The sequence below is a fragment of the Haemaphysalis longicornis genome, unplaced genomic scaffold (genome assembly GCF_048455015.1).
Source record: "Haemaphysalis longicornis isolate Haplotype H1 unplaced genomic scaffold, Haemaphysalis longicornis Haplotype H1 scaffold_2, whole genome shotgun sequence".
Classification (NCBI taxonomy): domain Eukaryota; kingdom Metazoa; phylum Arthropoda; class Arachnida; order Ixodida; family Ixodidae; genus Haemaphysalis; species Haemaphysalis longicornis.
The window spans coordinates 151465134-151536731 of record NW_027526295.1 but is presented as its reverse complement, the minus strand read 5'-3'; the positions used below and the strand labels follow the sequence as shown (position 1 = coordinate 151536731).

The 71598-nt window shown below is 50.7% G+C and overlaps 2 protein-coding genes and 3 pseudogenes across 2 annotated transcripts; 3 read left to right on the top strand and 2 right to left on the bottom strand.

Moving 5' to 3' along the window:
- Positions 1-6786: 6786 nt before the first annotated feature.
- Positions 6787-15039, bottom strand: LOC144168358 (uncharacterized). Its single transcript, XM_077697360.1, has 2 exons — positions 13276-15039; positions 6787-7246 (listed from the first exon to the last, which is right to left on the bottom strand). Exons 1-2 carry the CDS (start codon positions 15037-15039, stop codon positions 6932-6934), a joined length of 2079 nt encoding a protein of 692 aa, XP_077553486.1. The 3' UTR covers positions 6787-6931.
- An 18063-nt stretch (positions 15040-33102) lies between these two features.
- Positions 33103-33660, top strand: LOC144168357 (high-affinity choline transporter 1-like). The gene has a single exon (XM_077697358.1). The coding sequence runs from the start codon at positions 33103-33105 to the stop codon at positions 33658-33660; it is 558 nt and encodes a 185-aa protein (XP_077553484.1).
- Positions 33661-40506: 6846 nt separating this feature from the next.
- LOC144168356 (high-affinity choline transporter 1 pseudogene) lies at positions 40507-41583 on the bottom strand (annotated as a pseudogene).
- Positions 41584-53121: 11538 nt separating this feature from the next.
- On the top strand, positions 53122-55041 carry LOC144168355 (high-affinity choline transporter 1 pseudogene; annotated as a pseudogene).
- A 12070-nt stretch (positions 55042-67111) lies between these two features.
- On the top strand, positions 67112-67558 carry LOC144168353 (high-affinity choline transporter 1 pseudogene; annotated as a pseudogene).
- Positions 67559-71598: the final 4040 nt, after the last annotated feature.

The window sequence follows — 71598 nt, the reverse complement described above, 5'->3', positions numbered from 1 at the left end:
CCCGGGGCCACCTGCAAGGCCGACAGCTGGTGCGAGTGTGACCCAGGCAGCACCTAATGCTGCCACAACGGCTTCGACACCTGTGCTCCGGCGGAGTGAGAGACAGCGGAGACCGCCGAACCGTTACTCGCCGGGGTGACAGGTGTTGTTTGGTGTTTGTGTAGGACAAACAAACTTGGGGGTGAGGGGTGTGACAAGTGTGTGGCGCCCCCATCCCTGATATTCGTTGGCCGCTAAGTTCAATGGCCCCACCAGGCTCGGTGGGCAACCTTGTGTGTGGCCGGGGCAATAAACACCTCCGAGCACGGCTGCTCGGGGGTCAGTCACCGTCACCACCAGCACGCTGCATGTCGTCTCTCGGCTGGAGGGTACCCCTACCCTCCCAGGTTCACGAACGCGGGACTAAATCGTGACAGTAGGGTTTTCTTGGCATCATAAAAATAAAACGTCACGCTAGACAATTGACACGCGCAGATGCCCAGCAGAATACCGTTGTCCTTTCTTCGCGTCAGTTTCCTTTTGGTGGCATTTCTTGCCGTGATAGTAGCAGCACGACTAGTTTTTTTTTTTCACGTCGCGTTACTTGGTTCATGGGAGGCTGGGTCGACCAGTTAACACAGGATATCAAAACTTACAAAAATGTCGCCCTGGTGCCTGAAAGAGGTTTATTATATAAAGAATAGTTTTCTGTCGACACGTAAGTTTTAAACCATGCTGCATCGGTCGGTACTTTACGATTGGAGTACGAGAAAAAACATAAAGACAAACAAACAACACCATTCTGTAGGATTTTTTTGGCATCATAAAAATAAAACGATACGCTAGACAACTGACGCGCGTAGATGCCCAGCAGAATACCGTTGTCTTTTCTTTGCGTCAGTTTCCTTTTGGTGGCATTTCTTGCCGTGATAGTAGCACGACTGGTTTTTTTTACGTCGCGTTACTTTTTTCATGAGAGGCTGAATTGACCAGTTAACACAGGATATCAAAACTTACAAAAATGTCGCACCTGGTGTCTGAAAGAGGTTTATTATATAAAGAATAGTTTTCTGTCGACACGTAAGTTTTAAACCATGCTGCATCGGTCGGTACTTTACGATTGGAGTACGAGAAGAAACATAAAGACAAACAAACAACACCGTTCTGTAGGATTTTCTTGGCATCATAAAAATAAAACGATACGCTAGACAACTGACGCGCGTAGATGCCCAGCAGAATACCGTTGTCCTTTCTTTGCGTCAGTTTTCTTTTGGTGGCATTTCTGGCCGTCATAGTAGCACGACTAGTTTTTTTTACGTCGCGTTACTTGGTTCATGGGAGGCTAGGTCGACCAGTTAACACAGGATATCAAAAATTACAAAAATGTCGCACCTGGTGTCTGAAAGAGGTTTAAATATAAAGAATAGTTTTCTGTCGACACACGTAAGTTTTAAAGCATAAAGGAAATCCGCAGCGAAAACCCAACTTATAAAAGGCACGAGAGTTACCAAAGGAGGTTTCGGGTTTCGGGGGTCCCGCGCTTAACCATTCGGGGTTTGATCCGTTTTAAACAAATCAAAAGCACTCATAAATAGTCAGTTTTTCTGTACCAGGAAATGTAATGACTTCTAATTATGCTTCCACATCATTATTTACGATGCACGACTTGGTGGCTATAACTGTAGCTCGTTATAATGCGCGAGGGTAATTCTCACTTTCGCGTGTTTGCACACGATTCCCGGTGGCGTATAAAAGGTGGCGGCTCTATAGCTCTCGCACACGACAGATGCATCCGCGTTAACGGAATAATCCTGGCATGAAACGTAACGTTAGAAAATAAAAATACCACGGAAAATAATTTGTGGTTACTTTCCAAGTTAGAATGACGTCTGATAATAAATTTGGTTTTTGCATCATGTCCAAGATTTCTAAATTTGTCAAGAGTTGGCCAGACAGCACGCAGTTAGCTATTGCGCAAGCCTGCTCTCAGTTCCTGACATAAGCAGAACTGAGCTCTGCTGTGTAGAAAAGCAAACTCTTAATTAGGCCGCAGTCTTGAAGCGCCTGCCATTGCCATTCTGTTTCGTGAAAAGACGAAGGACCAGGGGGAAGTTTCCCAGTTTACTGATCTTTGAGTGAACCTTGAAATGTCGTCGCGTCAGCGCGAGTATGATGCTAAAAATTTACGTTGTGTTTTGAGCTGACGTTGCCATGTAACCTACTGCTCTTCTGTATCTCTTTTTAAACAGCACTCTTGGCAACGCCGATCACAGCCCTCGGGGGTGCAGTCGGTGGAGGCCGCGCCAAAGAAGCAATGGCCCGCACAGAGCCTCTCAGAGAAATACAGCTGGACGCTGCCCTCAAGGCGGCACGGGAAAAAAACGGGAATCAAATGAGGAACAATAAAGGTTCCCTTATGCTGCTTCCTTACATTCATGCGTGTATTTTGAATGAGTTGATTAGGATTGTTTTTGTCCAAAATACTGCCGTAGTCGCGAAGAGGGGACGCCAATCAGAAAGGTTATTTTGAAGCTGTCTTGAAATGGTGGCGTTCAGGCTAGGTCGGTCGTTCAGCACGGCCCCTCTCTGCCGCACCTAGAAAAAATACATGTACGTGCTGCCGCCTGGGCAAACGCTTAAAAATTAGTAGCCATGGATTGAACTTTGCGAATGTATGTGACCAGGGAACCTCTTTAAAATTCACATCGCACACATGACAAGAGAATACCGATATATTATTTTTTCTCATCCGTTCGTAATGGTAGAGACTACGAATTTGTGCTGAATTAATGAACCTTGGAAACATTTGAGTTTTATCTTAACAGACAGACATGGGGCTGTCCGTTTCTCTCTCGTAGAATACCATGCATTGGAAGCAGACCGTCATTATGTACCGTTCTCGCCTTCACTGTGAAACAACTAATCATGGCAAATAAACGAAACTCAGAAACGATAACGTCTTTTTGATTGTTTGGTTGTAGGGTTTGATGCGCCAACGAAACGCAGGCGATGAAGCGCGCCGTAGTGGAGAGAGAGAGAGAGAGAAAGGACTTTATTGAGGTACCGGCAGTCGGGGACGGATCAGGCCACGCAGGGCTTCACCGTCCCGTAGTCTTCACCGCTCACCGCGGCGTCGGGCCGACCCCGAGGTCTACGTCTGGTCGGCGCGGGCTACTTGGAGTGCCGCCGCTGTCGCCCCTAGCCCTCGCTCCCGCAGGAGGAGGCCGAGGGGAGTGCGGGTTCCCCTTTCGCCTTTGCCTGTCCAGTGCAGCCTCGAGCCGCTGGATGGCCCTTAGCTGATCTTCTCGCCCCGAAGAGCGCACTGAGTCCGCAATGTCCGGTGGGAGGATCGGCCTCCCCGCACTTGAGTCGTGGTCCGCACATCCCCACATCAAGTGGGCCAAGTCTGCGTTCACACGCGCACACACACTGCACACCTCGTCCTCGTACATGTCCGGGCACACGTGGCGCGCGAGCGCCGGCGTAAGCACTGTCCCGGTTTGCAGTTGTCGTAGAAGCACGGCCTCTCTCCTCGCGAGCCCCGGGTGGGGCGGAGGATAGGCCTGCCTCTCTGTCCTATACCAATACAGCGTAGCACCGTATGTGGTCAGGGGCTCTGCGCCGTTGTCGTCCTCGTCGTTGCTTGGCTCCTCGTCGACGTCGGCGTCCGTCGCTAGCGCGGCCCGGCACGCGGCGAGATCACGGGCCGCAGCGTCGGCTGCCTCGTTGACGTTCCTGTAGCCGCCTCGCAGCTCCCGACCCATGTGGGCCGGAAACCAGCGCACGGTCGTCGTTGCGTTCTTGCGCGCGCCTTCCCCGATGCCGGAAAGGACTCGCATCGTTGTCTTGCAGACCATACCCCTGGCGAGATTGGCGATGGCCGACTTCGAGTCGCTGAACACCGTTCGCGTGTCGGGGTGAAGCAGGGCCAGCGCTATGGCCGCCTCCTCCGCCTGTCTGGCGGTCTTGGCTTGCACGCTGCCCGCACTTAGTACTTCTCCCGTGGCGGCTCGTATCGCCACCACGGCGTAGGTGTCTTCCCTGTCGCGGCGTTTGGAAGCGTCCACGTACACCGCGTCGCTCCTCCCATTGTACCCCTTGGCGAGCGCGCACGCCCGCGCCATCCTCCGCTCCGAGTTTCGCCCCTGCGCCACGTTCTTGGGTAGCGGCGGGATCACCAGGCTGCTTGCGATGTCGTCGCGCAGCGGTACTAGCTCGTCCTCCTCGTCGAAGGAGGAGCTTAGTCCCACGCGCTGTAGTAACCTTCTGCCCGTGCGGGTCGACCCTAGGCGCTCCAGTTGCGACGTTCGCTGCGCCTCGCTGATCTCCGAGAGCGTGTTGTGTACTCCTAGAGACGCGAGGGCCGCGTTGCTCGTGCTGTTGAGGAGACCCAGGGCCGCCCGGTACGACTTGCGTATCGCCGCGTCGATCTTTGCGCGTTCTTGGGTCCGCCAGTCGTGGAAGGCTCCCACGTAGGCCACCTGGCTTATCACGAACGCCTGCAGCAGGCGCAGCAGGCTCGCTTCTCGCATGCCGCGCGCCCGCGTGGCGAGGCGCTTGACGAGGCGCGTGGCGATGCCCATCTTTGTTACCAACCGTTCGACAGTGGTGGTGTTGTAGCGTCGGCTCGCGTCGATGTGCATACCCAGGACGCGGATGCTCGTCGCTTCGGGGATCGCCGTGCCGTCGCTCCCGCGTACCACGATGCTGCGCTCCGCTTCGGTCTTCTTGCGGTGACGTCCCGTCGGGGGCAGGACCAGTAGTTGCGATTTTTGCGGGGCGCATCGGAGACCCGTGCCGCGCAGGCTCTCCTCTATGCCGTCCACCGCCTCTTGTAACGCCGACTCGATGTGGCCGTCGCTGCCGCCCGGCACCCACAGCGTAATGTCGTCGGCGTAGATGGTGTAGCGGACGTCGGGTAGCTCGTCCAGGCGGCGGGCCACGCCGATCATTACGAGGTTGAATAGCAGCGGCGAGATGACAGAGCCCTGCGGCGTGCCGACGCTGCCCAGTTCTCGCTCCTCGAGTTGTGTCCCGCCCACCTCTAGTCGGGCCGTGCGACCGGTCAGGAAGGTTCGAACGTAGTTGTAAGACCGTTGTCCCAGGCCGAGCCGGGACACTTGGGCCAGGATCGCCGAGTGCTTCACCTTGTCGAAGGCGCTCTGCAGGTCCAGGCCCAGGATGGCGCGGTTGTCCGAGGTCGGTCCCGACGGCGGATCCAGCACCTCGCGTTGCAGCAGCAGCATTGCGTCCTGTGTCCCCAGCCGCGAGCGGAAGCCCAGCATGGGGTCGGGGTACAGGCCGTTGGACTCGAGATACCGTTGCCACCGGTCGTTGAGAACGTGCTCCAACACCTTCCCCACGCACGACGTGAGAGAGATGGGGCGCAGGCTCTCTATGCCCGGCGGCTTGTTGGGCTTCGGTATGAGAATTGTCTTGGCCGTCTTCCACTGTCGCGGGAGGCTGCCGGCTCGCCAGTGCTCGTTGAAGTACTTTGTGAGCGATGTTATGGCCGCGTCGCTCAAGTTACGCAGCGCCTTGTTCGTGACGCGGTCCGGGCCCGCCGCCGATCGGCAGTTCAGGGCCTGGGTGGCGCGCCGGACCTCCCACTCCTCGATCTCGCGGTCGAGCGAAGGGTTGGGCGGGCCGGCGTACTCTCCTTGTTGTTCCGTCGCGGTCTCGGGAAGGTAGCGCTCGTTGAGCCGCTTGTGTACCTCCCGTTCTCCGAGCTCCTTCGTCGCCGCGTACATGATTTGCGCGAGCCGGTGGCGTTGATACTCCTTGCTTTGGGTTTCGTCCATCAGGTGACGGAGGAGTTTCCACGTTCCCCCGCGATGGAGCTGGCCGTCGGCTTAGTTGCACAGCTCGAACCATTGCTGCGCGCACAGCTGGCGGCTGTACTTCTCGATTTCTCGCCCGAGCGTGGCGATCCGCTTGCGGAGGGCGCGGTTGTGCCGCTGCCGCTTCCACCTTCGCTGTAGCGAGCTTCGAGCCTCCAGCATGTGCGCGAGCCGGGGGTCTATTCGCGTGGTCTCCTCGGACGTCTCCGTGACGGACGTCGCCTTCTCGACGGCTGCGACGACTTTGCGCGTCCACTGCTCTATGTCCGTGATTTCACCCAGGTCTTCGGTGCGGTAATCGTGCCAGTTCGTCAGCCGGTGCTTGATCTGCCCGTCGTGGGCGCTGGTCTTACTGTTGGGTCGGAGCGGGATGACGACTTCCACGATGTAGTGGTCGCTGCCGAGATTTATGCCCGTGTTCCTCCAGCTAGCCGTACGGTCATCGGGCAGGTGGAGAAACGCCAGGTCTGGTGTGGTGTCTTTCACGACGGACGTGCCGATGCGTGTGGGGTGTGCCGGGTCCGTGAGGAGTACGTAATCAGCTTCGGCGGCGTCCTCCAACAACTCTCGGCCCTTGACCGTCGTGGCGGCGTGGCCGAGCTCCTTGTGTCGCGCGTTGAAGTCACCGCACGCGACGACGATGGCGCCGTCGCATGCGGAGACTGCCCCACGCGCTCTGTGCAGTAGTGACTTGAAGCGTTGCTGGTTGTGCTGTGGGTTACTATACACGTTGACCGCCATGACGATCGTGCTCGTGCTCTTGTGCTTGCCCGTGATCACCGAGAGTTCCGTCGCACACATCTCGATGGCGCTTCCTCGGTTCCCCATGAGTGCGTCGTGCTTGATGAAAGTGATGCCCTTCCTGACGAAGGTGCACACGCCTTGCGCCGCTCCGCGCCCGCAGGTGCGAGCGCTCGGCGGGCTAGCGTGCGCCCTGTAGCCGGGGAGGGACGGCGCGTTCTCTGCGTGGGTTTCCTGTATCATGATGACGTCGGGCTGCTCCGCCGGCGTCAACGTTTGAAGGTGTTGTTGCAAGACCGCCTTCCGGCACCGAAAGCCGTTGGCGTTCCAGTGCCAGATGCGGAGCGAAGTGCGTTGCCTGGGCGTCGTCATCATGGCGGAGAGACGGTGATCGGGTTGCCGTGCTCTTGTGCTGCGCCCCTTACGGATGCTGCCAGTTGGTTGAGTTGTTGCTGAACGGGCAGGATTGCCTGCTGAATTGCTTGCTGCATGACTTGTATCATTCTGTTGGTGAGTCGTCGCTCGAGGGCGTCAAAGTCCTTCCCCCAGCGGTTCATCTGGGACTCGAGCTTGCGGTAGCGGTTGTTGAGGCTGACGTAACTCGTCGGCTTGCTGATTGTGCTCGAGGCGGCAGTCGACATGCTGGAACCGGCGTCGCCGATGTCCTCGTCGCACTCGTCCTCCACCTCTTGGGGCACGTGACCTTGACCGAACGAGTGCGAACGCGTCTCACCTCGGCTCCGTGAAAATGCTTTCTTTTGGTGCGGAAGAATTTCGCCCAGGCACCTAATTTGTGAGTACTTATTCAGTTAAGTCTCCGGCACCGTCCGGTGAAGGAATTTTAAAATTCCGACCATTTTTCGGCATTTTACGCCAGTTTTAAGTTTTGAAGCGGTCGGCCGCCAGCTAACCCTATCGAGGCCGTGAGGCCTAGCGACGACTTCGGCCGCCATGCCGGGCTCCACGATGGCGGAGGGCGACTCGTCGTCTTCGCCGAATGCACCGAGTGACATGGAACTGTCATCGGACGTCAACCGCGAATTTGTGAGTTGTGGCGCAGGCCGCACTGTGGTTCGGGTGCGCGGGACTTCGTGCGACGAGTCGACGTCGGGTCCCTGCGCCGGGTGGACGGTCGCCACGCGACGAAGCCGTCCCAAGGAACGAAGCCCGCCTTCCTCAACAACAGCATCGACGCCGGCTAATTCGCAGCGAGCCGCGCAAACCGGTAAGCGTTCCCATCTTTCGAGAGCGCAATTCGCCGAGAAAGTCAATAAGACCGTCGCAAGATCAGCAAGGATGCCGCGCATGCCCGCCGAACATGAGAAAATCGTGGTTAGGCCTAGAGGCGGCATGGTCATCAAGAACATCGAGCCCCTTGCGTTCAACCGGGCTATGGCGGCCGCCGCCAAGGTAGACTACAATGCATTTAAGACGGATACCACATACCCGAACGTCGGACAGAACATCTTGGTAATCAGTACCCCCAGCCAAGAGCGAGCAGTGGCCTACGCCAACGTCAGAGCCATTTTCTTGCAAGGCAGACAGTATGAAGTTTACGCCTACAGAGCGGCACCGGAGAACACAACGAAAGGCCTAATTTATAACATCTCGCAATCCTATTCCCAAGCGGAATTAGAAGAGTGTGTCATAAATGAGGCAAACCCCACGGCAATTGCAATCAAACGAATTGGAGAAACGAGAACGGTCGTTGTTCTCTTCGAGGGCCAGCGCGTCCCCCAATTTGTGAACTTCGCCGGCTACATGTCGCGCTGCAAGTTATACAAACAGCACCGTGAAATCTGCCGCACTTGCGGTCAAGTAGGCCACCGCAGAGATGTCTGCCCGCGCCCGAACGTGACTATCTGCTTCGCCTGCGGGATCGTCAACCCCCCCCCAAGATCATGAAGCACACTGCCAGCCCAAGTGCAAGCTTTGTGGCGGGCCGCACGCTTCGGGCACGGGCAATTGCCCAAACAAGTACAAGACTCCTTACATCGAGAGGAAGCGGGAACACGAACGCAAGATGGAGGAGAGCAAGATGGCTGCCAGCAAAGGCAAGGTCACCTTCTCGAGCGGAAACTTTCCACCGCTGGGAAAGCAACAACAAGGACAACCCGGTCAAGGCCGCGATAAGAGCAAGAGCCCTGGCCGGAGCAAAGAGAGAGAGCACAGCGGCACCAGAAGACCTCCTCTCTCAGGAAAGTCATGGGCAGCCGTGGCTGCAAATAAGCAACGTCTGCGCACTGCGTCAGCCGACGCTAAAGGTCACCAGACGGCGAGACATCCCTCCTTCCAGAGAGAGGGAAAGAAGAACAACACAGAAGTTGCCGAGCTGAAAGCGCTCGTCAACCAATTGCAGGGGACGATCGCAACTCAGCAGAAAATGATCGAACAGCTCGTGCAAGCTGCAAGGACACCGCAGCTGCAGCAGCAGCAACAACCAATCTTCGGTGGGGCGAAATCCGGAGGTTGGCAGCTGGGACAGGTCCCACAACCCCCAACTCTAACCCCTCCCAAGACAACTGCGCCGGTCAATCTCCAACCACTGGCCAAAATGAGGAAACGCGCAGTCACCAGCCAGCAAGGTGACGAAGAAAGCGAAGACACCATGACGTCGGAATGCGGCAACGTCATCGACGAAGGCCGCGAAGATAACAACATTAATTACGGCGCCCGGATACGCAAACAAGGACAGCGTGTCGACAGGCTCGCGGGTCAAGTAGATAGGCTCGCGAGCCAGTTCCGGGCCCTCGATGCAAGAATGACCACCCTCGAAGATAGGGTGAACAAAGGCTTCGCCAGATTGGAACAGCTCATTGTAGAGAGACTAGGCGGCGCAAGCCCCGGGCAACAAGAAGAAACAATGTCTCCTCATAATGGCCCCTACGCATAATCTGGGCTCCATTAAGATATGGCACTGGAATGCAAATGGATACCGTAACAGACGGGCGGCACTGCAATTACTGATACAATCGATGATTTCACCTCCAGATATCATCATGATACAGGAAACACACATGGAGGAATCTCCAAAATTGCTCGGTTATCGCGCTCACGCGGTACCCCCCAGCAAGAGACCGGCCGCCAAGGGCGCCGCGCAAGGCGTGTGCACTTTCATCAAGAAAGGCATCGCCTTCGTCGAGGGCGGCGACCTCTTGGCCAAGGAATCAATCCTAGAATCGTGCACCACCGAGACCGTTGTCGGCAAGAAAAGAAAAGGCACCCTTCTCGTGGTAAACGCATACAGCAATCCGCAACACCGCAGCCAAAGATTCCGCACCATCTTCCAGAAAATACTCCAGAAGGCAGCGGGGTCGCCCGCGGTCGTGGCAGGGGACTTCAATGCTCCACATCAGGAGCTGGGGTACCCTCGCACTACGGCCAAGGGCAAATCACTCCTCGAAGAAGCGGAAGCAATGGGTTTCACCTTGCTCTCAAATCCGCAACAACCGTCAAGAATTGGCACATCCACCGCCAGAGATACCACCCCGGACCTGGCCTTTGTCCTCCTCCCGCAAGGCGGCAACGTCACCTGGGAGAACACCGGCACAAATCTCGGCAGTGACCATAACATCATTGAAATTATCGTGCCCCTGGGCATGCCGGTATCGAAGATCCCGCAGCGCAAACAGCGCCTTACTGACTGGAACGCCTTCCGATCGCAAGCGCTGGCGCCGGAAATCGAGACTTTGGACGAATGGACCAGCCAACTGGCGACAGCCGTGGCACGGGCCACTGAAGAGATTGAAGGAGATGAGGACCTCCCCAACATGGACCCCAAATTAGCACACCTCATAGTAGCCCGCCGCTCGCTGCAGCAGAGGTGGAGGAAACAAAGGCAGAACAGAACCCTGCGCAAGCGAGTGGCCCAGCTCGGCCGAGAAATCGATAAGTACAGCCACCAGCTATGTGCGCAGCAGTGGCGTGCCGTCTGCAATGAGATGGACGGACAGCTTCACGTCAGCCGGACGTGGAAGTTGCTCCGACACCTCAGGGACGAAACGCAAAGCAAATCATACCAACAGCACCGGCTGTCGCAGATTATGCACGCCGCCATCAAAGAACACGGCGAGAGCGAGGTCTGCAGACGCCTCAACGACAACTATCTCCCGGCCACGGCTCAATACTGCCACCCCGAATATCAAGGACCCGACAATCTGGACCTGGACGCTGACATACAGGAGTGGGAAGTGAGGCAAGTGCTTCAGGACCTCAACTGTAAATCGGCAGCCGGACCAGACAAAATCAGTAATAAGGCGCTGCGAAACCTCAACGACACGGGGATCGCAGCGCTGACAAGGTATTACAACCGCTGCTGGAGAGAAGGATTCGTGCCCAAGCAATGGCGCACGGCCCTCACGGTTCTCATCCCCAAGCCGAACAAACCCCCGGGGATCGACAACCTCCGGCCAATCTCCCTCACCTCCTGTATAGGCAAAGTGCTGGAGCACGTACTGAACCGAAGATGGACAGAGTTCATGGAAACAAAGGAGCTATATCCCCCCACGATGCTGGGCTTCAGAGCGAAGCTCAGCACGCAGGACGCGATGCTCATGATCCACAAGGACTTGCTGGAAGCACCCAGCAAGGTGGATAACCACGCCATCCTCGGATTAGATGTCAAGAGTGCTTTTGACAACGTCCTCCACTCAGCCATCCTCAAGCAAGTCGAAACGCTCGGTCTGGGCAAACGCACGTACGCTTACATAAGGGCCTTCCTAACTGACAGAACCGCGCGGCTACAAGTCGGCGAACTGCAGCTGGAAGAACGCAAGCTAGGCAGCATGGGCACACCACAGGGAGCGGTGATCTCGCCCTTCCTGTTCAACCTAGTAATGATTCCGGTGGCCCACCGCCTCAGTCAACTAGAGCACGTCCGCCACACGATATACGCGGACGATGTGACGATCTGGGTCAAGGGAGGTCCGACCGGCCGCATCGAGGAGTGCCTCCAAGCTGCCGTAAGGCAGGTAGAAGAAGGTCTCCGAGGCACCGGCCTCCACTGCTCTCCCCAGAAGTCAGAACTACTGATCCTCCCCCCATCGGGACGCAACCGCAATTCGGCCGAAGCGGAAGCTGCGAAGATCAGCGTCCAAACGAGCGACGGCGCAGACATCCCCCGGGTATCCGAGATCCGGGTCCTAGGTATGCACATCAACACGGGCACGGGTAACCACGCTGCCCTGACCAAGATAACCACGAAGATCGGAATCGCCTCCCGGCTAGTCAAACAAATCACCTCGAGGAGATCCGGGTTGAGGGAAGAGAACCTTCTCCGACTTCTTCAATCCTTCGTGGTCAGCCACGTTGCCTATGTGGGCGCCTTCCACAGATGGCAGCAACACGAAAAAGACAAGATCAACGCGGCCATCAGAAAAGCCTACAAGTCTGCCCTCGGCCTGCTGGGATGCACTAGAAATAGTGCCCTAGCCGAGCTGGGGGTGCACAACACCTTGGACGAGATCAGCGAGGCCCAGCGCATCTCTCAGCTCGTCCGCCTGGGCACTACAACGACGGGCCGGAGCATCCTCCAGGCTGCTGGCATGAACCCGCTAGGAACCGCGGAAGACGCAGACGGCCCCCCTCAAGGGAAGATCGACCGACAGCTCCTTCAGGGACTGGTCGTTCATCCCCTACCGAAGAACATGCACCCCACCCACGACGTGGAACGACGCACAGCCAGGGCCAAGGCGCTGGCACACACCTACGGAGACGACCGCCATGCTTACTTCGTGGACGTCGCTCGAGTTCCTCGCAGACGACAGACGTACGTGACTGCTGTCGTGCGGGCCAGCAGCGGACAGCTGGTTAATGCCTGCAGCGTGGAAGCAGATTCGCCGGAGCAAGCGGAAGAAGTCGCCATTGCTCTGGCCCTCAAGAGCGCAAACGGGATAGGGACGATCCTGAGCGACTCGAAATCGGCAATCAAGAACTACGGAAGAGGGAGAGTGGGCCCGAAGGCGCTCAGACTTCTTCCCAGGGGACTACCAAGCCATGTGTACCTCCGCTGGTTCCCGGCCCATATGGGCCGTCTTCCCGGAGGAGTACCGAACCGGAACGAAGAAGCGGACGTCGCCGCCCGTGAGCTCGCACACCGAGTGGCGACACCCCCCGATCTTCAAGTACGGGACGGGCACCTCTCCCCCAATGACGAGGAAGATGCAGAAGAAGACCAAGACCCTGTGCTCAGCTACGGTGAACTATTGCGGTGGCACCGGGACCAGAGGAGGACCTTCCCCCCTCCGCACCCGAAGCTCACCAAGCAAGAAGAAGTGACGTTACGCCGGCTACAGACGGACTCCGTCGTTACCCCGGCCCTTGCGAGACACGTCGCTCCCGGGCTCTACAAGAGTGATCTGTGCAGTGTATGCAAGACGGTTCCTGCGACTCTCGGACATCTACTGAGTGAGTGTAGCGATAGTGACACTAGCAACAGCAGTGATGGCGTGAGGCCATGTGTGCCGGATGAAATCCCGGTGGACTTCATGGGCTTGCTCCGTTCGGGTAACCACGAACTGCAACGTGCAGCCATCCAGCGGCTCGAGAGGGCCTTGGCTAGGCAAGAGCGAACGGAGGAAACTCCTAGTAGTTCGAGCCCGGCCGGCATCTCTTGAGGTCTAGCAAGACAGGGACCCCCTGCCCTGCGCGGTTTTGGGGTGCTCCCGCACGCAGGAATTATGAATAAAGTCTTTTCTCTCTCTCTCTCTCTCTCCACCTCTTGCTCCCGCGCCGGGGACGCGCGGCGCTGCGCTACTTGCTTCAGCGGCGGGGCCGGGCACTCCGTCGGCTTGGCGGTCGTAGTCGTTTCTGCGGGCGCGGGCTTGGACCACGTGGTCGCTCTCGCTCCCCACAGTTCCTCGAGCTTTAGGGTTAGTTGCTCGATAGTTACCCGCTGGGCGTGCACAGTAGCCTGCAGCTCCTTTACCATCTTTCGCAGCTCCACGGTTTCCGGGGAGGCACTCGCTTGTTTCGTGGCGTTATTACCGCGGCGTGGCGGCGGCCGGCTCGCGCTCCTCCGTCTCGACTCCGAGCGCCGGCGGCTCGGCGCGGCAGCCGCTCCACCAGCTGCGCCGGCGGCAATCGCCGCCCAGGCGGGGCCTCTCGACGTGGCGCGGCGACCGCGCGATGTACTCCTGGCACCACCTCGCGACGCGCTCCTCTGCGACGATTTCCGGCGCGACGCGCTCCTGCCGCGGCTGCTGCCGCGCTGCGGAGCGATTTCGGGGAACTCGTCTCTCCGAGAGAGTCTGATCTTGGGCGCCGGCGTTGCCGCTTTCGCGCGTTCCTCCTCCAGTTTCCGTTCCCACTGTCGCTTGCGGACTTGATACGGGACTTTGAACTTGTTCTTGCACGAGCCTTCGCCCGTGGGGTGTGGGCCGCCGCACAGGCGACACCGCGGCTTGCACTTGCCTTCGTGCCCGTCGCCGGGGTTCTTCAGCCCGCACGCAAAGCACACGCGGGCGCCCGGCGTTGGGCACACGTCCTTCCTGTGTCCGATTTGGCCGCAGATTCTGCAAACCTCTTTGTGCTGCCTGTAGAGGTAGCAACGCGTGACGACGCCGCCGTACCAGACGTAGGACGGCACTTTACTCCCGTGGAACAGGATGACGACCGCCATCGACCGACCGAGGCGGTGCGCGTCACCGGCGGTAGGGTTATGCCTGTTGACTACGTGGCGGTAGATGTCGTCCGCGGAGTCTTCCAGGCCCACTCCACGTATCACGCCGCGAGAGGTGTCCTCCGGCGCCGCGCGGTACGCGTACGTCTCGTATTCTTTGTCGCCGATGGCGATCCTCTTCACAACCTCGTAGCGTAGCATTCTCTCCCAGCTCGGGGTGCTTATGACGAGAATATTCTGGGCAATGTTCGGGAGCATCGTGTCCTCGCGCACGGCTTCCTCGTCCGCCTTGGCCGCAGCGAAGATGGCGCGGCGCAGGTCGGTTAGCGGCGTTTTGCCTATCTCTAGGCCGCCACGTGGCCGCACGACCACGCGGAACTCATCTCTCGACGCAAAGTTTGGCATGCGCGCCGATTTTGCCATGCCGGCGTTGACTTTACTCGCGATCTGGGCTCGCGTGAGGGTGGCGTGGCGTTGTGAAGCACTCGGCTTACCGGCGTGTGGCGAAGCCCGCTGCGGAGAAGCTTCGGGAACACTCACGGTCTTCTTACGGCGACGCTGATGGGATACGCGGGTCCACCCGGCGTGGTCGTCGTCTTCCTCCGGCTCGTCGGCGGCGCGCGGACACTCGATGTCGTCGACTACGTGGCCGTCGGTGCCGGTGTTCGCAATTACAGTCCCCGTCGATGCACAGTCTGACACAGTCCGCACTCGCTGGGAAGGGTAAGGGTCCGCAGGTGACACATCCATTTCACAGGATTCGGAGAATAATTCTTCATCGGAGCGCCGAAAATCCGCCCGCTGGGCAGGTCCGGGCACGCCCGCGGCGGCGGCGGCGGCCGTCGACGTGGCCGACGCCATGCCCGTACTCGTTCGAGCCCTCGTTAGGCTTAGCTGGGGTGCCTCGCCTCGCCGAGAGAAGATGCTCGTAAAGCGACCAAAAATGGGCTAATCGACCCAAATTTGGTATCGGCGTGGTCCTCTCAACGTTGGGAAGCTCGTACGTACGTTTGGGACATCAGAGGCGGGATGGTCCTCCCGAAATCCGTGGCGGCGACGGAGCCGATGTGGAGTGCGTCCGCTCTGGTCGGCGACCGCAGCGCCTCCCCCCGCCGTAGTGGAGGGTTCCGGGTTAATTGTGACCACCTGGGGATCTTTAACGTGCGCCGAAATCTCGTACACACGGGTGTTTTTGCTTTTCGCCTCCACCATAAAAGCGGCCGCCCACTGCAAGGAATCATGCCCGCGTCCTCGAGATAATGTCTTCTTAGCGGCAAACTGTCATATAATTTTCGTTGGGGAAGTTTCAATAAAATAAGAATTACAGCTGTTTGATGTAACTATACTCCCCTTGTAGAAGCCCATGTATTGAAGGCGGACGGCATTTCTGTTGCGAATCCGCCGTTAAGTCGGTTTTGCCACCCTGGATTTGATAGGCACAAGAGAGAAAGATAAACTTTTTATTAAAGACGAAAATGCAGAGGGGTTTCCCGACATGAGTTTGCCGACATACTACTCTGCAGAGAATTGAGGAGGGGGAAACAAAGGCAGTGGGTGTAGTAAGAAAGAAAAGCAGAAGAAAAAAAAGAAAAAAAGGAATAACAAAAATAAAATAGTCGCTTCAGGGCATTGAGCTAAACGTTTCTTGAAATGACGGGAAGGCTACAACGTCGTAGCTATACCAATGTTCTGGAGAAACCCGAGCAGTGCAGACAGGGCTTTGCATGGATCAGAGTGAGAGGGTCATGGTCCATGTAGCACTCTAAGTGTTACTGGCCCAGAGTGGAGGCAATCAGTTTTATGCTGTAAACGGTAACGTGATTTGGCATAACCAGAGCACTCCAGTAATGTGATCTGCAGTTTCAGGTGAGCGACAGTTACCACAATATGGGCCTGATTTTCTGCCTACATGATGCATGATGTAGATAGGTGTTAATCGACCAGATTTAGGGGAAATCCCCAAGGTGGAGTAAGGTTCTTCAAAGGCAAGTTTGACATACACCTAAATGCAGCCATACAGCTACAGAGGAAAGCTATACAGCTTTCTCAGAAACTTCGCAGTTGAAGAAAAATTCGTCCTGGTCAGGATTCAAACCCGGCACCACCGCTTAACCGGAGCAGTCGCTCTACCAACTGAGCTAAGCAGGAGGCTAGTCGTTTGTAGCGCGAGAGCGAATTGATCAACAACTCCAAGTGAGGACAGGTATTAATCGACCAGATTTAGGCGAAATACCCAAGGTGGAGTAACATTCTACAAAGGAAAGTTTGACATCCACATAAATGCAGCCATACGGCTACAAAGGAAGCCTATACAACGTTCCTTTGTAGCCATAATGCTACAAAGGAAAGTTGTATACATTACATTAGGCCTACGGAGTGCACACACTAGAGCTGCTGTGGGTGTCCTAGAAAAGCGGTGCGTACCTCCAGAGTAGCAGATACTCGCAGTGTGGGATTGGCCAACCAAAGGATACATCACAAAAAAGCTTCGCGTTCAACCATCGTCTTCAACCATGCTTCGCAGGGTTGCAAACAAACAAAGAGGGATGAAAGAGGAGGACACCACCAGATTGGTCCAGGCCTTCATTCTGTCGCGCATTACTAAGTGTCCCCGTACTTAACTCATACCAAAACGGAGGAGGACCGGCTCGACGTCACTATACGGAAAGCCTACAAACAAGCACTGGGAATCCCCATGAGCACTTCGACTGCTCGATTATTCAAATTAGGCCTTCACAACACCGCATAAGAATTAATCGAAGGACACCTCTCCAGCCAAAAATTAAGACTCGAACTCACACTTGCAGGCAGAAAGCTCTTGGCAAAACTTCAGTGGACGCCTCAAGGGCAGCTACAACCCCGAGCTTTTGCGCCAGATATGAGATAGCGCATACACATTAAGTTAATTCCCCGCAATATTCATCCGGATCATCATGCGGGCAGAAGACAGGCGAGGGCCGAAGCTCTAGAGAAAATTTAAGGCAAAGACGAAGGGATAGCTGGGAATGTAGCCAAAACCAGGACTTGCCACCCCCTTTCCCTAACCCCAATCTCGATCAGTAGGAGACAGCGCTGTCCAGCACACACCTCGCCGACCAGGTCATGCTGACGGAGAGGGCGGAACGTGTGAAGACGACGCGTTGACTTCTAGACAAGAAGCCATCCACGCGCATATAAATACTCAATAAAATTTGTGCTCTCTCTCTCTCTCTCTCTCTCTCTCTCTCTCTCTCTCTCTCTCTCTCTCTCTCAACCATTGTCGTCGTTAGATGGAGGGGGGGAAGGATTTTGTTTTAGTATTTGTATAAATATCGCCTTTTGACACCCTATTAACGCGTTCTTGTAAAATTGTTATCGTAAAAACAAATCCCGCGCGCATTAGTAGTTGGAGGGATGTTGCCACTCTCTGTTGAGTACTTAAGTTCTGCTTGAAATGCCTAATGTCTTCTATTTTCTAAATAACGTTAATACATACTAGGCAAGCCATCCTTTTTGGTAGTTGTGAAAGGTCTTGAGTATGTTTGCTTCGTGTTGAGGCATGCTTTTATCTGTTCGTTGTTAATTCGGCAGACGCACACTCAAAAGTCTTGCGTTTAGGTACCCCGAGAAGGACTATCGTCTTTGAAACTCTGTCATGCCTTTCTCGCGCAGTGTTTCTAGAGCTATTTGGTAAAGGATGGTTATTGCTTTAATGGTCGCTGTTCCAAGCTGTATTAGCAATGAGCCGACGGAAGCATTTGAACGCACAAACCAAGCGACTTGAAAGAGCGTGTGATATCAAGACGGGTGTGCACAATAAATCCAGTAGTTTGGATGAGTTCCATACACGATATTGTTTTAAAACTGTTCTTCTCTGGGCGAACAAATAAACCAAATAAATACGAAAGTTTTCAGATTTCGGAGTCAGCCAAATGATTTCCGGAATAAATTCAGACGGCGTTTTCACGCGTGTTTTGTTGGACGACGTTTGCGACAGGATCCTTTTTTTTTTTCGTGCATAGTGCATTGCACTATGCAACCTTCATCACCACTGTGGCAACCGCCATAACCTTATTAGCCCTTATAACCTGTGCTTCAATTATTACAACATCCAAGCAGATTGCTGAGGAACAGGCGATTGCACTCACACTCATTCACAGCAAGAGCTCGCTCTCACGAGGTCGCGGGTTCGATTCCCGGCAGTGGCGATTGCTTTTCTGATGGGGCGAAAAGCAAAAACGCCCGTGTGTACGAGATTTCGGCGCACATTAGACATCCCTAGGTGGTGAAAATTAATCCGGAGCCGTGCACTACGGCGCGCCTCATCGCCTGCGTTGCATCGGTGCGTTAAACCCTACAATCAATCAATCGATTAATTGACTCTCAGGCTGCCTGTCGGATCTTCTCGGCGGGCACTGTGGCCCCACCAACATTCCGCCTCCTCTCGCAACATCAGCCACAAAGAAACATCCCCTCATCTGGACACCCGCTCTTTGTAGATTGACGGGCAATAATTTTGTCCATCAGCAAGCCTTCGCACTCTCCTCCCAGAGCACTGAAGAACAAGCGGAGCCCACCCCATTGGTCACATTTCAGGACATCACACAGTATTATTGACTCGACCGACAGTATTTCATTCCAAGCAGTCTCCAAGCCGTCCAAATCAGACGAAACGACTCTTCGTCGCACCCAAACGAATACCTTCGTCCATACCATTCTCATAAAAACACATGTTTCGCACTCAATTTTCCGCCGAATGCACTTTTTTCTGTAGCCCTGGCACCATAGCACATAACCCCGACCTCCCACCCTTTCCTTCCCGCCTCCCCCTCGCTGATCAGTGGGAGAACCTGATTCCCAGCGACCAGCTGGACGTCCTGCAACTCCTGGCCCCTAGGGCATCTGTCTCTCAGACATCACTTAGATTCCCGGACTATAGTGGAACCACTCTTACGTTATGGCTCATTAAAGTGTCCTCCTCCTCCTCCTCCTCCTCCTCCTACTACTACTACTACTACTACTACTACTACTACTACTACTACTACAACTGCTACTACTACTACTACTACTACTCCTACTACTACTACTACTACTACTACTACTACTACTACTACTACTACTACTGCTATTACTACTGCTGCTGCTACGACTACCACTACTACTACTACTACTACTACTACTACTACTACTACTACTACAGTTAAACCTGGATGTAACGAACCTCTATGTAACGAATTCCTGGATTTGACGAAGTTTTTCAATTCCCCATTTCCACCTTCATTGAAGCCCATGTATTTGCGACCTCTATGTAACGAAGCAGTTGCGACGGTGAACCTGTATGTAACGAATTCGCTAGGCTGATGAGTGAAGGTTTCTTACCCTTTTTCTGAAAAATCGGCTGGAGATATGTATTAATTTAGCGAATGTCTCCCGCACGGTAATCTCTCGTGCGTTTGCACGTGTGAGAGCGGTGTCGGTTAGGTACTAGGCCTACCTGTCGGCTTGTAGTCGCGTGTGTCCCCTGATACACTCTTAATCTGGTTCCATATAAGTTCCAGTTAAAAAGGGTGATCCATATATTTTATGTGGATCCGAACGAAAGAATAACTGGAACGAAGCACATAGGTGGATCTTATCTGGAACCGTCAGCTTGTTTTCTTTATGTTCGTGGTTTTTATCTGGAACCGAAGAAATGGGGTCATGCGATGTCGGCGGTTCCGGTTACTGTTCCACTTATGTCCCAGTAAACGGTTGGGGAGAGTGCGTTTGTATATTTTTTGCTCGTGTCTTGTTCCACATAACTCCTGCACGGCAGTGAAGTATGCACTCTTTCATGCACCAACTGGAACAATGAACCGCATATATATTAGGTGCTTCTTGACCCAAGATGCACGTGCGCGTTTAATATACACGCGCACACCGCACATAAAATTTAATGAACTTCGCCGACATCTATGAAACTGCCTTGCAGCAGTTAACTTTCATAATACGGCTAAGCTGTAGTTTTAGTGATGTCCTTTGACAGAAAACGAAATCCCACTTTTTTGTCAACGCCGTACAAAGCATTAAAAATGACGAGAGGAGGATATCTTAAGCAAAAGAAGAAATTGCAGGAACCCATTTCCAGGTGTTCTGCGGCACCCAAACCGCTTTCGTGAACATCGTATTTTTCTAATTTGAGGCGTCAAGTACAAAATCACCAGTGACTTCAATTTGAGAAGGACTAAACGTCTTCCCTTTCCCCGTCTGCCGTTCGGGCAAAGCCATAGCTGCTATAGCGCTGAAGAATTCGTGGTGCTTTTGTGAACATCTTCATTACGAAATACATGTTGAGGCCATTACATTTTATGCATTTGGTTTACAAAGTTTCGCAGAAACGGCAGTTTTTGTTCAATACTCAGTCATCATCTCGCTGTGGTGTAGTACGCGCTCAATGGTACTTAGTCCACGTTACTTATGTTATGATTGGGTGCATACATAATGGTAACCGACTGCGTCACATTTTACACCGCACACATCTTGCTACGCATGCAGTTATATGCTTATAAGTTCGTTTTTGTATTTTGTCTCGTCTCAGCTATTAATTTTCACAAGCAAAAACGAAAGCCTCTTTGCAGGAAGAGAACGACACAAAACCCGGATAACTAAATCTACCGCGCGGCGTCTGCCTTACATTCTATATATTTATACTGAATGGTATTCTTATTTCAAATTATGCATTGCAGTATCAAGAAAATCCACAGTTTTACCCTAATGTTGTTACTTGCCATAGTAATTCAAGTTCACCGAATGACCTGCCTTCTCCTGCTGGTCCCCCCCCCCCCCCCCCCGTTGCTGTTTTCCTGCACCATTGGTGTTCATGAAGAAAAACTGCTGGAAAACGGGCAGATGTATTATTGCTCGCTAATTAGTTATGTCTCACTGGATTCACTTTACGGAAGTAGTTTTCTATAACGTGGATATCAAAGAGCGTCGCAGTATATATTATTGGTATTGGAAAGGCTTGTTGTCAAGAGAACGCAGTCAATAAAAAAGAGTCGTTTTGTTTTCACTGCAAACAACGAAGTAAAGCTGTCATCAAAGTTTATGCACACATACCGCACGCGCTCACGGCCCGCGGAGAGAAACAACTTTAGCCCAACTAACGTGTTAAATTGGCTAATATCTGAGCTCTTTGTTCCAGCTTCAGAGTCGCGTAGACGTCCGCTTAGAGGCCTACTACCATTTTCCGAAGCAAATATAAGCGATCAAGGGTGCCGAGCTTGTGATCTCTTCCGCGGACTGGTCACTGGCCACGGCGTGCATCGCCCAAGGCACGGAGGAAGAAAAAGTTGGCCGAAACCATTACGAAACGACCGCCACTTCAGTGCGGCATGCCGTGCGCATGCGTTGACAGCCGCAAGGCAGCGCCGCTTCCGTTGATGCATGGTATAGTGGGACGGCAACGGGTACAACGACGATGAGGGAAAAACGGGACTGCGTGAACAATTAACGACAGCAGCGCCCCTACGTCTCAACGTTATGCAAGCTTGTTCGTCCGCATGCAGCGCCACTAGTGGCCTGCTATAGCGGTTTTCTCGATTACTCGCGTTATGCGCCTGATGTACTAAATGAACTGTCGGTCAGACTGGCGGGAACGGTTACCAGTTTGGTTGTGGCATGGGTTGTGGCGACGAAACTGCGGGTTTCTTCATGTCCTCGGGCTGTATTTACTGTTCGACGAAGGAAGTTTTGCCGGGAGGCGAAAAAAAGGTCAGTGCTGCTTATTTATGTTCTGGTAACGGTTGTTGTTCATTGACTTGTTCATCAATGCGTCCGATAAACGTGCCGCTCCGCTGCCTGTTCGATGCGAGAAACGTTTTCGGCCGTTATTCACTTAAGCTTGTGTGTTTGTGGGTTGGAGTCGGCTTGACATTTCTGACTGCATACGTTAGCGTGCTATTTAGAAAGTCGCTGGTGCGCGCATGTCTGCATGTCCCCTTATGGTGTGGTGTTGCTTAGTTGCATATTGACGGTTGCTGTAACCTGTCAGCGGTACTGAATCTTCTCGGGTTAGTCGCACGCTATTGTCTCGCGCGCACACACTGCACAGCTTGTTTGTCGGAGCGTCTGTCTTTAGACTTATCGGTATTTTCAAACTTCCGTGTTAATTGGGTTGTGTTGGTCTTCTGAGAGCCATGAAGTTACTGTGCTAATCACGCTATTCCGCCTAATGTTGATGTACGTTCAAGACGTTGGCAACAGCACTGCTTACGTTTATCTGTGCTGTGTGTGTAGTTGTTCCCTGTTTCTTCCAATGCCTTCGAAGAATTCAGATGGTCTATTTACACTAGTCAACTTTAGTTGGCTCCCTGACGTGTAGTGAAATGCAAGAGAAAGTGGTTGTCTGAGCAGCAGCGTAGTAACAAAACGTTCCTTTTGTGGAGGGGAAGTCAGGTGGAAACACGCAGAAAGTGTGGAGCTGTGGTAACCTGTCAGTGGTAACCTGAGACCTCAGAATAATTACCCATAAAGCTCACGTGTGGACTATTAGAAGTTTTAACGTCACAAAGGAAGTTTAAAAATAATTCATTCCTGCCGTTTTATGCGATCAATGTCAGCGGCAGCTAGAGAGTTGGAATAATTTTCAAAACGCTCAGGTACAAAGTTGTTGCATCAAGATTTGCACCAAACATTAATCCATTTTTGTTCTCCTTTGAACGTAGAAATTATACTGCAAAGGCAGATTGCTACATTCTGTATTTATACTCTATGACCTGTTCAGAAAGAGTCTGTGGCTGACTGTGGAGACATTTGGCCCTCCACTGATAGGTTGTGACAAATGTTTTTGTTCCTCTGCAAAAAAATGAAAACAAATTATTTCCATTCTTTACATGCTCCTGCGGAGTCATGGCTGTGGCATTTACTGGCTGAAGACATCTTCGGCATGCTGAAGGGTCGTCGGGGAGAGTGTGGCGAATTATGAATGCCCTGTGGAGCTCATAAGCCACAAAAGAGTACCTTCTGAGTCGTGCATATTGTACAGATATTCAACAGTTCGCATAGACCAAGGACAGGTGATCTTAAGGTATGTTCAAATATTTTTATATTTCAAATTGTTTAGCAACAAAAGATTACCAGGGCTTCCGCTGTAAAAAAGACATTCGACTTTCGTGGAACGAATCAGACATTGTTCAATATTTTCTCGTGCTCCCTGGGTAAAGCAAGGCATAAATTTATTCTCTGATATTTTTGTACTGTTTATTTTCTAGGCAATAGGGCGAATATAGACCTAAACCAGCTGTACAAGGAATGCATATGGCCATTTTAATTGTATTTGGACCCCTTCTTGGAAGTGTATCATCAGAAGGCAAGACATTAAAGCTCTTGCACGGGATGAAATCATTGCATTCTACAAGTAAGTACTCACTGCCATTTTTGGGTCTTTCATGGCGCGTTTCTAGGTAGTTTATTTGTAACTAATGGTTTGAAACTTACTTCTTTTCAGTTACAGCTTGGCCTGTGGCTCAAGTTGACAGTAGGAGCTTTTCGGAACACGTTAGCGAAACTTTCCTGGAAGTGCACTTTGAGATGTCCCTGGCAGAAACACCCGGGTCTTAATTTTGGTTGGGTAAGATGGCATTTTGTTTTTGCGGGAATCAATTTCTGGGGCTGTTCATCCTAATAAATTCTCACTGTTAAGAAGTTATCGTGAACGCCAATATTGACCATTGTGTTCACATTCCGCCTATTACGGATGCTCCAACAGTGGCCAAAAAACCCTATTTTGTATTTAAGTTTTGTAAATATTTAGCTTTTACACCTTGAGAGTTGTTGCTGTGATTTGCCAGCACCACGGACACGCCCAACGTGGTTGCTGCTACAACAATACGGGGGCAACTGACGATTTAAATTTCCCGCTTTTAATACGCCCGTAGCACCAATATTACTCCCAAACACAGCCGTAGCATGAGTAATGCTTGCATTGGATTTTGACAGGTGGTTAAATAATGGGTAATTTTTTAAAGGGAATTGTTTAGAGCACAGAAAGTGACGTCTGCAAGAAAATGTGCTATAGTTGTGATTTATAAGAAAATTGTCCAACAGCCTAGTTCAGCATTAGTCAGCTCAACTTCTGCCTAATACCACTACGAACCATGGAGGTAATACATATCGAGAGGGAAATATTTTAGGTGGAACTAATTACCCCAAAAGGTTCTGCCACAATGCGATATTTGATTTCCTATGACTGGCCATTTATTTCTATGCGTTAGAAACATCGTTTAGCTGTAAGGTAAATTAAGCAAGCCTCACTACAGCATTCAAGGGAGCACATTATACAGTACAGAGAACATTTTTTGCAGAGAGAAGGTGTGTGAAATATAATGCCGAAAGGTGATTATAGTATATATTATTTGATTAATAAACGAAACTTCTCAATGATAAAAAACCTTATATTCAGGATACCGAGGCAGCAAGGTGGGATACTTTCCAGAATCAGGGAAATTTCATTGATTGTCTGTGGTGATATTGTTTAGCGCACTTTCACCTTTAGCAGCACTCCCAGAAAAAACCCAAGAAATCACTGATTTTAAATCAATTACTGTGTTATGAAAGGGCCTAAGCAACTCACTCATTTAAAGCAACCGTGTAACAAAATATTCTTGTTTCCTTGAAGGTACATGAGGTGAGCAGTAAGTCTTCTCGAGGCCCGGTTATTCTGAGAGAAGGGACTGGCGGCATCAATATTGCCCGCAAGAAACACATCACGGATTCGCCGCCTGCATTGTCACTTCAGGATATGGTCATCCTCTTCGCCGCATGTCATTTTTTTCATCGTGTCATCATGTTCGTATGGTTGCGTGCCTTTGAAGAGTTCTTGGGACTTTTTCAGGGAGTTCTTGGAAAGCATGAGAAATTTGACAGCGGCCTGGTGTCATTTAAGTTGGAATCTCTGTTGAAATACTTGAAGTGTTCAGCTCTACTTGGGATTTTAAATTATTGGTAGAGGTTAAGGTATCTCTTGAAAGGCATGAAGGAGGTCAGGTGAAAGGCATGAAGGGGGTGAAATCAGATGAAGAGGTTTAAGTTACTGGCACATGCAAGTTTCATGTCAACTGAACACTGAAGTCGTGCCTTTTTTTCATCATTGGCACAATGCGCAGGCTGTCTTTGAATCTATAGTGGGTGTTATTGTAGTTCATGGCACCGCATTGTAACGTCCTATTATTCAAGTGAAGCTCAGAGATTTTTTTCCGTGGCAGTGCTGCTGCTGATGCAAAAGTGACAGTGCTTATTTACGCAGATGGCTTCCGCCTTCATTGATAAATTTTAGTACTGTAAGTGAGCTGACCCCATGCCGTAGAAGAATTTAAAATGCGCGTATTTGGCTTGAACAAGTCTTCTTCTTTGAACAAAGTTGCATTTCTTGCTTGGCAGAAGCAAGGCTTTGGCCACAATTACACTGACAGCAAGACGGGAGGGTTTTTATAGCACGGAACTGTGAATTTTACCTAAGGTAAAACGTTGAGGCTGGGAAAAATGCTTTCAAGTCTGCTTTGTAAAACTGGTCCCCTGTATGATTCAACGCTGGCTTGTTTGCTTCTTAAGGATGTCTGACTTGTTCCCGCTTGAATTGACGACGTATATAATTAGTCTGCTTGTTAAATTTTAATATGTGTAACGTGCTTCAAGCTACCTGGTTTGCAAAATTATATAAGATTCACGCTGGCTTTTGTGAGATTTCCTGGGATGAATTATTTTAAACAACTACAAATTGTTTGGTCAAGTAACGTGCCTTAAGTCAAAGGCCTTTTCAGGACGCTCATAAAGTCTATTTTGCCTACAAATAGCTTGATGTTACACTTACGTCTGGTGTCAGGAAACTACTATCTTTAATAATCACTGTTTAATTATGGCACACTGCCGCATGTGACCTCTCGTGTCAAAATGTTTTATCGTTAATCTTGGCTCGAGCGTTGTTTTCCTAAACTCTTGCAATGCACTGTTGTAGGTTTGTGATAATACAACCGTGTATGGCTTGTTTTTAGGCCTTTCCCTGCAATTTAATAGCAAACTGCATTTTCCCAAACAGTTATGCGTAAACATAGTATGCCAAGCGCAATGAGTAATTCCGCCTTTCAATTACCTTGGTTTATCTGATAAGACAGCATATTTTATTCTCACTGTTGTATAATGTCTGTCAGTGCCGCGGTAGACGCACACGTCTAATACCGTCTTTATTAACCATGTTTTTGAGTAAAAGTGAATATGTGAAAATGCCACTTGGAGCCTAGTGTTATCGTTATGCTATTTATTCTTTGTACGTTGGTCATTTTCTGTGCAATTTAAAATAGACAGCTATTCAAATCTGAAATGTATGAATACTAACACCCAATAAAGTTGTATAGTATGTTGAAAAGCAGTGTATGAGTCATAATAGTTTGTTTCGTGCGTATTTTAATGCAATTATATTGTTTCTTTTACATGCAGCTGAAACCCAGAACAGGATTCTGCGGGTGAAGCCAAAGTCTGTGAGCCGCTCTAGGTGCCTCAGACCAACGTTTATATAGAACTGTGCTCCGATAGGCAACTGTTGGGAACTGTCAGGGAACACACTGCTGCGGTGGTTTCTGCTTTCCAATTGTTGGTATCACTGCGGGTCATATATCAATGCTGTGTTAAAATGGTGCTTGCGGTTTCCTGCTGATACCAATGCATCCGCCAGCCTGGCATATGACTTCGGTGTATACCGACAGGAAAGCAGAAATATTGGAAAAGTGGAGTCCCATAGACACCTTCCCAATGTCTATAGGAATATATATAAACAGCTGGTCTGAAGGTACCTGGAACGGCGCACCGGATAAATTGCATAATCATTTTACATGGATCAATGTTCCAGTAACTTAAACTACCCTTTTACTTGGAACAGCGATCCGCATACTTTTATTTGGAACACCGATCCACATAATTTAGTTGCAAAAATATGTGGTGCACTGTTCCACTTAATTTTCAGGATATGTGGAACACGGTTCCAATTATATAACTGGAACTTTTTTGCAAAAAAGTTCCAGTTACTAAGTGGATCTTACGTGGAACCAGATTAAGAGTGTATCTGTGGTTGATTTCTGCTGCCTGAATACAAAAAGCTTTGTCTTTTCACAACTAGCTCACAACTTTAGATTCCGTCTCCGCCAGCGAGAAAAAAGAACAGCACCGCCCGGTACAGTGTCCTACCTAGCATCCCTTCAACAATATTGACTGCAGAAAAGAGCATGAAGTTCGCGATAAGGACCCCTTTCAGCATAAATTTGGTTCTTGAAACGCGTTAAAGCACCTAAAAGTATCAAAAAGCAAAAGTGATACTTCGTTACGTTTGTGAATTCGGGGGCCGCGTAGCAGCAAGCGTAAATCACGCAGATTTTCAGTGTGAAATAAATCCTTGAACAAGGGTGAATTCAAAATCTGGATGCCTGCGTATTGGTTTAGTTTCTGCTTCATTCCCGCGAGATTTAACTCGAAACCTGCATGTGACGAAACCCTGGATGTGACGAAAAAATGCGAATTTTTGTCAACTTCGTTATATCCACGTGTAACTGTACTACTACTGCTGCCGCTGCTGCTGCTGCTGCTACTACTACTACTACTACTACTACTACTACTACTACTACTACTACTACTACTGCATTTCTGCCTCCGTGTCTTCTCCCAAGGCTTCGACAGGATGTTCTAAAGCTTCAGGCCTCGCGTGCCCTCTAGACTGTGACAGTGTTCTTTGACGCAGCAATGTGCGCCCGCTCTTTTGTAGCGTGAGCTACACTGGCTGACGTTGAGCAGTTTCGCGTGGCTCCTGGAGAGCCGTGCTGCGTATGCGCGAGGAGCAGTGACGTCACACGGCGCGCAGAACGTTGCTCGCTGCCCTTCGTCTCTCACACACCCCACGCGCCCAGCCTCTTCGCCGACCTCCGCTCTGCACGTGGAGGCCCGGTCCACTTGATGATCATGCGAGGGGTGACCGGGTGTGGAACCGATGACTCGTGCGTCGCAACAACACCGGCGTGCGCCTGTGGAACCAGCGTAGCTCTGGGGCGATTGGTTAAGATGCACCGGAGCCGCTTGATAAATATACATGTGTCACATAATGCATATACCGTGCGTGTGTCATTGAAGCAACAGTCATCATCACCAGCCTTCTACGCCCACTGCAGGGCAAAGGCCTCTCCCATTAATCTCCAAAAACCCCGGTCCTCTGCTAACTGCGATCAATTTATCCCTGCGAACTTGATCTCATCTGCCCATCTAACTTTCTGCCGCCCCCTGCAACGCTTGCCTATTCTAGGGATCCACTTTGTTACCCTTAATGACCAACGATTATCTTGCCTTCGCATTACATGTCCTGCCCACGTCCATTTCTTCTTCTTAATTTCTACTAATATGTCCTTAACACGCGTTTGTTCTCTGACCCCCTCCGCTCTCTCCTTGTCCCTTAATGTTACACCTATCATCTTCCGTTCCTTTGTTCGCTGAGTCGTCCTCAAATTAAGTTGAACCCTCTTAGCCTCCAAGTTTCTGCCCCGGAGGTGAGTAGCTGCCATACATTTTCTTCTTCAGGGACAATTGTAGGCTGCCATTCATTATCTGAGAATGTCTGCCGTACGCACTACACCTCATTCTTATCCTTCTAATTATCTCTGCCTCATGGTTGGGATCCGGGGTCACAACTTGGCCTAAGTAGATATATTCGCTTACCACTTCCTCTGCCTCGCCACCTATCTCAAACCGCCGTGCTGTCCCGAGGTTATTGATCATTACTTCAGTTTTCTCCATATTAATTTTCAGGCCCACGGTTTTACTCTGTTTGTCCAGTGCGGTAAGCATGCTTTTAAAGTTTCATCTCTCTCTCTCTCTCCCCCGAGTTACTTAGCAAGGCAACGTCGTCAGGAAATCTGAGGTTACTGAGATATTCTACATTAACCCTTACTCCCACCTGTTCCCAATCTAACGTTCTGAATACTTCTTGTAAGCATGCTGTGAATAACATTGGAGCGACTGTGTCTCCTTGTCTGACGCCCTTCCTTATAGCTATTTTACTGCTCTCCTTATGGAGGATGATGGTAGCTATGGACCAATTGTAGATATCCTCTAGTATTCTTACATAATGCACCTCTACCCCATGGTTCCGTAATGTCTGAATGACTGCTGAGGTTTTGACCGATTCAAATGCTTTCTCATAATCTATGAAGGCTATATATAGGTATTCAGTATACTCAGCGCACTTCTTTATCACCTGATTGATCGTGTGAATATGGTCCATTGTTGAATAGCCTTTACGGAACTCTGCTTGTTCTTTAGGTTGACTGAAATTTAAGGTTGCATAAAGGCCGTGTCTAGAGTGCCGTCTGACGCTATTATAAGCATTCCACTGTATCGACGTCCACCGGCGTTTTGTGGCTAAATTGCCGCGTCTGGCAGTCCACCGTTCTAGATAACGTAAAGCTTGGCAACGTAACCTAAACATAACATAAGATAACCTAACGCACACAAAGAAATCATTTAAAACACCAATACTAACCTATGGCATAAAACTTACTCTTCAAGTAAATAATGAAAAAAAAAGCAACCGATGCAACAGCAGGTCTCGAAAAGGATCAAGAAGGTACGACGGATCCTCTGCATTACAACGACAGACTCTTTGGGTGGTGCTAGCCTAGTGTTAAATATTCGAATGTCGTCGGACGACACTCTAGGCATGCCTGCAATGATCAGCTAGAGTGCCGTCGGACGGCACTCTAGACACTGCGTTGCAGGAATTCTGTTAGCGATTACCTTTGTAAGTACCTTGTAGACGACTGAGAGTAAGCTAACCGGCCTGTAATTTTACAAGTCCTTCCTGTCACCTTTTTTATGGATTAGGATGATAATCGCGTTCTTCCAAGTTTCCGGTACACTTGCGGTCATTAGGCATTGCGTATACAGGTTTGCCAGTTTGTCAAGTACAATTTCTCCGCCATCCTTCAAAAGGTCTTTCAAGGTATCAAGAGGTCAAGAGGTCCTTCAAAAAGCAGCAGTAAGCATAATAAAAAAGCTAATCCTAGACAACCGGGAAAGCTAAGAATAACCAGCTAAACCTTAGCTCACGCTTCGTATATTTTGGCATAGCCGAGGTAAGCCACTGCTGTAGAGTCACCTGACGGCACGGTGCCTTCAAATGCAGAAATTTCAACGCAAAAGACATAAGCGAGAGAAAATTACCAAACCATCACGCGGCAGCGAAGGCGGGAATGCGCCAACCAGTGCCTTCAAGCTGATTATTTCAGCCCAGACGACGCGACCCGTCTGTCAAACTGCATTGCAGGGTTAGGTTTCTTTTATGAATTCACTTATTTCCTAAATTGGCGTTGAGCTCATTTCCTCCTGGCGTTTTGATCAGGTTTCTCGTCGTTCTTCGAGGCGGTGCGCGGCTGGAGTTCAGTCCCGGTATTCTGCGCTGGCAATGGTGAACGGAGGCCTACCTATATTGATTAAATACTGGTCGGCCTAAATTTAACTCAGGACACAGACAAAGACGAAAGACAAGAGCTGACACTACCTTCTTTCTTTGTCTGTATGCCAAGTTAAATTTAGGTGGACCAGTATTTAATAAATTATGATCCAACTAGCTGAGATTCTGCCTAGCCTACCTATGGGCTGACATGTGTTTCGCAGTGAACATTCTGGTGGTTGTGTCCTTGAAATAAACTGATTTTCTGCTCCTGAGCACAATGTCCCTCGTTTAGCGCCCCTTCCGTGTTCAATACCCCTGAGTGGGTATGGGTCATTCTTCTGGCACCACCACCCCCTCATGAAGAAGAGGACGTGAAATCAATGGCATGCCTTTTGTCTTAATTAACGCTGAATTCTAGTTTTAAATATCTCACCATCAATGCATTTGCAAAGTTCCTAGAGTCACCGCTGGCCAGATCACAGGCTGTGTTTGTCCAGCACGCATTTGCGTTTTTCGGCTCTAATTGGTCTCGTATCCGGCGCCCGCAGGTCATTTTTGCCAATTCTTTACTTCAACCATTAAACTCCACGCTCCTATCAGTTCCCGTTTTGCAGTCTCAACCCACAGTAGTGGAGGTTTCTTTTGGTAACATTTTCCCAAAACATGCTAAGTTGCTTCCAAACAACTTAATTAAAAACATTCTCCTGGCTCACCAGTCTGAATACCCATCGCACGTGGTTATTGCAACCGACGCCTCTGGAAAAAATGAAAAAGTTGGGTTGGGTATCTTCTCTCCAGCATTGAATTGGTCTTTTTCATTGCGTCTACCAGATTATATTCCCATATTTTATGCAGAATTTCTGGCTATTCTTCTTGCTGTTCTTAAACTCGATTCGGCGCAATCTTCAGTGATGATACTCACGGATTCCCTCTCCGTGTGCATGGTCCTTTCTTCAGAAACTGTCAGTCCCATGCTTAAAACTTTTTACTCCTTCGTTCCCACGCATTTGCGGGCAATTAGGCTTGTCTGGCTGCCCGGCCACTGTGGATTAGCCCTTAATGAAGCCGCGGATACATTAGCGAAAATGGCATTGTCGTTACCTATTGTGGAGGTGCTTCCCCCGTTTGCTTGCGTGTTGCTAGCCCGTTATCGACAATACCTGCTGGCCCAGGACGTGTCCGATCACGGGCTGCACACCTCTCCGGAACTGGAACACCTCAGGTTTCGGTGGAAAAGAAGCCTCTGCCAAACTCGCTCGTGCAAATTTTCGCTGACTTCGTTTCGGTGTGGTGTTCCCCCACTTAGCAGGTATCTATACCGGGCAGATCTAGCTACCTCACCCTTGTGCCACTTCTGCCATGAAATTGAATCGGATGAGCATTTCTTCCTTGTTTGCCGCCGATTCTCGCATCACCGGAGAAGGCTGCTGGAGGCTCCCCTGCGGCGTCTTGGAATGCCACTAACCTTGCCAGTGCTTTTGTCGTTTGGAGGCACGCAGCTAGGCGGCTAGGCCACTGCCACGGGGATGTCTGTCGAGCCATTCATTCCTTCATTTCAGAGACGGCTCGTCTGCCTTGTTGAAATGATTCTGATCAGGCTCTCTCGCTCCTCTTTCTTGTTCTATTTCTGTCTTCAACCTACATTCTAAATTCTTTCTTCGACTGCACCTTTTTGCCAATCTGGTTTTTTAGTTTTAAAAAAAACACTCTTTTGGCCAGTCCCCCTGAGTGGGTATGCGCCACTTTATGGGCGACCACCACTACCACCATTGCCACTGTCGTGACGATTTTCTATTGCATCGCTGTCCTAGCAGTAGGCGAGTGACGAGGACCCAGAGTTCGCGGTGACCAGTTGCAGACGCGCCAGCCCATCGCAGGTGCCCAGCGAAGGTCGCCCGAGACGAAGACTCCAGACGACTACCTGGGGTGCCTGTTCGTTGCCAACCGCAACTTTCCCGTCGCTCTGATCGTCGTATCCACAACTGTGACCTGGGTCGGGGGCGGCTACCTCAATGGTACGGCCGAGGCCGTGTTCAAATGAGGGCTGCTGTGGGCCCAGACCCCACTTGGCTACGCACTGAGCCTACAGTTCACCGGCATGTTCTTCGCGGGCAGAATGCGCGTGACGAAATCGCTGACCATGCTTGACCCGTTCCAGCAGCTCTACGGGCCCTGGGTCGCTGTTCCACTGTTGGTTCTTGCCGTTTGCGGGAGGTCTTCTGGACAGCGGCCATGCTATTCGCGCTCGTCGACGCGGCGGCGGTGGTGATCCTCTTCAATCCCAGGCTGGTCATCGAAGCCTCTACGTGCACCGTTGTGTACACGTCGTTTGGCAGCCTCTTCTTCTCCGTCTTGTACACCGACGCCTTTCAGGTGGCCAGCATCCTCGTCGGCCTACTCGCCTGCCTGCCCTACTTTGTGAGTGACGAAGCCATGGGGAATATCGAGGCATGGGAGGCGGCCAGATCATCGACCAGCTACTCATGACCACCTTCAGCGGTATTTCGTGGCCGGTGTACTTTCAACGGGTCTTCAGATATGAGTCCGTCTTCAGCGCCAAGCTCATGTCCTACCTGTCCGCCATAGGCTGCATCGGTCTCGCCCTTCCTCCGGCCATCATCGGCCCTGCCAGCAAGAGCACTAACTTCACGGCAACCGGATATCCGGTACCCTTCAACCTCCTGGATGCACACCGCGGGAACGTGCTGCCATACGCAATGCACAACTTTACGCGGAGGGTCCCATCCTTTGTGGGGCTCCTGGCCATCACAGCCGCCGCCCTGTCCTCGATGGACTTCTGCCTTCTGAGCGCCGGAACGCTAAGCACACGCAACGTCTACGAATTCGTGCTCAGACCTGAAGCTCTGGACCTGAAGATGTGTGCGACACTGCGCACTGTGATCTTCGGCGTGGCAATCGTGGCTACTGGTGCTGCGCTCAGGGTCCAATCGGTGTTGGACCTTTCGATATTCTCCTCCGACCTGGCCTCCGTGCTGCTTTTACTCCAGTTCTTCACTGTTCTACCTGCGCTGACGCTGTAACGCGTACGACGTGGTCTTCGGCTTTGCCGTGGGCCGACGCCGTACGCGTTAGTCCTCCGAGGTCCGAAGCCCTGTCAAGCGGAAGCTGTATGCCATCGAATGTGACTGGTACACCCTTCCTGCATGGTGGTCGCTTCAGGTGACCACCTCATTGCTTCTGAACCAAAAGTGTCAATTTTGTCTCTTGTATGAAAAGCATTTTGTATCCAAAAGTTCACTATTTTTTTAATAAAAAACTGTTTCTCTTCCAAAGTGTAGCTCTGTGCTACAAAGAATTAAAGGGGCCCTAATAGGTCACAAGTTCAAAACGCGCTATCGCTATACATTACTTGTTCTTTTCTATCCTTGTGTACAAGTAAATTCTCGTCGCCATCATGGGAGCATACAACGTCGCCTTACCCGAGTGATGTATACTGTATGACGCAGCTGGCCCTAAAGACGACTTCACCGCTATTGGCGCGTTGTACATCCAATCAGCGCTTCCGGCTCTGTGTGAAGCCGCTGGGGGTTTCGGCGGTTCGGGTGGTCGCTGCGCCTCCCACACCTGTGCCCACTGTCCCGAGCCCGAGACGCTGGAGCACCTGATCTCCTCCTGTCCAGAGTTTGCAGCACAGCGAGGAGTGCTGCAGACTTCGCTCCAGCGTCTTGGGCTGCCCCACCAGTGCCCCGAAAAACTGTTCTTCCCGACGGGCCTTGACGACACCCGCCGTGACGTCTTCCGATACCACCTGTTTTACCTTGAGGCCGCCGGACTCGCCACGCGCCTGTAGACGGCAGACTGCTGTCCGCGTCATTGCTGCTGCTGCTTCGCTTAGTTTTGCGTAGAGGCGACACACTTTCCTTTTCTAGCTTACCTATCTCTATTACCACCCTCTTTCTCCTCTCTAATCTTTCATCCCCCCCTCCCCCCGCACTGGGTTGTATGCAGGTGAGCCCCCAGACGGGCTCAATAATACCCCAGTGCACTTCCTTTCCTTTTCACCTGAATGCCATAGTAGTAGTAGTAGTAGGGCGTCAGTGCGAGCGACACCCGGCACGGCGAATCTTTGTAGTGACGAATGTCGATCGTCGCAATCCGTGACACAAGCTTAGCTAAATGTTGACATAGCGTGTCGATATGAATAACGCATGCAAGCGTTTTCTGCATGCGGCATCTCCGCGTGCGCGACCGCGGCAAGCATCTGCCTGCATTGTGGGCAAGGAGCACGCACGAATCGGCACGCACCGGAGCAGCTAAAACTTGTCGCCGCCCGAAACAGCTAGACTATTGGAGAAAATCAGAAACACAGTCATTGCAATGTCTCATAAGTCATATAGGGCAAGCCACGCAGGCTTGCGTCGGTCTCTGGTGGATCGCCGCGGAGCCTCACTTTCAGCACTTGCCTCAGTCCCACCACCCAACACATTCCTTGGTACACTCATGTCTGTGACATCAACACTCGGCCCACCAGCACTTGCACTTGAAGTTGAAACTGCCGTTCTGTCGGTGCTGGCCGGTGTAGTAAGTGTCTGGAACATCTGGGCACTCGGAGACTGCTGCTGTGGAGCCGGAAGCCCCAGGGGAAACGCAGGTTGCATCTGTCGCAGGATTCCAGGCTGCAGTGTATGGAATCAGCCACTCACGATTCCAACACGACCGTATCTCAGCTCGTACGTGTCCTTATATTGGCGCCGAACCACAGTGAAAGGAGGTGAATATCATCGGAACTGCTTGTCCTGCACTCAATGATGAATGTTTGGCTGCACGACGTCGATCAGTATAGTGCTTACTTGCAAGCTTTTTCCGAGTTACCCTTTGCTTGACGGCTTGAAGCTCCCCGCCTTCCACCTCGGGAATACTTCCAGTCGGTCCGGCAGCAAGATCGATTGATTGCGGGGTTTAACGCGCCGACGCAACGCAGGCGATGAGGCGCGCCGTAGTGGAGGGCTCCGGATTAATTTTGACCACCTGGGGATCTTTATCGTGCGCCGAAATCTCGTACACACGGGCGTTTTTGCTTTTCGCCTCCATCAGAAAAGCGGCCGCCGCGGCCGGGAATCGAACCCGCGACCTCGTGCTCAGCAGCGCAACGCCTTAGCCACTGAGCCACCGCGGCGGGTCCTGCAGCAAGATCGAGCCTGGTCCTTGGGGGACAGCCGTGTAGGAGAACAGCAGGTTTCTGCCCCGTAGTTGCATGCGGGGTGCAGCGGTAGATTCCAAGGTACTCCGTGACAGCCTCCTTTAGTGGGCGGTGTTCCTCCAGACACACCTGAACGTAGTCCTTTAATACCCGATTAAACCGTTCCACTTGTACATCTTATTGTGGATGATAGGCTGCAGAGAATGTGTGGCGGATACCTCTGTTGCGCAAGAATTCTTCAAACTCGACGGAAGTAAATGGTCACTCCCTATCTCCTTCGGAAAGCCTTCACGGCTAAATATACCCCGCAAAAATAACATCGTCCTCGCTGAAGTGCCGTTAGAGGTGAACCCTACTTCTGGCCAGTTGCCGAATTAGTTTACTAAAGTAATGGCAAAACGACAGTCCTGAGGAGCCCTTGCGAAAGGATAAACGATGTCGATGCCTATCTCCTCCCACGGTGCTGGAAGAAATGGTACCGGCTGCATTAGCGGCGCAACTGGCTTTGCTTATTTGTCAACAGACTGAAAAATTTACACCATCTTCCCGCGAGGGGAACCATGGGGTAGATGCGACGCATCGGGGGTTTCCGTTGCGTTTCCGTTATGTTAGCGTGTCCATTGTTGTTGTGTGTCCATATTTTACGCAGCACGTTCACCCCCGATGCGTCGCATCTACCCCATGGTTCCCCTCGCGGGAAGATGGTGTAAATTTTTATCGGGGTGGCCGGTGCTTGTTACGGTTGCGCCGACCATCGCGATAGCAGACCTGTTAGTCTCCAGTCAAATCATCGGTAGTCATCGGAGGATGTCATCGGCGGAGCGGCGGCGGAACGACTGAGCGGAGCGGCGCAGTTACCGAGTTTACATGCAGCGGAATGAGAGAGAGCAGCGCATAGCAGCGCATGCGCATGTGTTAACCGAGTGCAAGGTGCGCACTAACCCGCACCCACGCACAGCTGGCACGGCGACAGAGCGAGCGCCGGCGAGGAGGATGGAGGAGGGATGCGGACTACGCCGGACGACGCCGGAGGGACAAGGCTAGTGAAAGAGATGCGTCGCATCTAAAACGGCCCAAAACTTGATCAACTGTTCGACGTGCTTGCTCATGCCAGGCCACCAGTATTTTTCTCGGAGCCGTTGCTTTGCACGCGTGATACCTGGATGTGATTCATGGGGGATATCCAGAAGTCTGCTCATCAACGAAGAAGGTACCACGAACTGTTCCCCTCGGAGCAGCAGGTCATTCATCACTGACAGTTCGTCCCGAACCCTGCAGAACGGCATCGCTTCTGGAGGCAGCGTCTTGGCTGATGGCCACCTGGACGTTGTCCAGTGCATCACTTGGCAAAGTACAGAATCCCGCGCAGTTGCGGTTACGAATTTCTTGTGAGTTAAACATAAAGAAACAAAGCAAACAGCATCTTCCGGCACCGGACGGGTTCCATACTTGTCCTGTGGTAACCTGGAAAGGGCACCTGTGACAGTGTTTTCAGTGCCCTTCTTGTATTCTATTGTGTAGTTGTATGCCAGCAGTCTGCAATGCCATCTGTCAATCCTGAAAGCCTGACGTCCCGCTCCATTTGCACCGAGCAGCATCACCAATGCCTGATTGTCTGTGCATAACGTGGAGTGTCAACCCAAAAGATACCTTTTCCAATGCTCACATGCCCACATGCAGGCTAGTGCTTCCAGTTCGCCTACCGAGTACTTGGCTTCAGCCGGTGTTTGGCGCCTTGATGCAGAAGCAATGGTATGCAAGTCATCATCCTTCTGTTGCTGGAGTACAGCTCCTAGGACAATGCAGGAAGCATCTGTTGCAACCATTATTTCCAGATCAGGGCCAAAACGTTGTAAGCAGTTACTTGCCAAGAGGAGCTTCAGCTGGTCAAAACAGGCTTGCCTTTCCGGCGTCCAAGCGAAACCTACTCCCTTCTATAAGAGCTGTCGTAGAGCCTTAACGAGTTCAGCATAGTGCGTATGAATTTTGCATAATACCGAACCATGCCAAGGAAAGAGCGCAAAGTTGCCATGTTCGTGAGGGCCGGAACTGTCTGCATGGCCTTTACATTGCTCACAAGTGGGCGAACCCCTTCTTCGGTCCCTCTGCGACCAAAAATGTCAAGCTCCTTCATTCCAAAAATGCATTTGATATTCAGTGTTAGCCCAGATGGGAAATGCACTTCAAAACCTGCCGAAGGCAGGCATCATGCTCTTTTGTGCACCCAAACACAACAATGTCGTCAATGTAGCAGAGAGTATTTCTGCAGCCTTACAAGATTGTAGTCATCATTCTCTGGAAAGCAGCTGGTGCCGAAGCGAGTAGAAGACAGCCACGCTTGTACCTGTAGAACCCATGCTCTGTGATGAAAGCAGTCAGGTCTCTGCTGTCTGGGTTAAGTCATTTTATGATAGGCAGAGGCAAATTCCAGTCTTAAAAAGAACTTTGCACATTGTAGCTTGTGTAGCAACTCTTTTGTGTGGGGCAGGGGAAATGAGTCCACAATGATTGCTTTGTTAGGTTCCCGCAGGTCCACAGACATCCTCATTTTCCCGTTCTTTTTCTTCGTTACAACTATGGGGTAGACCCAAGGGGAACTGTCAATTTTCTCAATCACATCTGCCTGTCCTAGACGATCCAGTTCAGCTTCCACAGATTCCTTCACCGCCAACGGAAACCGTCGTAGTTTAGCGCTTACAGGCGCAACATCCTTTCGCATCTTGACTTTATGCACGAAACTCTTTGGAGACCCAAATTCCCGTCAAGCAGGTCAGAGAACTGGTATGGCAGGTCAGGAGAGAGCCGTTCCGGTTACAAGAAGTGGGGAAGCCGCTCAGTGACGTACCATTTATCTGTAGTTGCAGTGTCTTGATGGCGTCGATGCCCAGGAGATTTGCGCCTTGTGGTACCCCGTAGAAAAGAAGTTGAGCATGCCGGTTCCGATATTGAACTGGAGTAGCGAAGCATCCTTGAATGTTGATTTTACTGCGTGAAAAATCGAGCCATGTCGCCGATGTTGGCTGGAGTGGTGCTGGAGGCCTGTTTGCTGTACGTGTCAGCAGCAACAAATGAAACTGCAGAACCCGTGTCCACGAAAAATCGACGGGCGTTTCTTGAACCTCTACTTGTATGCGCACTCCTGTGCTCTGTTCCCCGTTAAGTTACAGTACGCTGAGAGCTGTTGGATCACGGTACTGGACTTCTTGAACAGCGAGGGACTTCTCGCCAAGCTTCTCGCTACGACACACTCTCTCGAAATGGCCTATCTTGCCACAATTGTTGCAGGTCTTGTTACTTGCTTTACAAATACTAGAATTACCTAAGTGTTTCGCAAAGCCGCAGCGAAAGCAAGTCCTACTGTTTTGTCCCGACGAGGCACGATCGGCTGGCCCTGGCGCCAAACGCTTATCAAGTTTTTGCACGTACCCTGGCGGGCTTGCAGATGACCACTGCTTGGAATATTTTTGCAGCTTCTTCGATACCTCGAGCAATTGTGAGGGCCCTGTCCAACGTCAGGGAGGAGCCTTCCAAAAGTAGCCGCTCCCGAAGTACGGAGTTGCTCGTCTTTGCTACGAGTTGGCCGCGTATGAACTCGTCGGCCCTGTCATTAAAGGCGCAGGCAAGTGAAAGTTTTCGCAGCGCAGAAACAAACATGTCTGCGGTCTCTCCCGGCATGAACGAGGTGACCAAATCACTGGCGTTCAATGACAATGTTATTACTTGCTGCGTAGTAGGCCTCGAGTGTCTGAATAGCAGTCTTTAAATCTTCGTAGTCCTCTGTAGGTTGCTTCTGTGGTAGCGTGTAGTAGAATCTTTGTCCTTCGACCCCCAAGAAATGTAGAAGGAGTGCCTTGCGGCGTACTGGCAGGTACGCGTCGCGTGCCGACGCTACGAGGTAGTTCTCGAACAGCCGACGCCATTGCGTTCATGGTATGGCGGTGGGTGATATACTGCAGACAATGTGTGGTGGATATCTCTATTCCGCAAGAATTCTTCAAACTCGACGGAAGTATATTGCGGCCCATGGTCACTCACTATCACCTTCGGAGAGCCTTCACGGCTAAATATACTCCGCAAAAAAGACATCGTCGGATGTTCGAGCCACTTATTGCTCCAGCCAGCACCAGCAGAACGGCAGTTCCAACTTCAACTGCAAGTGCTGGTGGGCCGAGTGTTGATGTCACAGACATGAGTGTACCAAAGAACGTGTTGAGTCGTGGGACTGAGGCAAGTGCTGAAAGTGTGGCTCCACGGCGATCCACAAGAGACCGACGCAAGCCTGCGCGGCTTGCCCAATATGACTTATAAGACATTGCAGTGACTGTGTGCTGCCCCTTTTGGGAAGGAGGGGATGTTGCGTTGTGTAATGTAGTTCTGTTCATGCTACCAGGTGGTGCACAGTGCTAAGGTGGCCAATTTCCATTGCCATCCTCAGTAACCGCAGCCCGGTTATAAATAGCGTGTAACAATAATAAAGGCTCTCTTTTCCATGGTTACGAGGTGGTGTATGCATCTCTCTGCCCCGTATGGTGATTCCGTGGGCGTCGGATACAACACATGTCGAACATAGATTGGACGTTGAGCGCCAAGCAGATCGCCAGGATACCCATGCCGAAAAACATGACGCGCAAAACCAATCCTAACTCCAGGTCCGAAGCCAGAGGTCTGAGCCCAAAGTGGCAAATGTCCCGCTGGATTAACGCCGCAGCGCTTAGAGGGGGTGAGTCTACCGACGACATGGCGGCGCCTGTGATGGCAAGGAGCCCTGCGACGGATAGACCCCTGGCGACAGGTAGCGCATAGCGTACGAGAGCAAATTCTTGCGCTCCGTCTCCAAGAGGTTGAAGGGCCCAGCGTACCCAGTCGCCATGAAGTCGGCGCTCTTGCTGGCAGCGCCAATGATGGCAGGTTGAATGGCGAGAACGATGCAGCCTACCGCGAAGAGGTACGAAATAAGCTTGGTGCTGAAGACGGACTCACAGCTGAAGACCCGCTGATAGTACACCTGCCAGGGGATACCGCCGAAGCTGGTCATGAGCAGATTGTCTATGATCTGACCCACGTCTTCTGGCTCGATCTTTCCCACCCAGACCGAGCGTGGTTCTCCGATTTGGCCCAAGGCGTCGTCCGTCACAATGGAGGGCAGGCAGGCGAACAGGCCGACGACGGTGGTGACCATCTGAAGGACGTCGGCGTACAAGACGGAGAAGAGGCTGCCCAGCGACGTGTACAATGCAGTGACCACAATCGCAGAGGCCACAATGACCAGTTTGGCGGGCCACTGCATAATCACCGCCCCCCATTCTCCCAGCACGGACAGGATGGCGGCTGTCCATAAGACTTCACCGCAAATGGCGGGAACCACGAACGGAACAGCGATCCACGGCCCGTAGTGCTGCTGGAACGGGTCGAGCATGGTCAGCGACTTCGTCACGCACAATATGCCCACGAAGAACATGCAGCCGAACAGTAAGCTCTGTGCGTAGTCAACTGGGGCCTGTGCCCACAGCAACCCCCGGGTAAACACGGCTTCAGTCGTACCGTTGAGGTAGTCACCTCCGGCCTAGGCCACCGTCATGGACGCGACTACCAGCGCGAGGGGGACGTTGCGGTTGGCAACGAACAGGCGCACCAGAGAGTCCTCCGGAGTTTTCGTCTCCTGCGTCCTGCATTTGGCAGTCGAGGAGTGCGAGCTCACCTGCATCAGGTCGCCGCGAACTCTGCGCCATGCCCAGATGTCTACGCCCAAAACGGCGAAGTAATAGAAAATTATCACGAGCGTACCAAGGATGGCTGCTGTCATGCCGTGGGTCCAGAGTTCTCTTATGTGAGTACACACGTCGATTGGTATCCTTAAAATAATTGCCACACCCAAGCGGGGAACTGTTAAGAAGCTGTCGCTAAAAGTTACGCTAAGGGGACCTTGACCAGTTTACACGAGACAGGAGGGGAAAGGTTTGGATTTCGCAACAAACACGACTTCAAAAGTCATGCCTTCCGGCCACTTTTTTTCTTCAGATTGCGGCATAACGCGCACGTCATTGCGCAGTACCTCGCGTCCCCATGGGGACGCGAGGCATCACAGCTACATTCGGCAGGCGCTGTGCGCGCACTTCACGCGTTTTTGGGTTGGCCCGCATCTTTTCCAGAAGGTTCCCTGCTTTACGAACGCTCTTGGTTAATCAAGCCCGCACTCAATCTCAGGTGAATCCTCCTCCAAGCCCAAAGATTGCTTACTGCTGGACACCCTATGTACATACCTCTTCGTTTCGGTCGCCGATAGTCTTCTGGAAAAAAAGGCGCTCCAGGTCCGAGCAATGCAAATCCCGTGAACAACATACGCATACGGTAGCTGTGATACCTCACAATAGCGTGTTACGGCACAATCTGAAAACGTTTGCCCAGGGGAACAACTTGAAAACGGTGCTGTCTAGCGCCCACAAGCTTTCTACGTTATGTTGAATGACCAAAACGGTGGCAACACAAAAGTGGCTGCGGCACAAAACATCTGTGTCCTTTTGTTGAATGCGCAGAAGGCGAAGCGCATGGAATTCCTAGAAAAGTTTTTGCAGGCTGCTTTTTAAGGTAGGCGAAATGTGGAGATGCGTTAACGACAGCTTGATGGAGCATTCAAACAATAAAAAATTTGCGTGAGTGAAAAGAAACGGAATGTTTGTTTATAAGCCAATAATTGAATTGTAAAGACGGTACGCTCGACCTGGGAAGTGCATTCGTCTCTAAAAAGGGAAAACATGATTGATTCGAAGAATAATGACTCAGAACTAGTGTTAACGGTCGCAGAAGTCTGCGTCAGCATGGCTTCCATCACTTTCTCAGAAAAAGAGCTGACGTTTCTGTGGAGGCGCTGATGAGAGGCTCTGGTTGGACGGCATGTGTGTATTATTCCCAATAAAACCAGTCACAGGTTCAGTGCACTCGTTGTCATCTTGTCTTCATGTCTATATTTTTTGCGAAGCAGTCTTCTAATGAGCCTGGAGCTTGCGGCGTTGACGGCATATCGGGTTACAAATGAACGGGCGGCTCGTAAGTAGAACATGTGCACCGCAGCCACCGAGAACTTTGATTCTGGAGGAGAGGCAGCAAGAAAGGTAAGAAGTCTTCCTGAGGAAGTATTTCGCGCCAAAACACAAAGAAACGAAAGCTAAGGAACCGGCGCAAACAGGGCGTAGCAGATAAAAAGTGGTTGATACGAATTGTTGGGGGAGGTCATAATGTACTCATCCTTGGAATCACAGGAGCTAACAAAAGTGCCACGAAGAATTTGTTCAAATGTTTTCTTCTCGGTTTAATAACGCCTGCAGGGCTAGGATTCCACGTATGTTTGGTTTCCAGCAACGAGAAATCACGAGGCGTTTAAAAACGAACGTTCAAGTATGTGTGCTACTATAACGCGGACGCCAAGTAGCAACGCCACCCAAAACGTTGATCTGGACCTTAAGCCTATACGTCTCGTCAATTGGATATGCATTTTAAGTGTTTAGTTATCAATTCAATATAGATAGCATTTCCAAGATCAACGGAGTAATATAAAACTGTGTGCCTGTATGTATGCGTCTTTCATCGGTACGAGTGCCGTCAACGCTCAAGAGAAAGGAACTTTGCTCCTACCTTTCACATAAAGCCTTAGCCACCTCCATGTCGTATGCAAGAAAGTTTCGCTGGTCATCCACCTTAACAGGTGGGAACGGCTCTCATTGCGTACCTTTTATTTTGTTTCATGGCTAAAGTAGCTTAGTCAAGGTTTAGACTAATCCCCCGCATGGGTATGTTGCAGGCAGGGGTGTAACCAGGGGGAGAGAGCGGCACAGCCCCCCCCCCCCCCCCCCCCAAATTTTTCGTGCCAGGTTTGCTTGTGGTTGAATTCGCCTGCAGGCGCGGAACCTGCAATTATAAGGACATGCTCGTTCACGAAAAATTGAAAGCAAAGATTAAGCCAACGTCTGGGACCTGTGGCCGCTCCAGAAGATGTAAACATATACAGTCGGGTGACGCGCGGATGTCGCCGGGCTCCGCTACTGCTGCATTTCGTGCTGAATGGGCAGAGCTGCGCCGGGAAACCCCACGAGCCGAGGGAAGCGGTCGCGCTGTTTTACTGACGGAATAGCACGGCCGCGAAGCGGCAAAACCGCAGACAAAGAGCCTCATATGGACATACATGTGGCCTGGACTTAGGCCTGATTTGTCATTTTTTGCCTTTACTATGGTACAAAGTGGAAAAAGACGATGGAGCATGTCAAGCTATTTTGTTCAGTCAACTTCCAATCCTCTACGTGTTTATTTGCCTACGGACATCGCCTTTCACTGACTACTACAGTGCAATAAAATCGGATGTATGAAAAGCATTGTTTCTGACTATCCGGTATTGCCTCCACATCAACCAAACTGTGCAATTTTCTTTGTTGCGGAGCTTTGTCTTTTTTTACACTATTGTATTGATTTATAGGCCACCCTCTCGGTCAGAATGAGAATTCTGTATTTGCGTTACCGCAATATTACTGAAGCCATGTCTGTTCTATTAAACAGCTAGAAATAAAATAAAATTTAGGAAACGTGCAAAAAGGTCAACACACAACAGAAGTTCGGTAAGGTAAGGTGCTCTGCTTAGTGTACTAGTTGGTGACGTTACGGGCAGAGAAAAAATGAAGGAAGCTCACACAAATGTGTGAGACTTGAAGGTAGCGAAGCTGTCTGCAACACTAGCGTTTTTCCTCTTTTTCGCCTCACAGCGTTGTTTAAGCCTCGCTGCTGTACGAGGGGCCACAGCTGGATGTTCACCCGCCGTGGTGGCGCAGTGGCTAAGCCGTTACGCTCCTGAGCAAAAGGGCACGGGCTCGATTCCCGGCCGCGGCGGCCGCTTTTCTGATGTAGGCGAAAAGCAAAAACGCCCGTGTGTACAATATTTCGGCGCACGTTAAAGATACCCTGGTGGTCAAAATTAATCCGGAGCCCTCCACTACGGCGCGCCTCACAGCCTGCGTTGCGTCGGCGCGTTAAACCCCTGTATCAATCAATCAATTAACAGCTGGGCGTTCGTCTTCCTCTATCAGATAAGGTTCTGCGCCGCACATGGCCTCGTGTCCTTCCTTCGTGAATCACCCTTATCGTTGCGGCGGCGGCTTCCTCGCCATTCTCGGCCACGTCCCGCTCACGGGCCCCGCGCACGTCTACTTTCCCTAATCGCCTCTATCCCCTGCCGCCTATGTCTCCCCGAAATGGGGCCGCTGCTCCGTGATCGCTGCTCCGTGGTGGGCGCTTTCGGAAAGGGGTGTGGTTTTACCTCTAGCGCTCAAGGGCAAAACTCGTCACCCCTTAAAGACTGCCCGAGGTATCGTAGTGCAGCTTGCGTGACAAAATAACGAGCCGATTACTGTAAGGACGAAGACGCACGTTCGCTTGCTTAATACCGATACCATACGAATTTGTCGGAAGTACATCTGAGTTGCGCTCCCGCGATAACCTTCATTGCGGGAGCGCAACTCGTTCAAACACAGACGAAAGTAAACCAAAAGCTTGTTCCTGTGCAATGGCGTATTTGAATGGGGGGGGGGGGGGGGGGGGGGGAGGGGGTAATCCTACCTAAAATAAGTTGCGCTTGAGGTTCGTCTGTGCATCCTTCTTAGCTCACTAACGGGAGAAAATGCGCATGCGTTCTCGTGATCGCGTGCCAAAGCCAGAAAACGACAGTACTTTCGCGATACGAACGATTCAAAAGCAAATGAATGGATGCAAAGCAGATGCAAAGCAAATGAATGAAAAGCAGATGAATGGATGCACAGAAAGGCGAGTGGAGTGCACAGATATTACATATTCCTCAGCCGTAATTAAAATATTATACAACAAATACTTCAACTATCAAAGGCACAAATTCAACCGATAGCTTTCTTCTTAAGTAAATAAAGTGCGAATCATTAAACTCCTGCATAACATCCGATGAAATGCGGTGCAATGACACTGAGAGGGATACAACATGAGTACCAAAAACACAGGAGCCGGAACAGCCTCATTAAATCAAACGACAAAAAGTTCAGCTATATTGCATTTTCAATCTGGTTTTATATTCAGACTAGACTAGGTCTCCCGTCTGGGTGGGTACTCAAACACGTTGCACATTTCATATCGGCTGGACTTTCCGTCTCGTCCATGGTGGTATCACCCGATATGTTTCCTGAACAACATGTCGTTGGTCCCTGCAGTACGCTTTATCTATTTTCTGACCAGCCAAAAGCTCCGGCACTTTTTCCAGGGCACTCATCGAGCGTGGTCCATAACATCACGTTCCAGAAAAGTAATCAGAGCGGAAAGAAACAAAATAGGGGCACATAATGAACCACTGACATCCCTGCAACATCCCATTTTTGTTTTTAAAAATGGAGGCAGCACTCCCGCGTACCACCACCTGCATTGTCAACACGCTCATTGCATCGCTGTGTGGTAGGGACTGACAAAACTCAGTCGAACCTGTCGCTAGTGGCCTAATCTAGGAAAAATAATGTGTCTCAGATGCAAGAATGCATGGGCCTTTCCGATTGTTGGACAGTTCGTCTGTGTCCATCTTTCGTCTCGGTGGATATTCAGGCTAGATTCGATCTTATGTTTTGGTGGATCTTTCTACTCGTTAATCACGTAACCTACGGGACCTTTCGTCTCGGTGGATCTTTTGTCTCCTTAGAGCCGACTGACAGGTCTTAGGGTCCAACTAGACGGAAGATCCAACGAGACGAAAGGTCCAACACTGGATCTTCTGTCTGGGTGCATAGTTCATATCGCTGAATATTCAGATTTGATTGTACCTTCATTCTCGGTGGATATTTTGTCTCGTTGAATATTCCAGCCCAAAAATTTTTGTGTACTGTTCGTGCAGGATTTCATCCCGGGTCTCCAAGGCAACAGCCGAGTTTGCTACCTCCGCGCAACTTCCGGACGTTGGCACTGTTTGAACAAAGTTGGAATAGTCGGGAATAGTGCATGGCGCGTGGCACGTGACCGTGACTGACAGGTGCAACGCAGCCACCCAGGACTCTTATTCTGAGAAAGATGCGGCGTACGTTACCAGTCCACTTGTTCAAATTGCTGAAACTGACAGTCGAGTTAACGAAACCGAAGAACAGAACGACAACCCGGTTCGACAGGGTCCTTTGCAGGGGCCTGTCGAAATATTGTGGGCCTAAAGGAACGAAAGCAAATAAAGAGACGCAAATTCAATCGAGCAGTAAAGATGCAGTTGATCAGTATCACCATTCTTTCGCCTTGAAAAAAACATATTGCAGCGGCGGTTGCGACGGCCCGAAGGGCACGACGAGAAAAGGACGCCACACTCCATTTCAGAACAGCCGCAGACTCTGGATTATTCCACCGGACGCCGTCAACATAGCCGCAGCCCCCTGGTGGTGGATAACGAAAAACCCTCAGATCGGGAAATCCAGTTACCTTGAGGGATTTTAAAGACGATAGCTTTTTAGTGGCAGTCTTCAACCCTCATGTAGAGCATAAAAATAACCACAAGCTGCATGTGACATGACACACACCGACAGAAACCTACCAGCCGTCACTCCGGCTTGGCTTTGTCAGTTGGTCATCCCTTCAGTGTAATTAACGGCTCTACAAAATCCAACCAATCTGGGACTGGCTGTCTTTCTTGGGCTACTTGCTCGGAAAAATATTGGACTGTTTGTATGTCGATTTGCCTGTCGCTCTGTCTGTCTGTGTGTCTGTACCTCGATTCTGGCACCCGACCAAAGTTAACGCAGATGTTGAACGAGACGTTTTATATGCAAACTCATTTCTAAACATGTAAATCTAGTAGCAATGTTCGTATTTGTTAAAATTGTAGACCAAAAAAACATCAAGGATGTCTGAGGGAAAAAATCAAGACACAGGAGATATTTGCAGTGTTTCTTTATTAAAAACTACATTCATACATGATTTTTTTCGATAACAAACGAAGATACTACAATCCGAAAACACACCACCGTAGCGCCACCTGGCAGTAGCCCTGGGTAACGCTAATGCCCACCGTCTGAAGAGGACAACGTACGAGACAGTGAAGGACCGACGGGTGCGCATCACCACCAGATCAGGGGCCAAAGTCGAGGAAACGCTGGTCCGGGCAGAGGAAGAGATCGCCCATGCCAACTCGACGAGCACAACACTCCAGCTAGGGCTCCATGTGGGCACAACAGGTATCCTTCAAAAGGAGGATTCGACAAAGTTAGCTGAACTGCTCCACCAAAAACTTGCGTCATGGAGCAATAATGCACCTTAGCACTCGTACTGTGTCTGTGCTATTCCTGAAATCAACATACGGGGAGCAGAGATCGAGTTGGAGTGTGGCGAGTGGAACGCCAAAGTGGCTTCTATGTGCAACACCTTGGGCCATGCGGTGGAGTTCCTCCGACTTGCCGAGTCATCAACACAAGGGAACATGGATGGCATCCACTACGACCGTCGCCTGACAGACGACATTGGGCACCAACTAGTCCAAAAAGTACCGTTTTTTTCAGGAACAAACATTCGTCCCACCGAAAAGAACAAAGGACATCAAAAGAAGACCCCCCTGCCTCATCCCAAAGCCATGCAGCAGTTCATCCACGTAATGACGACTGCGCTTGGACAGTTGACGAAGACCAGTCAATGGCGGTAAGCCCAATCATGCCTCATCCTCTTGTGCCTGCTGATGTCAAGGACAATGCCGACATACGCTACCTCAAATCAACACCAACTTGCACTCAAGGAAAAAACACAAGAAAAAGACACCAACACACCAGGCACAAACACTAAAAAGGTAAACGAAACCTAACTATATGCCTTCTGAACATTCAAGGAAACAATAAGCTAAAATGGGAAGAAATTCAAAACCAAATGACGAAACAGCACATTGACCTATATGCATTGACAGAAACGCATCTGAGGGAACAAGATGAACCAAATTTGGCAGAAGAATTCAAATGGCACGGGCAAAACAGGACAAGGGAGAAAAGAAAGGAGGGGGAGTCGGCTTTATATGCCGTACCCCAAAGCTACAACTAGAGCACACCCCCAACAAATTTAAGGAACACACATGGGTAAAAAATATATCTGACAGATTTCTGCTTATATGTATGTGTTATTTATATGGCCACAAGCCAAGAAGACCCGAAGTGGAACGACGACATCTATGACTGTATCGTGAAAGATATCGAGCCACGGCCAGCCTGTGCTCCTGCTCGGATACTTGAACTGCCATATAGCAGAACTAGAAGGTAAAGACAAGAATGCCTCAGGCTTTCGTAAATTAATTGAACGCTGCAACTTACATATTGCCAATTTGGACGAAGCGAGCCAGGGAACGTACACGCGGTCAAGAAATACCCAAAAAACAGCCATTGACTACACCCTCTATAACAACCTTGCAGTTCAACACTATAAATATTACGTTACTACATATAGACGAGGAGAAGCTAGACAGTTGTGGTAGTGACCACAACCGGATAAAGATCTGCCTGGAAGAAGATCGACCTAGACAAACAGAGAAGAAACGCAACCGCACAGGGACAACAACTGCACACTGGAAAACACAAGATACGGATGCACTGACAGCCTTTATATCCCAACTAGGAACAGCGCTGGACGAATATTGCACATATGAAGAATTTATGTAAAAATGCATCAAGACTGCAGAGGAAACCATTGGACGAAAGAAGAAGCACTTGTTCCACAGAGCCACTCCTTGGTTCAATACTGAGCTCAAAAAGCAAATAGCAGAAAGAAAAGGACTGTCCAAAAAACACCTTCATATACAGCAAAATGATGCAACAGCTAAGGAAGTAGCCTGGAAGGATTAAATAGAACAAAAAAAGTAAAATGATTGGTTGCAGAAAAAAAACGACGAGACCCACAGAAAACAAGAGATAAACATCACACAAGAGCGCAAACACCTCAGCAAAAGATTCTGGTCGTACATCCGTTCATACGGATGTAAAATGATTGGTTGCAGAAAAAAAAACGACGAGACCCACAGAAAACAAGAGATAAACATCACACAAGAGCGCAAACACCTCAGCAAAAGATTCTGGTCGTACATCCGTTCAAAGCGACAAGCCTAAAAACAGCAACCGGTATTGTTCTACAAAACGAAGATAAAATAGAAGCATATATGACAGAGTACTTCAACAACCTCCAAAAACATGTGCAGACAGAGGGGCGCCCAAAAGCGGATAGGTCTCACACAAAGCAAAACAGACCAGAAAAGTCTCTGCTCCAAGAAATCTCACCTGCAGAGCTGAAGCGCCATATCAGCTACCTAAAAAATCAGAAAGCGGCCGGCCTAGAAGAAATTCCTTACGAATTCATAAAAGCAACGCAATCAAAAACACGCGAAGCACTCCTTCACTACTTAAACAAAACTCGGGAAACCCTGCAGGTACCACAAAAATGGAAGAAGGCACGGATAAAATTTCTACACAAGGGCAAAGGAAAACCCATGGATGAACTTCAGTCGTACCGACCAATAGCTGTTCTCAGCACAGTGCTGAAGCTCTTATGCACCGTAATAAATCGCAGAATTCGAAAATATTGTGAGGACAGCAACAAATTAGCAGATGGCCAAATTGGTTTTCGCCCTAACCGAAGAACAAGTGGCCACATCTTCACATTAACTCAAGCCATAGAAATTAAACGAAGACAAATCACAACTATTCCTGGCATTTCTTGACATGGAAAAGACATACGACACTGTGCCCCTTGCAAGGCTGTGGGACAAACTTGAAAAACTAAACCTAGAAGATGGGCTGATTGAACTAATAAAGGAAATGTACAAAGACTGCACTGCCATATACGAATCGGAGAAATACAAGTCACAGGAAGTCAATATCAACATCGGCCTAAAGCAAGGCTGCCCATTACCCCTAACGATTTTCCATATCTATATTAACGAACTGTTAAACACCATTGGCAAGGAGGGAGCAGGCCTACGCCTGTCGACCATCACGAAAGACGTAGAGGAAGAATATACCAAAATAGCATGCCTCGCCTTTGCCGATGACATTGTCTTTCTAGCAGAATCCGCAAAAGACCTGCAAGACCTGCTCGACACCTGCTCAAAGATAGCAACAAAAGACCAGTTGAAATTTAACACCGCAAAAACGCAGTGGATGGGGATAAATGTAAATAACGAGGAGATCAAAAGTTCATTCACGCTCAAAAATGAAAAGCTATACCGGACAAATTCATACAAGTACCTGGGCATCACCATCGGCAGTCAAGCAAACTACCCCGAACAGCACGAGAAGGACACTGTGAAAAAATCAAACAAATTGAAAGGGCTAACATGGCACATCGCAAAACATTCATACAACCCCTACACTGTAGGGCGCACACTGTGGAAGGCACTCGGAGTACCAGCCGCAACATACGCAGACGATGTGCTGTCCTACTCCAGACCAACGCTGAAATGCATGGAGCAGCACCAAACGAGCTGGGCCGGTGGCTGCTTAAAGGCCACTGTGCGACCCTAGAGTTCCTGTATATAGCTATATACAGGAACTCTATGCGACCCCAAACTCCGCCATCACAGGCGAATTGGCCTGGTCCCCCTACGAAGTCAGAGAGGCGAGGGCAAAACTACGCTACGCTGGCAGGATAAGATTCATTGCGACCACAAACTACTGCAAACGCATATATGCACCTTCGACACAGAAATTTAAAAACTGACTGGATAAAAAGACTCACCAGCCTCGAAATGAAATACAGCCAAAATTCGAAAAAACATGAAGCCAAATCTGAACAAAAGTGGCAACAGATCGTCAATAAAGAGCTAGCAAGCGCGAGCAAATTAACCTGTCGCATAGCGGTCTCCAGAAAGCAAAGCCTCGCCGACTACCACAGACATAGGGAAGAACCAGCGCCGATGCCGTATTACCGTGGCGACAGAGACAGTACCCTGCTGTTCCAGGCACGCACGGGATCCCTGCTTACGCAGCAAAGGCGACACGAGCTATTCGGCGCGGACCCAACGTGTCTGCTGTGCGGAGCGCAGAGCGAGACGATACAGCATGTTATCCAGGAATGTACAAAGCTAAACGACGAACATCAGGAATCGACGACATTAGCCGACAGCCTGGCATTCACGGTTCACGGGCGCCTCCCAAAAAACAAAACAGCAGCAAGCATCGCACACCAAACGATGACTGCGTCGTTGGGAGCAGTACTGCCGAAGTTTAGAAAAGGTCCCCACTCGGCGTATTTCCTGCATAGATCAAGTGAGGAGCTAAGTGGACCGACCCTCCCGACCTGCCGACGGCCTCACTATTCTCCTACAACCGGACCGGCCGTGGTGGGACCAAGGAGGTAACCTCCTTGGGTGGGACCAGCTTTCCACGCGTGTGTGCGAACGCGCGCGTGCTCGGTGTGTACGTGTGTAGCGTGTGTACTGTGTACTCTGACACCCGTGGTGCCTCCTGACGGTGCAAAAGAAAACTACTGTGCCAGGAAAAGCTCTGGTGGTGCTGGTGCAAATACGCGATCTCGAACACCACACCACGGGTTGTAACAATTTCTTAACAATTTCTCCGTATGTGCAAACATATGTTAGAACTTCCTGTGGCGCTTGATGCGCCTGCGCCCGGCCCTGTGTCAAAAGGGATCAGGACCACGAACTTACTTACCTACTTACTTACTTACTTACTTTACTTACTTACTTACTTATTTACTTTCTTTCTTACTTACTTACTTACTTACTTACTTACTTACTTTCTTACTTACTTACTTACTTACTTACTTACTTACTTACTTACTTACTTACTTACTGCACACATTCCTGTTTCCCAGGGCCACTCCAGCTGCCGCGACCTGTGCCGCTAGAATGCTAGAAGCCTCTAGAAGCGCTAGAAGTGTCTCCGAGCCCAGGAGGACATTTCTGCGGAAAAGCGCTAACGTGCCGACGCCCGTCATCTCGCTGGTGCCCAGGAAACGTTCGAGCAACGTGCCGAGCGGCTAGCGAAGCACAGTGAGGCGAGCCACACCCAAAGGTAACATGATTCACACTAGGCGCTCGGCGCGTGAGTAGTCAGTTTTCCAACTTCAGCAACCATGACCGCGGACACGAAGTGCCGAGTCTAGACGGGAACAAATGCCCCAGACAACGCAAGATGAATTTTAGTATGTCTGTATGCCTGTCTGCGTCTATTACAATCGTCTTTCCAGATTTGTAGCGAAGCAAGCAGGTACGCGGCCATTTTTTTCCTTTAGTCACGGCCAAACAAGCAGCCCGTAGAAGAAGACGAAGTAGAAGCTTTTTCCCGCGGTCTGGTGAATGTAAAGAAGAAAAGGAAGTGAAATCCCTGGCATGGCCTCTGTCATCCTCGCTTCGGTCGTGATGATTTTTTATTACATCGCTGTCCTCGGCGTCGGCGTATGGGGAGGGCGCCGAGTGCGGGGTGACCAGGAGACGCACCTGCACACCCCCAGTCCCCAACAAAGGTCGCCGGAGACGAAGACTTCAGATGACTACCTGGTGCGTCTTTTCGTTGCCAGTCGCACCGTTCCCCTTGCCGTGTCCACCGCATCCATGACTGCCACCTGGTTCGGAAGCGGCTACCTCAACGGTATGACCGAGGCCGTGTTCAACCGAGGGCTGCTGTGGGCCCAGACCCCGCTTGGCTACGCACTGAGCCAAGTGTTCAGCGGCATGTTCTTCGCGGGCAAAATGCGCGTGACGAAGTCTCTGACCATGCTTGACCCCTTCCAGCAGCACTACGGGCCATGGGTCACTGCTCCACTGTTGGTTCCCGCCGTTTGCGGCGAGGTCATGTGGACAGCAGCCATGCTATCCGCGCTGGGCGACGCAGCAAGGGTAATAATCCACTTCAACCCCAAATTGGTCATCGTGGGTTCGGCATGCGTCACCGCTGTTTACACGTCTCTGGGCAGCCTGTTCTCCGTCTTGTACGCCGACACCTTTCAGGTGGCCAGCATCGTCGTCGGCCTGCTCGTCTGCCTGCCGTACATTCTGAGCGACGAAGCCATAGGCAGGATCGGAGAACCGTATTCCGACTGGGTGGGCAAGATCGAGGAAAGGGAGGTGTCCCAGATCATCGACCAGCTACTCATGACCATTCTCGGGGGGGTCCCGTGGCAGGTGTACTTTCAACGGGTCCTCAGCGCGGATAGCGTCTTCAGCGCCAAGCTCATGTCCTACCTGTCCGCCATCGGCTGCATCAGTCTCGCCCTTCCTCCAGTCATCATCGCCGTTGCCAGCAAGAGCGGAAACTTTTCGGCGACCGGATATCCTGGGCCATTCAACCTCCTGGATAGAGACCGCAGGAACGTGCTGGCGTACGCAATGCGCTACTTTACGCCGAGGATCGTATCCTTCGTGGGGCTCCTGGCCATCACAGCCACCGTTATGTCCTCGGTGGACTCGTCTCTACTAAGCACCGGCACATTAATCACGCGCAACCTGTACCAGTTTGTGCTCAGACCTGGAGCTTCAGACCTCGAGATGTGTGCGACACTGCGAATCGTCATTTGCGTAGCGGCAATCGTGTCGGCAGGCGCTGCGCTCCGGATTCAATCAGTGTTTGACCTTTGGATGTTTTCCTCCGACCTGGTCTACGTGCTCCTTTTCCCCCAGTTCGTCGGGCTGTTCTATCTACGCCGACACTGCAACGCGTACGGCGTCGTCCTCGGCTTTGCCCTGGGCCTTGGGTTGCGACTACTGTTCGGCGACCCGGTGCTTGGCATACCGGTGGTCGTTAAGCTACCGCCGTACGACGTCGAGCGAGGCGAGCAGTTTCCCTTCCGCACACTCTGCATGCTGGTCAGCACGACGGGCCTGCTCATCGGGTCCAGCCTATCTGCCTTCGCTTTCCGCACTGGCCTCATACCGAGAACCCTGGACGTATGCCGATGTTTCCCGGCATCCCCGCCTGAAAGCTCGCTTAACAAGCCAGAGTCGACGCCGGCCACGTCATCTGACGTCGCTTCGCCGTCCAGCAACCCCACGCCAGCAAGCCCCGGGCCAGAAACTGGAGAGGTGGCCGCTGCCGCGGAGGATGAACACCGTGTCGATGGCCCCACATCGCCGATGACCTCACCGACGATCGTACCCCCTATAGGCGCTAGTGAGTCGGACCCGCCAAAAAAGAAACGGCCTAAGTTGTCCAAATCTCATGCTAAGGTCGCCAGTGGCGGTCCTTCAAGGATTTTGGCGGCCTACGGACGCAGGCATGAACTCGACAAGAAAGCGCGCTCAAAGAAGCAATAACATGCAGATTTCTTAAACAAGTTTTCGCCGAGAACATCGTCCGGCACCTTTGGTTCTTCAGACAGTTTTTAATATACATTTATATCGGACCTTACTATTACGTAACCTTAGTGCGCATATTGGTGCGCCATGCATAGACCCACAGGATTTTGGTGCGGCCTTCCTTCGGCGTTTTGTCTTTAGCTCTAAGTTCACTTATGAACATTTGCTACTGTTTATGTGCACTTTAGTAAACCCGCAGTTCTTTCTATTTCATGTCTCTCGTTCATGCCTAATATTTGGAAATTTTAAATGAAGGTATTTTACCTCTCTTACCACGGTTTTTGTAAATGTAGCAAGTGGAACTTACAATATGGCGTGGACGCATGGGAGGACATATTAGCGAACGCACGCCGATTATTTACTTCTGCACACGTGTGCTTCCGGCAGTTGCCGTGCACGTCATTACCTGAGGTGCTCTTCGGTTTATCTTTAAAAGATTCCACTGTCCGTTGGTGCTGCAAGAAGAAAAAAACGTGTTCTCCCACTGAAGACTCATAGTTTCATCCCGATCAAGTGATTCATGGTGGCGAATGCCATGGACATTGGTCTTGGAATTAGATGTGTTACTTTTTAAAACGCTAAAGAATTCGTGGTGTTACGCGTTATGTGTGTAGTGTAACAAATGCGGACAGATAGTGCAACAACTGCCACCGTGGAAGGGATATGTGCACAGTTTCTCACACTTCACCGCCCACCGCGTAAATTATTGCGCAACTTGCGGAGTGCAGGTAAATGCACACAACTGAAGCCCGGTGATAAATATCTTGCTGCTAGAGCCACTTAGGATATTCTGCGCCTCTGGTTTCATTATACTGCGCGATTTCTTACCCGTACCTTTCGTGAAATATTTTGCCTGTTGGGCAAGTTTTTCTCTTTTTTTACGCATACTGCAAGCCCTTCTCGGGCCCATGCAGTAGTGAACACGAAGAATTCCATCGATTGAACAACAACTTGACATTACATTAGTATTGCGTGGCGTAATTTTTGGACTCACAACCCACGTAAGTTGAAGGCATAAATATGCAGTATACACAAACGGGTGCGAACAAGGAAATGCAATCATAATGTATTCTAATTTTGAAACACAACACTAAAACCAAAATTATATTTAAAAAATGCGCGCCTCAACTCGAAAGTTGCACACAACGATTACCTGTAGATAACGAAAAATTGCTAATTTTTGTCAACTTCGTTATATCCAGGTTTAACTGTATTGCAAAAATAAGAAAACCGACATAATTACTGGGACTTCAAACCTCGTTAGCGTCAAAAACCCAACACTCTACTTTTGCGCCACGGAAGCCGCCGAGCGAGGGCCTTTTAGCAATAGCTCATAACAGAACCTCACCTTGTGGTCAGAACCATAAAATAAATCTCAGCATTATTCTGTCGTCTCGTCCACAGAATAGAGTCCCGACCACGATCCCGCTCGACTTCACTGTTAATAAAGTTTGTTCCTCCTCCTCCTCCACAGAATAGGTCTGGTCCACAGAATGCGTAATGAATGCGTTGTGGCCTTCAACTTGCAATCTTTTTTTAGACACCAATACTGACACCTACACAATTAGTTTGAGCACGCTAATGCGGAAATAGCAACTAACGGAAGAGCAAAACACGTTCCAGGTAAATCTTTTTTCTTAGCAGTGCGAGCGCGGATACTAATGAGTCACAGTAAGCGAAAAAAGAAGGAAGAGACGCAATGGTAAAAATGTCGTCGCAATATTGAAAGGGGACGTTCGGAATTTGGACACTAATGCTTTAAGATTCAGATTATGGGGTATATTGCACCGAAGCTACCCCTTGTCTATGAGGCGCGCCGTTGTAGGTGGCTGCGCGTTAATTTTCACTGGATGGGGTTCCTAAAGGGACCCTGCAACACTTGCCATCGACTACTAGTGATGTATTTTGGGATAAAGTCTATTGTCCCAGAAATCTCCTCCCGCAAGAATTATGAAAATCCGTTCACAATTAACGAAACTACGCGCGATGAGAAATCGCGCATAATCGTTCCCTCTCAACTCGACCGCGGACAACGCGACGAAAGCTGCGCGCTCTCTCCCGGAGAGGGGGGCGGCTCGCGGCGTTCTTTTCGGCGGCCTTCGATATATCACATGCCGGGTAGTTTTCTCCTTTTCTCCGCAACGCGGAGGGGGCTATTTCCGGTCTGGTGCCACAGAAAAGCAGGCATGGGTGCCTGCTCGCAAGTGCGCGCTCGGGCTGGTAGGGCGTTTTTGAAGCAATAAATGTTTGTAGTCGAGTGGTCCCGTTGAAAGGGAAGTATTGAGCTCGTCACTCAAACTCCGCGCGCACTCAAAACACAAAAGAAACGGCAAAACTGTGCCTACAGGTTCAGGCATAGAAGAGGTTCGTACATAGCGATGACGACGACGGAAATGGGAGAATCTAGCCGCGAAGTTGACCAGTGACAGCCGATCGGGCAGCCATGGCCTATGTGACGTCCCTTAGGCCATGCCAGGGGTTGCATAATGAGGACAACTGAAGAGAGAGCGGTTGGTTTTTCCGCGTCTTTCACATCGATTTGCGCGCTCACCGCTTCACGTGCACGTGTAATATTTGGCTCAGGTATTCCTGGCAGTGTAATCTAAACGTCGCGCAGGTTTACTTGCACTGCTCAAAGAGTGTTGCAGGGTCCCTTTAACGTGCACCGACATCTCAACAAAGGGGCCTTTTCGAATTCACTCTTCATGACAAAAGCAGCCACTGCTGCTGGGAATCGAACCCTCCAGCTTGACTCAGCAGTGCAACGCCTTAGAGCACCTGAGAGATCACAGGAAGTAGTAATGCCTTCGCAAACACTAGTTCACAAGGAGTGCGTAGGGGCGCTCGTGCATTTTATTTGAAAGTCGCCGCACTTACTGCCAGGTTATCTCCCACTCGCCCGATGTTACTGCCTCAATCTTTAACTGAAACAAATTGTTTAATTCGGAGCCAAGAGGCTCGGACAAACGAAGAAAAAAATGTGCCCCCCAATTCCTGACTCTATCTCGGCCACGGGAAGACCCCTTTTCTTGATACGTGGGTCTCATCGGTCTTACGGGTTTTATTTGATTCTTTTTTTCCATTTTTCTTCTTTATTCCTATTGTTGCTAAGACCCTTATAATAAGTGAGTAGCCGTGTTCCTGGCATGCCTAATCCCCACCTGTGGGCGTATATCAGCCACGACTGGGAGGGGCAAGAAGAAGTGCCCATCCGGCTTCTAGATCCCCCTTTGTGGGTGCGTGCCAAAATCTTTGAGGACATCATCACATCATCACCCTGTTGCGGCGGAGGCGCCCACCGTCCAAAATAGGGCATCCCCCTATGTAGATGCGGTAGTCAATGCCCGTACCACGACCTCCCATAGGCGCCTGGTGGCCGCCTTCGTCTCTGCATGCCAGAACTCCCGATGAGGCACGCGTACCCTTCAGTGTTACTGAAGGCATCTTCCCGTCCTGCCAAGGTAGAGCGAGGAGCGTCGGCAGGAGGACTCCTGGCTTCGCTGGGCGACACACTCCAGGTGACATCGCGAAATCCCGTCGCAACTGCGCCCAATTCGCGTCGCAGTCCCGTGTTAGCGGTAGATTCGGTGGATATGGAGGACACGATGAAAGAAGGATACGCCGAGAAAAAACCGTTTCAATCACCAAGTAGCCCGGAATGCTTGCAAAACACGGTTGCGGAGGTCATGTCGTGGGCTGCCAAGATCAAACCGGTGGGCATACTGTCGAAGTTCTTCAGCTCTATTCGAGGCCAGAGCGAGTAGGGAACGAAAGGAGCTTTTTCGGGGTCGCTGCCACTTGCCAGGAAGGGTATGTTTCCGGCTCCGCAGTTGGAAATGGAGCGGCATCATGTCGGCGCTCCTGGTCATCCGAGTTCCCCGAAGGCATCTGAACGGCACCATTCTGCGAAAATTCAGCGATGTCTGCGAACGAAGGCACTGCGTGGCCCCCGCCTTTTATGTTCCCTCGGCTCTTGCAATTGAATCCACTGGAAGACGAGGGAGCTGCGGTGCCCCACACGCTTTCCCCGCATGCTACCACTGCGAGCGGTCGGTGTTGATCTATAGCTCCACCTACGCGTGCTAAACACCGAGGCCATCGAAGGGGACACCGTCGTACGTCGAAGTACTTCTTACCACCGTATCCTTTTTCACTATCTCCATCGTATTCGCCGTGTTTTTTATGTCTGATTGATGGGGCTGAAGGACTCTTCGGGATACGACGGCTAGTTGCGACTACGATACCGAAATTTAGAGTATCGCTCATTCGGAAGACCTATATGGCAGAAAGCAAGGAGCTTCACAAACTAACTTAAACAGCACGCTAGGGGATTATGCCCCCTTGAAAACCAACCGACTATTCGCACCTGTGCTTGGAACGCACCGAAGGGGACCAGTGAAACACCCGCTATTGTGCCCGTATGGACCACTGGCCAGCAATAATACAAGCGAGTGAAGGTGTACCGTTCTTCAATTTGCAACAGGATTATAATTTTATACATGTTACTGGTTCCGCGTATGGAAACGTAATGTCATCACTAATACAGGCATTGGATGGAAATGGTACGCTATTCTACCAATATCTGAAATAAAAAGATTGATAGCTTGACTGCTGGTTTCTAAGTTCGATCGAATGACTTTGGCGTGATTAATACCGAATCATGCACGAGCACGCACTTGCGTGGTCAGGATTTTAGTGTGCACTGGGTGTGAACATGCAGCGTTCGACCTTCATAACACGTACACAGTCCATTGCTTGCTTCGAAAGCAGTTACACGGCTTTCCTTTTAGTTACAAGAGAAAACCTCCTCGTCAACATTTTAAGATGGTAGTCTTTCTTGCGTCCCCTAAAAGCGAAAATTTTGGCCTGTCTCTCGGTCACTCGGTTCAGCCACCGTGCCGGAAGTTGAAAAAATGTGAACAGCATGCATACATAGGTGAAATCGTTCCAAACTACTGAAACTGGTGGCTCGCCTCATACATCTCAGCATTGTTCAGCTAAAAGAAAACATTAGGAATAAGCCAAACATGAGTACTTAACGAAGGGTAGCAACGTTTTTAAAGCGAAGCTTATGTGGCTAGGCGAAAGAAAATCCGGCGCATACATCGTGGTTTTTCACTCCCATCGGAGGTCACTGGAAACCAGGGTGTCTAACGGGAATTTTTTCGGGCTCGGTTTGGGTTCTGGTTCAAGCCTTTCTGGTTCGGTTTCGGATTCAGTTCCGGAGCAACATTCCGTTCAGGTTCGAACCGGTTCAAACCGATTGAAACGTGTTCAAATGGGTTCGGGGGAAAAAAGCAGGAGTGTTGTGTTTAATGTTTTTGCGCTCGGTTTTCCTTTTCCTGTCACGCAAGTATAAAAACAAATTCATAATGCAGCTTTCGTTGGTTAAATGTTTTGTCTTGGCCTACCAAAAGGGCTGGTGAAGAGCTTTTCAAAAAAATTTTGTTGGGGGTTTTCTTGACGCTGTGTTTTCTAGGGGTTTTCTTGACGCTGAATTCGAAAAACATGTTTATTTTATGTGTAAATACTCCCAAACCATCTTTTTTCGTGAAAAGAAACGACCTCTGCCCAGGGGCGCGGTCAGAGCCCTGGCTGCCTTTCGTGATTGGCCGGCGGCAGATGACGTCATATTCAGAAGTGCCGGCGCTGCGGTAAGCACGCAGCCTGAATAGCTCATTCTGTTCCTGTTCAGATACGGGCCAGAAGGTCCTCTAGTGAATGGGCGGCTCACACAATCTTTCCTTAGACTAGGAGAGCCTGAGGGAAGTATACATGCAACAAGTTCGCTTGGGGCGAACCTTAGAAACGGGTTCTCCCCCAACGGCTCATGGCCGACTCGGGTGCAGGGAAGTTCTGCATATATTGGTTCGCCGCTTTCAGCGCTACTCACAAGTCCTGGCATAACTTTTCAACGCACCATGATCCGCTTGAACCGCTTCATCTCAAGGGAAACTTTTTTTTACATTAGGACAGGCGGTAACAATTAAGCTCACTAGGCATACCCGTCACTACCTCGAATGAGCGGTTCGAGGCACTGGGCCTGCGCAATACCTTACACGAGCTGATCGAAGCTCAGAGGATCGCACAACTGGAAAGGCTCTCCAAGAGCCCGACTGAGCGACACATTTTAAGCTCCCTTGGCATCAACTATGAATCTCGAGCAGGAGCGAAATTGGACACCCCAACTAAGATCAGGACGAGCAAACACGTCCCGCCACTGCCCAAGAACATGCACCCCGTACACAACGCAGAACGCAGCAGCGCAAGAGCACAGGCACTGCAAAAACGATTCCAGAGGTCTGAAAACGTGGTTTACGTGGACGCCGCTGACTATGACGATCGTGACGCCATGGCCGTAGCCAAGGTAAATCGACGGGGCGATTTAGTCGCTTCCTGCACGATCCTCACGACGTCGCCGGAAGTCGCGGAGGAGGCGGCCATTGCTCTGGCAATGACGGCATCCAGCAAATACACATTTATAGTGAACGACTCCAGGTCGGCCATCCTCAATTTCTCGAGAGGGCGCGTGTCGTCGGAAGCGCTCAAAATCCTGCTGGCCGGTTTCTGCGGCGATCGGGTCAGAGGGGTCCGTCTGGGCGCCGGCCCACTGCGGTCTCCCGGGGAACTAGAACACGCACGATGCGGCTCGAGGTATAACCAACCGAGCCGACGCCGCTGATTCCACTGTCGACCCGCACTCGTTTCACCGGTCGGAGTGGGACAGGCTGGTATTTTATTGGGACATAGTGGACCCCTTCACCACACAGAACTTTAAATGAGTGGCAATCGGTGGCTTAGCGTTTGCTCCATACCAACACGTTCCCTAACCCTGCAGCCTACAGCCGCTGTTACCAGGGGCTGTACACGGCTGAATGCAAAATTTGTAACGGCAGAGCGGACCTCCAGCACAAGGTTTGGTCGTGTCCCATCAATAGTAAACAGGTCCAGCAGAAATTATACCCTCTTTTAGACATTAGAACCGTGGAGCAGTGGGAGTCCGTGCTGCTCAGCTCCGATCCCGAAGTGCAAGTCGAACTCGTCCGGATGGACGCCGCCAGGGTCCAAGGACTCCTGGCTACCGCCTGAAAGGGGGACGAGGACCGAGGATGATCTCCAACCTCTTCCTTTCCCCACCGGGCACACAATAAAGTTGTTCTCTCTCTCTCACTGTGTGCAGTAGCCTGCGATGCGGCCGCCGCCGGTCGCCGTGTGGCGCGGAGGTGCTGGTGCGGGTAGGTCACGGAGGGGCGGCGAGGAGGAACATCCAGGCACCCTAGGTGCGGGGTCGCTGCGCGGCCGGCCAGCGTAATATGGCATAGTCGCACATCCGCAGTTTTAGAATAGGGGAACCGAACGTTTGTGGCCCTTCAAAGGTAGAGGAACCGAAACGCAGCACGCTTGTCCGCGACGAGCTTTAGAAGAACGCCTTCCCCAACAGCTCCAGCCGACTTGGACTGCACAGATTGCCGCGGATGTTGGGAACTTTTGGCTTATCACCGAGGCAGATATTTGGTCGCTGCTACCTCTACAATTGCGAATGAATAGCCTTAAAACAGCTATTCACAACACTATCATCACCTTTCTCGCATGTTGAACCTTAGCTTGTGTTCATTCTTGCGCGCAGGTAGCGCTATCCATCGGCCTCTTGCCCCCGCTCGGCATCGCGATACGAATTCGATCACCTCTTTCAAAATCACCTTGGATGACAATCCCTTGAACAATTGTTCACAGCACTATCATCACTTCTCTTCACGTTTACCTTGCATTTCGCGACTACCTTGATTCTGAGCAGCAGTAAAGAGCAGTTGCTGCGCGGTATGCGCGGTTCGAGCCGTTTCGGGGGCCGTACGGGCATGCACGCCCGGCGAGTGTGCGGAGCGCTTCCGCGTGCAGAAAACGCTGCATGCTTTCCAGCTTGTTTGATTTCTTCTTAAAATGTACCTACTTAGCTAAGATGTCGTCATAGCCAGCAACGTTGATCGGGAAAACAATGAAGTTCAGGAAACCCTGAGCGCTGCAATTCTCTTATAATAATGGATCAGGAACTTTGGGTACCTCCGTATTTCTTTGAGTCCGTCGCTTCGCGTATGAAGCACAGATCACCCCATGACACGGCCCACCCCGACTATTCGTGAACGCAATGTAGTAACCACGGGCACTCGGGTAGGAAATCTCTGGTATCTAGGAGTCGCTTCAGGGAATCTCTAAAAACACAGTACCATCACGGTTAAAAATCGACGCGGGAGCAACTCCGGACAATAAAGATTAATAAAGTGCCGATTACACGCCTGCTTAGTTCGGAACTTCGCCCAGAAAACTGGGGCACAGCGAAGCGGCGGCGCACGTCGCTGGCCGCCTTCCGAATATGACGCTACTTCCGGTCGCTGCCTCTCGGTTTCTCGCTCTTACGGCGATGCGGGAGGAAGCAGTGGGTGGGGTGTATAGGGTCAACATTATCGACGAATGCCGCTGTCCCAGAGCTAAAAATACCGAAAAAAATTTATAGGCATAAACTGACCGATGTAATAATTAAAAAAAGTAGAATTTTACTCGGTTTTAAAGGCGCTTCAGTCGCCCTTTAAGTGACCCTGCAACATTCTTTCAACTTTTTCTAAATCTTAAAAGCTTCCAGAACGCAATTAACCAACACATCCACTACTTACATTAGGGGATCGCTAAGTACCTCAGCCAAAAATTACGGCTTATGTCCATCAATTAACGTAGAAACGTGCTCAAAATGTTTTTTTCTGTCTTTCCCGATGTTGTCGTTCTTCGACCGCTGGAATTACGTCATTAGAGCGGAGTAGTGGCCATTGGCCGGCTTTTCTTAATTTTCAGACAAGAACGTATTTGATAGCTACTTATATAGAAGGCCACAAAAGCAAAGAAACGGCAGGCGTATCTATTGCGACGAGCCAATCCGACAGTGTAGCTCCATGCTGTCAATGAGTGTAGCTGTCGCAGTGCATCCAGCGCCTAAGCCCAACAAGACACCTCATCTGGACAACTTGCTCCCGATATTCCTTACATCTTGTGTGGGTAAGCTGGTAGAACGACTTATGGTGAGATGTCTTCAACCATTTTTTGAGGACAGAGGCCTATTCCCCGATACCATGTACGGGTTCCGGAAAAACCTCAGTACCCACGACATCCGCCTCGGTTTGAAGAAGTCCTGGCGCCGGCCACCCGTCACTCTCCGATGCCCATCTTAGCACTTCACCTAAAAGGTGTCTGATAACGTTTCACACTCAGCTATTCTCTCCCGGCTCAATCAGACTGGATGTGACCATCGCCTCTACGCCTACATTTCTGATTTTCTAACCCAACGCCAGGGTGTTCAAGGTTGGCCATTTCGCGTAGGATCCTTCCTTGGTGATCGAGGCACGCCGCAAGGTTCTGTATTGTCACCCCTTCTCTTCAATCTGGCCTTACTCGACTTGCCTAAACAACTGGATACCATCCCCAAGGTCCATCATTCTCTATAAGCAGATGACATCACCATATGGGCGGATACTGACTCTATAGGAAATATTCAAGCTGCTCTCCAAGAAGCCATGGACATTGTGCAGTCTTGCGCAATGTCAATGGGTCTTGAATGTGCGTACCTCAGAAATCGGAACTAATAATTGTGCGAAAGCACCCGCTATCTCTAAACATTGAACCCATATGCTTGCATTTGGATGGCAAAGACATCAAGCCACGCTTTTGAATCAAAATTCTCGGTCTCAACATACACGCAAATACACGAAACAATCTGACCTCATCAAAACTATTAAAGACATTCATTCAAGTGATGCACATGCTCTGTTGCATCTCTAACCGCCATGGGGGCCTGAAAGATTAAGAGATGGTAAGACTCATTCAGGCACTTCCAATCTCTAGAGTTGCTTTAAAGGTACCTCTGCCTCACCAAAGGAAACTTGGGCTCCCTTGACAGACTCATGCGCAAGGCATTCAAACAAGCATTAGGCCTACCTTAGGTAGGCCTAATGCTTGTTGAACACTTCTACTCAGCGGGTTCTTCAACTGGGGTTTCATAACGCAGTTTCCGAATTAACTGAAGGCCACCTTGCCAGCCAACGTGTACGGCTCACTCAAACACCGGCGGGCCTTGCCTTACTCAAACACCTGCGACTGGCCCGCCCTGCGTCTCCTGCCGCTCTACTTGTCCTCCCCAAGGCTTAGAGGTTTGTTATACGGGTTCGCCCAATACCAACGAACATGCACCCTTATCTCCACCCAGGGAGAAGACGAGAACGGAGTCAAGCCAACGAGAACACCCATGGGAACCGTCCGGGCGTTGCATATACAGACGCTAGCTCGTATCCAAGCGGAAAGCAAGAAGTTGCAACCGTCACCATTAAATCAGTCCTTACAACCTGTGCATTAATACAACATCCACGCAGATTGCTGGGGATCTGGTGATTGCACTCGCACTCATTCATAAGAAGAGCTCGGTCATCTTGTGTCTCAAGCTGCCTGTCCGATCTTCTTGGCGGGGAGGGTGGCCCCACCAACTTTCCTCTTTTTGTCGCAACATCAGCCACAAAGAAATGTCACCCTCATCTGGACACCCGCCAACTGTACATTGACGGGCAATAAATTCGCCCATCAGCAAGCCTGCGCACTCTTCTCCCAGGCCCCTGAGAATAAGCGGAGTCGACACCATTGGTCGCATTTCAGGGCAATACCCAGAATTATCGACTCCACCGACAGAATTTCCCTTAACTTCACTCCAAGCAGGTCAAATCTGACGAAAAGTGTCTTCATCGCACCCAAACAAATACCTTCGTCCATCCAATTCGCTTAAATCACATGTTTCCCACTGGATTTTCAGCCTAATGCCCTTTCTGCTGTAAGCCCAGCACCCTAACCCACATTTTATGAGAGTGTGCACATAACCCCGACCTCCCACCCTTTACTTCCCACCTCCCCCTCCCTGAGCTGTGGGAGAACCTGATTACCAGCGATCACCCGGGTGTCCAGCAACTTTGGCATCTTGGGCATCTGTCGCTCAGTCACCACTTGGATTCCCGGACTAGGGAACCACTCCAACTTTATGGCTCATTAAGCGTCATACTACTACTACTACTACTACTACTACTACTACTACTACTACTACTACTACTACTACTACTGCATTTCTGCCTCCGTGTCTTCACCCAAGGCTTCGACGGGAAGTTGTAAAGCTTCAGGCCTCGCGTGCCCTCCAGACTGTGGCAGTTTTTAACGCAGAAATATACGTCCGCTCTTTTTAATGTGTGGCTGTGGGGTCACCTGACGACATGGTGCCGTCAAATGCGGAAATTTCAACGGGAACGAGGAAAACAAAAGAAAAGTACAAAAACATGCCGTACAGCGAAGGCGGGAATGCGGGAACGAGTGAGTGCCTTCAAGCTGATTATTTCAGCACCCAGACGCCGATACCTGTTCGTGAAACTGCATTGCAGGGTTCGGTTTTCTTTATGAGTTCACATATTTCCTCAATCGGCGTTGAGCTCATTTCCTCCTGGCGTACTGAGCAGGTTTCTCATCGTTCTTCGAGCCGGTGCGCGGCTGGAGGTCAGTCGCGGTCTTCTGCAGTGGCATCGGTGTACGGAAGCCTACCTATTCTCCCATGTGTTTCGCAGTGGACATTCTGGTGGTTGTCTCCTTGAAATGAACTGGCTGTTTTTGCGCTCCTGAGCACAGCTTCCCTCGTTTAGCGCCCCTTTCATGGCCAATATCCCTGAGTGGGTATGGGTCATTCCTCTGGCACCACCACCCCCACCATAAAGAAGAAGAGGACGTGAAATCCGGGGCATCCCGTTTGTCTTTTTCGATGATGTCTTGACGATTTTATATTGCATCGCTGTCCTAGCAGTAGGCGAGTGACGAGGACACAGAATTCTCGGTGAACAGTTGTAGACGCGCCAGCCCATCGCTGGTGCACCACGGAGGTCGCCCGAGAAGAAGACTCCAGACAACCTGGGGTGCCTGTTCGTTGCCAACCGCAACGTTCCCCCTCGCTCTGGTCGTCGCCTCCATGACGGTGACCCCGTTCGGAGAAGGCTACCTCAACGGTGCGGTGGGGGTCATGTTCAATCGAGGGCTGCTGTGCGCCCAGGCCCAGCTTGGCTACGCACTGAGCCTAGTTTTCAGCGGTACGTTCTTCGCGGGCAGAATGCGCGTAACGAAGTCGCTGATTCTGCTTGACCCGTTCCAGCAGCACTACGGGCCCTGGTTCGCTGTTCCACTGTTGGTTCCCGCCATATGCGGGAAGGTCTTCTGGACAATGGCCTTGCTATCCGCGCTCGGCGAAGCGACGGCGGTGATTATCCTCTTCAACGCGATACTGGTCATCGCGGCCTCACCGTGCGTCACCGCTCTTTCCACGTCTCTGGGCAGCCTGTTCTCCGTCTTGTACACCGACGCCTTTCTGATGGCCAGCATCGTCGTCGGCCTGCTCGTCTGCCCCTGCCGTACATTCTGAGCGACAAAGTCATAGGCAGGATCGAGGAACCGTACTCCGACTGGGTGGGCAAGATCGAGGTAAGGGGGGCGACCCAGATCATCGACCAGCTACTCATGACCATTCTCGGCGGGGTCCTGTGGCAGGTGCACTTTCAACGGGTCCTCAGCGCGGATAGCGTCTTCAGCGCCAAGCTCATGTCCTACCTGTCCGCCATCGGCTGCATCAGTCTCGCCCAAATATATCTATAAACGTTGTCTCGCCCTTCCTCCGGTCATCATCGCCGTTGCCAGCAAGAGCGGAAGCTTCTCGGCGACCGGATATCCTGGGCCATTCAACCTCCAGAATAGAGACCACAGGAACGTGCTGGCGTACGCAATGCGTTACTTTACGCCGAGGGTCGTATCCTTTGTGGGGCTCCTGGCCATCACAGCCACCGTCATGTCCTCGGTGGACAATTTAAGTTAAAATTTTGATTATCCTGCCAAATTGTGTTTTGTGACATCTGCCATGGCATCACAAGGAAGGGTCTTCAAGCGGAATTAAATTGTGCCGTCCCGTCTGCAGTGGACTGCAGAGCCTTGTTACCATCAATCCTAGATGTCGCCACCATACTGCTCTGCACCGCTCTTTACCTTTACTTTGTTTTTCACTGTATTTGCATCTTCCTTGGTTTTGTTACCGTACGTACTAATTGTTTCGTAAAACACTGGGTACATCGACAATTAGGGTCATGTAAGGCAATGTCGCTTACACCGATCGGCCAGTGTCGTCTGAGACAACCCCAAAGTGCCGCACTTTTGTGCTGCTATAACAAGCATGGTGCGCGCAGTACCAACAACAGGACTTAGTGGTTCTTCTTTTGTAACTTCCATTGTTTCACCCCGCCATTCTCATTGCTATAAAATGAATACGCATTACACTTAAGCGAAAATAGCTCATTCTGCAAGCTTATAAGCCCTACCTAACTTGCGTTTGCCTTTTCTGGCCTCAGCCAATTGCACGGCTGTGCATATGGTGTCATGTTCTAGTGCAGGAAATGAGCTAGTGGGTCGCATGGCCATTCCCTTTTTGTTTTTTCCAAATTATGTTGCTTATTTCAGTGAAGTTTATGTTTAAAGTCGTGTCAGTATGATTCGATCGAGGCAATCTTTCTGATGAACCAAGCTTGTTTTGTCTGCATGGCCCTTTTAGTGGTTTTCAGTAACCTTCTGTGCACTAATGTGCTTTTCCTGTGTCGTGAAACATGTTTCACCTTATGGTATTTCAGATTTCAGGAAGTACTGCACTTTCAGACCTCATTCTTTATGCCATAGGTTGCTTAGAAATTAGGCTGCCTATTTGTAAATGAATTATTCAGATGCATGGCGAATTTCTGAAGTAAAAGAAAAGCGACAATTGTTATCTTTCTGTACATGTGCTACCTTTTGAAATTTTTCATGTGTAATTTCACTTCTGCTTCAGCTAGTGGAATTTATTGTTAGAAACAGAAGTCATGCATGAAGCTATAAAGAACTTTCATTTGTGGTATTGGAAGTGTATGGTGTACCTTTAGAGTGCTGCTTGATTTTGCCACTGGAAGCTCTTATGTATGAAATTCGTCCAATAAAATGGTTTTGCAAGGTTTTGCACAGAGTTCTAATTGTGCACCTGAGTGGAGGAAAAGCTCCATTGCAATGGAATGTTGAGCTATACCCACATATATTAATCAAACGTGTCCTGAAAAGGACCTACGAGCCCCTTTTTGGAACATCCCAAAAATTTCCTTTCTTTGTTCTACATGGGATGTCAGACCTCCCAGTAAAGTCCTAGTCTGGGACATCCCAGAGAGGTCTATTTTTGTATCACTTGGGATGTTTTTGGAACTTTTGTGGGATGTCCCTGGGAGTTCCCAAACTCCCAGGTGGGACATCCCTAGCACTTACCTAGGATGTATGTGCGTTGTCTGGGTCTTAGCTTTTTTACTGCCAAACGTCTCTTGCACGTGTTCCGCCTGGAATCCGTGCGATTAACTAGCTTTTCAGATTTTGAAAGCCGTAACTGCACCATTTGCATTTCCAGTCATTGCTGCAGTTAACTTTATATGTACGTTCCCAACATGTTGGTAAATTTTTTTTTTCTCTTGGTAAAAAGTTTTTTTGCAAAAGTGACAGCGACGATCCTCATCATTTCCGTCGTTTCCTACAAGTTTTCTTTCCGCATCCAACCGTTCCATTCTGAAGCAGAACGTGCAGTGACCGGGCCGAGTGTCCGCGGCTTTGGGATGGCGACGGCTGCGCCGTCAGGTTGCGGGTCAAGCATGCTAGGGAAACTAGAGAAAACGCGCGCGCACGCACGCACGCACACACACACACACACACACACACACACACACACACACACACACACACACACACACACACAAAACCGGACATGATGTCAAAATTATTGCGTAACTGATGACGTCATTGCAAATAATGACGTCATCAAATAACGTCATTTTCGTGACGTCGCGCGTGTTGACCAATCGGCGTTTCCAGCCATTTCTCCCCCTATACGGATGTCAGTTGCCTTGCTCGGATTGGCGGAAGCTGCGCATCGGCGTACTCCGAGTCGGAGTATCAGAGTGACCACCCGAATACAGCAATTGTCTCACTGATGGCGACCATCCCGTCAGAAAATGCACTGCACGAAAGCCAACAGTACAGGATGGGTTTCCCAAACCGATGATGATGATAAGCCAAGACACATCAAGCGCCTTAAGAAAGAAACGCTTCCAGCGGTTGGAATCGAACCTGGGTCCCTCCCGTTATGAAGCCGATGCATCTATCCGATTGCGCCATTCTGACACGGTCAAAGACCTGCCCTTCAGGGGAGGAATTAACCGACCGTTTCGGCGGGTGAGGATGAGCGCTAGGCGGATGTGACGTCACGTTTGTTCCCAGCGCTCCCGCGCGGTATGTTTACATTTTTCCGAGTGCTGCCTACACGGCGTGCGCGCCGTAGAGACTCAAGTAGCCGCGTTGGACTTTCGCTGTCAACGCAAGTGTGAATGGTTGCCGCCCTGTCAATCGTCGTTCAACAGCTCCAGCGTCTTCTGGCTCTACGGCTGTGCAATCAGCCGTGGGCGTTCAACTGTCCACCATCGGCCGACTCAGGTGAGCGCTCCTTTTTGGCGGGTTTGCAATCAGTTCGCATATCTCCTACTGAAAAGCTCAATTGCTTTCTGCTCGCTGCAGTTATATTAGCGACGTTTACGAAATTCTTAACGGCGCGTTCTAACCGTCTTGCGTCATTGTCACTGTTTATGCTGCTCTGTTCGCCTCTGTCGGCGATCGCGAGCTGTTGACGGTTTGTTGCACGCCGCAGAAACTCGCTCGCATGCAAACCCGTCTCGCCCATGGCGTAATTCTTTGTCTCTTCTTTAATGTGGCGTCACTAAAATCACTTGTTAGCCTCGAGGCTTTTTCTAGACAACGTGCCTTGTGCTAACCGTGTTGTAACGAAAATGAACTTGCAGTACGATCTATTGGTGAAGATAGGAGCGTGACAGGACGCTGTTGGGAAGGTTTTCGTGTGTGCGTGTGGTTCGTGAGGGCGTTGTAACACACTGCTTTAGCCTGTTGCACTCGTTACTGCATCCAGCACTTTTGCTTGCCAGGAGTGCCTGCCAAGGGATGCTGACTTCGTTATGTGTTTTCATCTTTAATAGTGAGGCCAGTCGGCGTTCAATAACCAATGGAATTCAGCGGGAACGACCCGGATAACGCAGGGCGGGCAAGAGCACTGCTTGTGTGGTCTTCTCTGTCGTTTGACCTTTTTTTACTCATCCTAGACTGTTTATTTACTGCTGCCTGAACGGTGTTTCATTCCTCATGTTCCATTTCTTTCTCTTGCAGCATCTCTTGACTGCAGTCACGGTACCCCTAGCCTGCCTGCAGCACTCATCCTGCCATTCCAGTGGGAACTAATGTTCGCAGGCCACTTGTCACAACCTAACGGGTTCCCGCACTTGCCTGGCTTGTAATTGATGGTATACTTTAGATCCACCATTGCGTTCTCACTCTGCGTACATTTCAAGT

What these genes read in the sequence shown, in the direction of transcription:
- LOC144168358 (XM_077697360.1), bottom strand. Translation starts at nt 15,039, where the DNA reads ATGGCGTCGGCCACGTCGACGGCCGCCGCCGCCGCCGCGGGCGTGCCC. An exon ending in CCCCGGCGCGGGAGCAAGAG is followed by an intron (nt 7,247 to 13,275) that starts GTGGAGAGAGAG and finishes GTGCCCCAAGAG; the next exon opens with GTGGAGGACGAGTGCGACGA.
- LOC144168357 (XM_077697358.1), top strand. Translation starts at nt 33,103, where the DNA reads ATGACCACCTTCAGCGGTATTTCGTGGCCGGTGTACTTTCAACGGGTC.